Source organism: Scomber scombrus, chromosome 12, assembly GCF_963691925.1.
Source record: "Scomber scombrus chromosome 12, fScoSco1.1, whole genome shotgun sequence".
Taxonomy (NCBI): Eukaryota; Metazoa; Chordata; class Actinopteri; order Scombriformes; family Scombridae; genus Scomber; species Scomber scombrus.
The window spans coordinates 7,474,832-7,543,170 of record NC_084981.1 but is presented as its reverse complement, the minus strand read 5'-3'; the positions used below and the strand labels follow the sequence as shown (position 1 = coordinate 7,543,170).

General features: G+C 40.6%; 8 protein-coding genes across 8 annotated transcripts; 2 read left to right on the top strand and 6 right to left on the bottom strand.

The window, feature by feature from the left end:
• Positions 1-9,518: 9,518 nt before the first annotated feature.
• emx2 (empty spiracles homeobox 2) lies at positions 9,519-13,068 on the bottom strand. The gene is made up of 3 exons (XM_062430728.1): positions 12,681-13,068; positions 11,278-11,462; positions 9,519-9,743 (listed from the first exon to the last, which is right to left on the bottom strand). Exons 1-3 carry the CDS (start codon positions 13,066-13,068, stop codon positions 9,576-9,578), a joined length of 741 nt encoding a protein of 246 aa, XP_062286712.1. The 3' UTR covers positions 9,519-9,575.
• Positions 13,069-16,375: 3,307 nt separating this feature from the next.
• On the bottom strand, positions 16,376-25,257 carry eif3s10 (eukaryotic translation initiation factor 3, subunit 10 (theta)). The gene is made up of 22 exons (XM_062430269.1): positions 25,099-25,257; positions 23,670-23,860; positions 23,437-23,573; positions 23,154-23,317; positions 22,585-22,784; positions 22,168-22,376; positions 21,911-22,082; positions 21,585-21,689; positions 21,377-21,475; positions 21,154-21,270; positions 20,810-20,995; positions 20,260-20,607; positions 20,043-20,147; positions 19,849-19,962; positions 19,602-19,724; positions 19,355-19,508; positions 19,048-19,232; positions 18,620-18,714; positions 18,101-18,537; positions 17,820-17,943; positions 17,549-17,733; positions 16,376-17,234 (listed from the first exon to the last, which is right to left on the bottom strand). The coding sequence occupies exons 1-22, from the start codon at positions 25,145-25,147 to the stop codon at positions 17,062-17,064; spliced, it is 3,672 nt and encodes a 1,223-aa protein (XP_062286253.1). The 5' UTR covers positions 25,148-25,257; the 3' UTR covers positions 16,376-17,061.
• A 1,870-nt stretch (positions 25,258-27,127) lies between these two features.
• dennd10 (DENN domain containing 10) lies at positions 27,128-31,273 on the top strand. The gene is made up of 10 exons (XM_062430149.1): positions 27,128-27,259; positions 27,349-27,403; positions 28,252-28,448; positions 28,555-28,634; positions 28,750-28,898; positions 30,239-30,350; positions 30,428-30,528; positions 30,693-30,800; positions 30,889-30,983; positions 31,067-31,273. The coding sequence occupies exons 2-10, from the start codon at positions 27,358-27,360 to the stop codon at positions 31,232-31,234; spliced, it is 1,056 nt and encodes a 351-aa protein (XP_062286133.1). The 5' UTR covers positions 27,128-27,259; positions 27,349-27,357; the 3' UTR covers positions 31,235-31,273.
• A 1,574-nt stretch (positions 31,274-32,847) lies between these two features.
• Positions 32,848-35,754, bottom strand: sfxn4 (sideroflexin 4). The gene is made up of 14 exons (XM_062430150.1): positions 35,617-35,754; positions 35,439-35,504; positions 35,283-35,339; positions 35,167-35,193; positions 34,788-34,842; positions 34,474-34,499; positions 34,331-34,384; positions 34,176-34,238; positions 33,919-33,987; positions 33,714-33,804; positions 33,417-33,532; positions 33,246-33,331; positions 33,044-33,161; positions 32,848-32,969 (listed from the first exon to the last, which is right to left on the bottom strand). The coding sequence occupies exons 1-14, from the start codon at positions 35,653-35,655 to the stop codon at positions 32,892-32,894; spliced, it is 945 nt and encodes a 314-aa protein (XP_062286134.1). The 5' UTR covers positions 35,656-35,754; the 3' UTR covers positions 32,848-32,891.
• Positions 35,755-36,234: 480 nt separating this feature from the next.
• prdx3 (peroxiredoxin 3) lies at positions 36,235-39,812 on the top strand. The gene is made up of 7 exons (XM_062429833.1): positions 36,235-36,295; positions 37,843-37,954; positions 38,083-38,224; positions 38,407-38,542; positions 38,694-38,797; positions 39,261-39,426; positions 39,621-39,812. Exons 1-7 carry the CDS (start codon positions 36,260-36,262, stop codon positions 39,669-39,671), a joined length of 747 nt encoding a protein of 248 aa, XP_062285817.1. The 5' UTR covers positions 36,235-36,259; the 3' UTR covers positions 39,672-39,812.
• Positions 39,813-39,940: 128 nt separating this feature from the next.
• Positions 39,941-52,606, bottom strand: tm9sf3 (transmembrane 9 superfamily member 3). The gene is made up of 15 exons (XM_062429831.1): positions 52,403-52,606; positions 51,120-51,315; positions 50,877-50,999; positions 49,505-49,665; positions 49,281-49,358; positions 48,262-48,393; positions 46,202-46,368; positions 45,475-45,569; positions 45,225-45,355; positions 44,138-44,277; positions 43,742-43,810; positions 43,504-43,650; positions 43,309-43,392; positions 43,133-43,209; positions 39,941-41,821 (listed from the first exon to the last, which is right to left on the bottom strand). The coding sequence occupies exons 1-15, from the start codon at positions 52,490-52,492 to the stop codon at positions 41,754-41,756; spliced, it is 1,758 nt and encodes a 585-aa protein (XP_062285815.1). The 5' UTR covers positions 52,493-52,606; the 3' UTR covers positions 39,941-41,753.
• A 1,015-nt stretch (positions 52,607-53,621) lies between these two features.
• Positions 53,622-61,138, bottom strand: si:ch211-117n7.7 (Monoacylglycerol lipase ABHD12-like). Its single transcript, XM_062429832.1, has 13 exons — positions 60,935-61,138; positions 57,967-58,082; positions 57,773-57,878; positions 57,501-57,620; positions 57,337-57,367; positions 57,187-57,232; positions 56,765-56,894; positions 55,057-55,094; positions 54,877-54,956; positions 54,682-54,764; positions 54,479-54,557; positions 54,220-54,341; positions 53,622-54,123 (listed from the first exon to the last, which is right to left on the bottom strand). Exons 1-13 carry the CDS (start codon positions 61,024-61,026, stop codon positions 54,102-54,104), a joined length of 1,065 nt encoding a protein of 354 aa, XP_062285816.1. The 5' UTR covers positions 61,027-61,138; the 3' UTR covers positions 53,622-54,101.
• Positions 61,139-61,364: 226 nt separating this feature from the next.
• Positions 61,365-67,869, bottom strand: mocos (molybdenum cofactor sulfurase). Its single transcript, XM_062430148.1, has 15 exons — positions 67,649-67,869; positions 67,480-67,569; positions 67,317-67,383; positions 66,568-67,212; positions 66,380-66,456; positions 66,066-66,265; positions 65,838-65,954; positions 65,368-65,751; positions 65,105-65,267; positions 64,886-64,973; positions 64,376-64,500; positions 63,326-63,422; positions 63,035-63,176; positions 62,834-62,938; positions 61,365-62,739 (listed from the first exon to the last, which is right to left on the bottom strand). The coding sequence occupies exons 1-15, from the start codon at positions 67,767-67,769 to the stop codon at positions 62,635-62,637; spliced, it is 2,526 nt and encodes an 841-aa protein (XP_062286132.1). The 5' UTR covers positions 67,770-67,869; the 3' UTR covers positions 61,365-62,634.
• Positions 67,870-68,339: the final 470 nt, after the last annotated feature.

Genomic DNA, 68,339 nt, shown 5'->3' with positions numbered 1-68,339 from the left:
ATGAAAAGAGTGTATCAGTGGATGCAAACTGTGATATTGCAGCAGAAGAAGAAGAAAAAGAAGAAGAAGAAGAGGGGGGGGGGGGAAGTGCGCTGCCGGAGACTCCCAAGAACATGCAGCCACTCCTTTTGATTCCCCATTTCATTGATTTAATTTCTCATCCTTAAGAGATGTCACTTTGTCTGAAAAATGTATTCATCCTGCATACGCGACTCTTAATAACGCTAATCTTTTTGCCAGAGCAGAAATCTCATGGAGGGATAATCTGAGATAAATATAGTTAATTGAGGCCAGGTGAACTTTCTTTATCAGCGGCGCAGTCAACCAATCTGAAGTAAATGTGATAATTAGAACGGAGATGTCTTCACCAAGAACAGAGCGTGGTCCTGTCCCTCAGCCATTTTCCCTCAAATTAGATCTGATTTCACAACACATCAGAAATCTATCGCAAATTAGTGTGCTAACAAATGCAGTAATATTTTCCATAGATGGATATAAACACGATGATCTGGATGTAATAAGTAAAGAAAGATGTCTCTTAAACATTGCTCTTTTAAATGATATAACAAGTGCAGTAAATACATAGAATCTCAGCACAAGCAAAGCAACTAAAGAGCTCTCCTTCTTCCTCTTGGTTTCCTGGTGAGGTATGAAAGGGTGCTCTCTTTGGCCATACATACAGCCTGTGCTCCGCTGAGCCTGACCACCATTAACACCCCTGAGAAACCACGTCCTAATTACTCATTCAGCCTGACAGAATCTCCTTAATTACAAACTTCATTAGCCTGCAGGACTTTGTTTTTCTCCGGCAAAGGAGGGAGCAGGGGACGGCTCGGGCCAAGGTGCAGTGGAGGCGAGGGGTAGGTGCTTTAGCACCTTATTCCTCCATGCATTTCTTTTTCTTTTTTTTTTCTTTCTCTTTTTTTTTTTCAAAGAAGATGTTAAGACCTCAGTCAGAGATCTAATTAGATTCATGGTGAGAATCAGACACCTTTTAACTAGCCTCTGGAGTCCCCCCTAAAAGGACAGCGAGATCCTGGGTAAGAGAGGCACAGAGAATTAAATGGACCTACTACTGCCTTTCATGTGTGAAGTGGTCGGATTTGCCATGTCCTCACCTCCAAAGACAAAATAACCTGAAGCACTTACACACCCTGCAACCATTATACCTGGGGAGGGGAGGACAAAAGCTGCAATAAGACCATGTGCAATGCCTCTTGCAGTAATTGGACATGAAAAGACACATATTGCCATGCAGTCGTTTATATATATTCCACACACATAGTTACACCTGTTCCTTCTCACTGATGTGTTATAGTCCACTATCATTAATCTGAGAAAGTGATGCACACTAATGCAGACCAACGCATGGCTTCAAAGTCGCCTGCCACTCATTTCTGAGAGTTGCATGCATTTAGAGTTCATACGTTCACACTGCATGCAATTATATGCCAGAAAGCACTTTAGCCAGCGAGCGATACCACCAGTTAGAGCCAGGTGAAGCACAGAGCGCTTCTCAGTTGCTGCTAATGCATAATGGAGTGCCGCCGACGTTGGAGAGGTCCCAACCATCGCTGGTCTGACTTCAAAGTCTCTCGGTGTGTACGAGGGGGGCGCGCGGCTGCCGCTGCTGGAGTAGTAATTATTTCACCTTAAGCTTACATAAACCCTCCACAAGAAGTTATGCTTGTTATTAATTAGAAAGGCGACTCTCGGAGACTCTACTCGAGATCGTTAGACAGTGTTAGCATCCTTCTCCTTCAATGGCTAAGCTGTGCAGTGGGCAGGAGGAAGAAAAAAAAACATTGAGTGAATGAGAGTGAATGATTAGCCAGTTTAATTTGGGTTAGCTCCTCTGTAGAGGTGCTAAGGTGTTCATTGGCCCATAATAGATGTCACAACCTGAATTACTACCACCAATCATTTACACCGCCCGTCAAGCGACGCCCCGACTCTCAGTCATACTGAAAAGCCACGTTTATGCATTTGCTTAAACATGTCAGCGTTAAGACGTCAGTCACATCAGCGCACTGTACCCCCCCACCCCCCCCCAACCACCCTTTGAAACACATTTCGAACACATGGCCGCACTATTTTACAACAGGGGATTCACCAACATCTGCCTCCAAACCCAAGGAGTAACAAACATAAACCTTTTCGTACATTTTCCGACCTCATATTCTCTCTATTACTTCCATGTTTTGGTATCCAACTTGTGATTCTTTCTCTGCCGGCCTGCAGTTTCTCAGCCTCATGAGACCCAAAACCACTTCTTTAGTTTAGGTGTTTGTGCTGAACATACAACCAAAATGTTTGCAGCCACAACCCAGAGCGCCCAATTTCTTCAAACAAAGCCACAGAGTATTTTGCCGTACATGCTCAAGAGCATTTTTCCACTAAGAAGCGCAGAGAATACAGAGATACCCACTCCCTACCCACAAAATACATATGCAAACGTAGGCTACGAGAGACACACACATACACACACACACAAAACGCCCACGGAAAATATTGTTTGTGAATATTAGTCATGTTAAAACCAACTTCAAGGCCCTGTTGTGCACGGGGAGGAGGGTATTATGACAGCACTGACCAGAGAATTGGCAAGAGTTCGCATCAACGCCACAAATAACTTCAGAGTTACATGAACAGCTAATGGGAGTTGGCGTAAGAGACGGGTCAGCATTCATGAAGAGGCTGCGTGAAGCTGTGGAGCAGCTGAAAACTCTATGAAATACTTGAAGTGTCATGAAACCCCCCCCCCCCGCTTTTGTCTTATGAATGTTGTCTGTTGTAAATTAGGCTTCATAGAGTGTACGATTCAGTGTCATTTGTCATGTTCAAATAAAATGGGAGAAACTTGGGAGGGGGGGAAATAAAAAAAATAGATGTATTTATCCTGGATTTGGCAATACTTATAATTTCTTATGGTTTAAATTGTAAAACTGATTCAAATGCAAAAGCGACATTAGTATGCTATGAGCTTGTTTTCCACTCATTTTTTAAAAAAACTCTTAACAGTGAATTATTGATCCATTAAGAAATATTAACATATGTTGTCAATCTTATTGGTCCCTTGCTGCTTGTTGTTATTTTTTCACTATCAAATGTAATTTTTGGTTTAAAGAGAGCGAAACTTGTGAAATAGCAACACTTAGTGGCATTTTTGTTGTTTAACATGCAGATGTCCACAGTAAAGAGTTCACAATGCCTTATTTTTTTTAAATGTGCTCATTGTTATTATTGGTTACAAATTGTGCAACATGGTTTTGAGGCAAATTATACAAATAAAATGAAAAAATAATAATTTCCCAAACAGCATCTGATTAAAAAATAGTTTGCATTGCATCATTTAAACCAATAAAAGAAATACGTGTTCTGCAGAATCATGTAATACCAATATATAAAGCCATAAAATAAACTTTTTTGCGTTTTGCTTATTCAACACCGATCTATTTGAAAGTGAAAAATCCTAATCTAAAGTAGGATTTTAAACGTGTCACAGGCTCAGTCCTCTCTCATGTTGAAACAGAATAAGGTAAGGCGATGCAACATCCGCTATCCAAGTGCACACAAGCCCCCATCCAAAAACTATACCACTACTATGTTGTGCTGATTCACTTTCCAGACACTAAGCACTCAACTGCATTCAGACTCGGCCAACAGAAACTTGATATTTCATGTTTTTTGGAGTGTAGGCGGGGGGGGGGGCTGATTTCTTTCTCCCACCCAAGCTACCAAGAGGGGGAGACACAGCAAAGCTCGGACGGGTGCAAAGCTGGGACACGAGAACAGGTGCCCACAATTTCACCTGTCTGCTCAATAACCCACCACACTACCAGCTATATTACATTTCAGCTCTAATTGTAGCCACATTTACAGCACTTTGCACAGAGATGAAACAGCAGGAGAAAGAAAGAGAGAAAAAGAGAGAGAATCCAGATTTAAGTGTGAGTTAATTTCATTGGATGTGATCATATCCTGACATGGCCCCACACATGAATTAGTAACTTTGATGTAGGTTTAACATGGACAATGTAGACAGCAGAGTTATATAGATTGAACAAGCTGCCATACAGTGTGTTTAGCCTGAAAGCAGCTTATAAAATCTCCAGTACCTGCTTTTTTGTGCAATGGCACCAGCCGGCAAATAGATACACCCCGTATCAGCACTGATGATGAGGGAGGGGACTCGCAGGTCAAGAGACACAAAATAGTTCAGCAGGCACATGTGATATATTTAGTGAGGCCATTGTTTGTTTTATTTAGGGAGCGAATTGAGGATTTTCCAAACTGCAGGGCCCCTGAGGTATTTTATCAGGTGTACAGTCCGCCATATGTTACACATTAGTGCGCTGAGGGGAATGCTGGTTGCAGATACAACTTATAAAATGTTTGGAGTTTGGAACGTCAGAGGACAGGGGGTCAACAATTGCTCTCTTCAGCGCTGGTGGATACATGGGAAACATGCCACTTATATGCAAATGAAACTGCTTCACATTACATCCCCAAATCGCGGCCCCCCTCCCTCCTCTCACCCCTCCTTACACACACACACACACACACCCCTCATTAAAGGAGAAAAAAAAGAGCTTTAGGAATCTATGGGGCTGCAGCAGACCACAAGAATATTAATGCAGTGGAAAATAGATGTTTGGTGCTAGAGCAAGTCAAAATAAGAAGAGGAATAAACAGATCATAAATGCCATAAACTTTCTGAGGCTTTCCCAAACTGAGCTGAGCGTGTGCAGCGTGGTTAGAGCCCAGTTCAGGCAGATGCTAGAGGTGTCTGAGAAGAAGAAGAAGGCGTCTGTGCATGCACCGGGAAAAAAAAAAAAGTTTTCTGAATCGCAGCTCTTGAATATTTCTTTGTGAAATGGCCATTTGTCACATTTGTTACATTTGTTACATTTGTTACATTTGTTACATTTGTCATTGTAGGTCGTAGGTGTGTGACATCTCTCAGTCATAATGGTGTATGTGTGGTGACCTCAGTGAACATGCCCAATGGAGCCAAAAAACCTAGTGAGTGAGACTCTGCATGGGTCTGTCAGAGCAGCTTGTAATGTGGCTCTTGGCTTCATTCATCTATTAACAATCACATAGTGGTGCCAGGCTCTTAGTGTGTGTGTGTGTGTGTGTGTGTGTGTGTGTGTGTGTGTGTGTGTGTGTGTGTGTGTGTGTGTGTGTGTGTGTGTGTGTGTGTGTGTGTGTGTGTGTGTGACCCTGCTCTGAATTAATTAACTGTGATGGAGCTTGTTTTTTTTTTTAAAGAAAAAAAAAGGGGCACATTTGGGAAACTGAACATGGAAAAGGAGAAAATAAATAATTGTATTAATATAATTGTAAAAATAACTTTACATATTACTGCTGTCATTCGCCACCAATTCATTTTCCCATTAAAAACACCATTTAAGTTTATTTTTCACAACAAATTGTCTAACACGATTAAGTTAAGAGTTACGGCTTTAACGCGAACGCTTTATGACATTGAACGCAGCAGGCCGATATAGCGCCTTCACGCTGTGGGCCCGTGTGTGCGGCCGTACACTTGAACGCCTCATCTCCTCCTAAAATCTAAATTGAAAATCAATTGAAACAATAAAAAAAGAACACGTAATTAAAATGAATTTGGCGTCTGCGCAGTGGTGTGTTCACGCCGGCAGAAAAAGTGAGTGCGACGTTTAGAGTCAGTCCGAGTCAATAAATGCTGACAGCAGCCGATGGCAAATTGGAAATTGCTGCGTTTGGAAAACATAATCATCAGATCGTGTCAGCAAACGCCCCTCCCCTCGTTATTAATAATAAAGAAAGAAACTAAATCCGAGGCTCCGTTGTTTAATTTATTATTATGTAAGCTATTTGAAGGGTGATTGTATGGTAATTGCTCATTAGTCTTATTTATCGCTGCACCTTATGTCAAGGCCAAGGGAATTGTGTAGAGTTCATTCTCTCGTTTCAAGGATCAATTTCAGAGGCAATTTGTGAAACAGGACAGATCAAGTTAGTCCTGACGTGGTTTTGGTGACTAGTAGGGGGGTCGTCCTACAGGTGCCATCACCCCGGAAACATTTTATTTCAGCTTGGCAAGATGCTTTTTAGAATTAAAAATAACCAAGAAGGGCCCCTGCATGCGCACAAGTCCCCTCACACACACACACACATCCTTTAAAAAGCCACTTCTCACAACTCCACAGATTATCTCTCGATCAATGATTGACTTCCAGCCTTAATTCGGAGCCCATCTTCCCCGGCCTGCTCCCCTCCCTCCGCCACTATTCACATTAGTGGTGTCAGCGGACGTAATTATACCTACTAATTGCAGATTAGAGGTTTTGGGTCAGTGGGGTCACTTGATAGGAGCCACTACTCTTTTTCAATGACGGATAATCATTTCACGTCGCAGACTAAATGTTTCTTGTAACGGGGGGCTTAGGGTCCAAAAAATATATGTCCAAACTGGTGTGAATTTTTTAAAAGGAGTAATGGCACCGAGAAGTTGGGTGATGATTTATGGCGAGTTTGGCCCCCTGGACGGAGAGAGGGGGGGGGGGTTAGCTTAAGTTTAGATAAGCGGGTCACCGGAGGTCCCTGCATAGCTGTGGCCCTTAACGCACAGCGCGAGCGAGCGTCTGGGAGCAAGATCTGCTCATACATACACACACACAGAGAGAGAGAGACACACACACACACACACGGTATTTGAATTATGTCCAAACCAATTATATTCATGTGACCTTAGTCTCAAATTGCGCTTGATCGTCCTCTAATAAGTGATCTGAAAAGAATGGCGAGTTGGATTTTTTCTTAAGACCGATAAAATGAATGTAAATGGTGAGATTTGCAACATAAATGCAATAATTCAATAATATAGGATCATTTTAACCGAGGCTGCTTCACAGAAAACTGCTATTTTACCTACCGCCGTTAATTGTTTTCATTTAAATGTTTTTAACTGGTGCCTTTAAAATGAGAAGCAATCGCAATTTTATTTTGACATTTCAAAATATACTTTTAAGCGTGTTTAAATTCGTCAACTGTGATAATAAATATGACAAACCTTCTGTTTTAAAATTACACTATTCTCCTGTCTGCAAAATACATATATTTCCCTTCTTTCCATAAACAGAGCTGCCGCAAAATTTAAAAAAAGAGTTAAAAATCAAACGCGTTGAAATGAATCAAACCGTGCCAGGCTCTAATGAGAAGCCTGTCCTGTCTCCTGTGTGTCCATACAGGCGCACAGAGGGGGGGAGAGTGCGCCAAATTTGTTTGCGGCGGATCAAGGCTCACCGCCTCCACTGCACTTTCTTTATCTTAATTCCAACTTGAAAAGATATAATTATCTAGTTTGAACAGGACTGCTATCAAATCCTTCTTTATAGGCAGGGTAGGGAAAAGCTCGAGTGGATTGTGAAGCTCTGAGCCGCTCGGTGTTGCCCGAGATAGGAGTAATGAAGTTGTGGAGTCCGGAGATACAAAGGGCATTAACCTCATTAGCATGAAACCTTTTCTTCTAACTATTGTGGGACCCTTTCAGTCCTCTAATCCCCCCTATTTCAAAGCTGGGTTTGTAATAAAGCTTTTAGGGTCTTTTTTTTCCAAAGCTAATGGTATTCTCTAAAGATTTTTATTGCTGTTATAATCTATGGGCCGATTAAGAATTCCCTATATGCCACCCTCACCCCCCCCTCCTCTCTCCTCCACCTCCCTACACCACAAAAACAGCTCCTTATACTTTATGAAACAATTAAACAAACACCTCGCATCACATATTAGAGACATTTCTCCTCTTATGTGCTCACTAAAAAATAAAATCCAGTTTAAATTAGTCTGATTTAAAAAAATAAAATAAAATAAAATGGATATGCTTGTTTATTGTTTAGCAGCTGGTTGGTTTGTTTGTGTGTAAATAGCCTACAGAATCATTTCCTGCAGTAAATAGCATGGTTTTAGTTGAGCCTGCGGGCTCCTAAAGAAGTCACTCGTGTTCCCGTTCAGTCCACAGCAGCAGAGCAGCAGCATTATGGAGGCTGCAAGACAAGATTTGAAACAAAGATCCCATTTTGCGGCACATTGCAACCTTCCCTTATCGCGTCGTGAGGGGTAGTCAGATTGTACTAAATTATGTCCAACCAAGCCCCCTTGGATCCGTGGATTAAGAGATTAAAGTGGACCACTGGGCAATGCATCCCCTTTTTCCCCCTCATATTACTCGCATGATAATTGCCCAAACTGATTTGCACTTTCACAAAAGCTTGTAGGGACTCTTTGTAGCTGGAGCGGAGCAGACGCTATAGCAGCCCCCTTAAAATCAAACTAATGCGGTGTCAAGACTGAGAAACATCAGCACATTACAGGCTGAGACACTGCTGTCCCTGCTCCACTCTGCACCTCACATGGCACACACTCAGCATCCAAGTAACCGAGCTATAAAAGCATTTGGATGATCAGCTGCTCTCTAGAATATAATAAAAGTCTTTACTTTTACTGCGCGCAACATATTGATAAAACTTTATTGACAAAATATTGACAATTACATACTTCTTGGAAGTATACTTTGTGTTAAAATTGTAGCAAACTTAACACAAACACAAAAATTATTTACATTCTGTAAAAGAGGGTTTAACAGAAACATTAACTTTTAGCATTTCTGTACATGGAATACGCTCAGTGCTTGAAGTTTTTTTTTCTTTTTTCTTTTTCCTCAATTCTTGCATTTAGTCCTTCGTGGAAAGTTTCACTGGAGGGACCAGTCCTGTCAGGAGGCTGCATGGGGCCACAGCGACACATTTGTAAAGCTTTAGGTTAAAGGAATGTGCTGATACCTTCCCTTTCACTATTTTTATATCTGTGGTCTAATTCATTTGATTTCTTTTTTTTTCCTCATCGGAAAAAAAAATCCCTTTTTGTTCTGTTTTTCTTTAAAATAAAATAAAAAAACACTATAACGCAGCACCGCTACTTCATATGTTTTCACAATCACTTTTACACGAGAATTATTAATTAAAGACTGCACACTTTGTAAAAAGGAAGAAGCACGACATCTCTCAGTTGGAAAATAGAGTTAAAAACAAAACAAAAAATTGTTTTTTTTCCTTCTTGTTGGAGAAAACTTGTCAAATTAAAACAACTACCAGGAAAAAACTATACCATGCAATTCAAGTTTTACAAAAGCAGTTTGGTGTTTTGGTATCTTGAGTGGAAAGGTTTGTTTTTTTTTTTTAAAAGAAAATAAAACTTCTGAAGTGCAAACGTCCAATATGAATTGGAGGAGGGGGAGAAAAATAAAGAAATATGGTGGATGGGGGGGTTTGTAGTGGTGGTGGTTGGTGCGTGGAAGGGTTCAGGTAGGTGGACTGAGACACTGTCAGTCACGTTTTCCCGGGTCATCTGGACTGACAGACCCTCACTGTGACAGCAGTGCCACCAGTCGGGTTTCTCTCACCCTCAGCTGCCGATCTCCGGAGATCTGAATGTGACATTGGCTTTTTTTACCCTCTCACTGTCTCTACACGGCATCCTTTATCCATGTCCTCCTTCACTCAGACTCTTATATAGCCTTTTCTTTTTTTTTAATCGTCCGAAGTGACATCAATTTCCTCTGGGCTCGACTGTTTGGTCGCCAGTCTCCACCGGTTTATGTGATGCGATCCCTTCTTCTTCTGATTGGACTCCGAGCCCTCCTCCTCCAACTTCTGTCGTTTGAACTTCGTCCTCCGGTTCTGAAACCACACTTTTACCTGAAGAGGAAATAGAGAGTGAAAGGAAGAAAAAAAAGAAAGAAAGAGAGAAAAAAAAAGAAAACAAAAGCCTGGATCAGTTATCACGAGATAAACCGCGATTGGTCAGTGCGTAAAACCACGCGTAAAAGGAACACATTGTTTGGATGGCAGGGCTAAATACAAGCAACAGCGGTGTAGTGGAAATTTTAAAAAAAAAAAGAAAAAAAAGAAAAGGTGATCATCAACAGCACAATAAACACTGCTTATTTATATTAACAGGACAGCATGAATCCACATTTAATTATCCATTTTATCCAATCACAATTGTTATTAATATATTATTTTACACACGCATACACACACACACACACACACACACACACACAGTCAGTAAAGGGTCAGACAGTGTCATAAAAATATAATGGTGCCACTTATCATCTACATTCCACATTAAGCCCTACAAATTAAAAAAAGGAAATAAAGTCAAAGCACCAGTTGAAATAAACTAAAATGTTTTTATGTTTGAAGTGTGGGGAAAAAAACTTTAGCTTCATCCAAAGTAGGTCAGAGCATTTTAACTATTTTTATCCCAGCCTTTTAAATGGAAACGAAATAAAGGAATGACACCCATCCAACACATATTTTAACTTAACACACTCCTCTAAATGGACTCCGCTTTGTTCATAAATGGCACCGTGGTGGTGGTGGGGGAATTAACGACATCTTAAATCGATAAATTGTCTCTCCCCCCTCCTCCTTTTTTTTGCTTTTTGTCACTGTGCAGCTCTTAAATGGCAACTGAGGTGCGTTTAATGCGCCTTCAGTGGGCTAATTGAAGTAGGTGATGGTTCATTTCTCCCTTCAGCTCCTCCAAAGGGCCCCGTCGTCCAAAAAAAAAGAGGAGACACAAGCGGACAAAAGACAAGCGGCTGATGGGCTCAAACACCATCTTAAATATGGCAGGGGGGAATTCACTGAACCCGCCTCGTTCTTTGTATCGCCCCATCCCATAAAATGGTTAACTGGTTAATTTGCCCTCCATTTTGAAAGGCAACATTCTCACCCCCCCTCTCCTCACCTCCAAAACAAAGTAATTCAACCCCTCCTAAAATGAGGTTAGGCCTATACAATGTCGGTGGATTTGATCCAACAGAAAAGCCTCTGTCTCCGACTGACAACATGCATTTATAGACTCTGGTGTATAGAAACAATTCACTTGCTGATTATTTCAAATGACTCTTTGGCTATATTTTTGCGTCATCATCCGGTCGTTTATGAACAGCGGCCTGCTTTCACAAAGCTCCACAGTGCCATGTTAAAGAGAAAAAATATCACACATAGCTGAAGTCATCTACATGAGCCGTAGTGTGAAGAAAAAGCCCCGTTTTTTAGAATAAGAGTAAAGCTGACAAGGCCAGAGCTGCACCAAGAAGCAGCATTCACATCCAAAACTACACCAAGCTGCGTCCAGGTGAAATAAAAATAAAATAAAATGACGTGCCAGTGAAATGTGGAGGTGGTGGGGAAAATAATAATGTATTGTTGTTCTTACCTGAGTTTCTGTGAGGCTAAGGCTGTGGGCGAGCTGCTTTCTTTCTGCTCCCACCACGTAATGGTTTTTCTCAAACGCGTGTTCGAGCCGCAGGAGTTGCGAGGGTGAAAAAGCTGTCCGGATTCTTTTGGGCTTTCTGGCCAGCGCGTTGTGCAAAAGGAAGCTCTCTGGACTCGTTTCATTACCTGGGAAAAACGAGCAGAAGACGAGGGATGTGTCATGATGTTTTGTTTTTGTTTTTTTGAATTTAAAATATTGGATTTAGTCATATTTAATAGGAACATTTGTAGAGTAAAACAGCAGGGCCTGCGCACACGTGAAACAGCAGTCCACTGAGGGCAGGGCTGAGATAAATATATATATATACATGGCTGGACACTGATCAATAAAAGAAGAGAATATGTAGTAAATGTGTATATTTCAAATTATTATACGGCCTTTCTTCATCTATCATTTGTCAGAGCAACCGCATGCAAAGCAGAGGAAGACAACACAAAGCACAGAGCTATAATCCTGGGCCTAATTTAATTATCTAAACAAACAGCTTTGGTAAACAAAATCTCAGGTAAAAATGGAAGCAGCGTGAAAATACTGAAATAAACATCAGCCAGGAACAACTTAAGGAATTATTTTTGGAATGCATTCCTTTAAATGTGTTCATTTGACTTTAATTTGTCAGTCAAATAGACAGAACCCAAAGCATAAATGCTATAAAAAGAGCAACCAGCAGCAAAAAATAATAAACAGTCCAAACAGGCTCACAGGCCGAGTTAATAAAAGTCAAATCACCCCAAATTTGATTCGTGTCAGCTTCAGAAAATTAGCAGTAGGCTCCTAAAATAAGCATCCATATAGTTTTATTTTTTCCTTTAAAAACAGCCGAGCAAAAATAGATTTAACTTGAGTTAGAATGTGAAATAATTCTCAGTTTAAAGCATCAAAGCATTGGTATATATTAATTTCGTTTTTACGCATGGATACAGAATTAAAGCTCTCCTGCAGACCAACTGTGGACAAACATGTCAAAAATGCTCTCCTCTTTTTCCCCCCGTCCTGGACAGACACTGAAGGCAGCAGACGGCCACAGAAGCCATGGCAACAATGATTCCTTTGCTCGACATTATTATTCTTTTATCTAAATAAAGAAATTCAAACATGCTCGTTATTTAAAAAGAAAGAATCATTTTTTAAATAAGCGTGTGTATGTTTTGACCTGACGACGGGACGTGATAGGCTTTAAAACCTGCTGTGCTGCAGCTGTACAGATATGTTATTCCATCTAGCTCTCTCTGCTGATGGAAAAGAGAACGAAACGAAAAAAAACAACACACACACACTCTCTCCAGCCGCTCGGCGCGTTTCGTGCGTAAAAGTGAACCAAACGAAGCACTTTGACAACTTACCTTGAAATCTGTGACCCAAGTACCTATATCTGTGTAATAACCAGGGGTAGAAAGTTGAGGGGTCCCTTTGCTGGCTGGCGAAAAGAGGGTGCGGACTGTGTGGGGATGAAAGCGGGTGAGCAGCCAGAGCGTGCGGCGGGGCCACCGAATGCACCGGGACGGAGTTAGGCTGATGAGACACCGCCTCGGCGAACACCAAGTCCGGGTTAGAGTAGACGCCCCTGCCGCCGGAGTGAAAGCCGTTCAGAAAGGGGTTCATCTGGCCGGAGTTTGCATAGCTGAGAGCCGCTGGCCTGATGGGCTCCTCGGTGCGGGACGAAGGTATAGGATTATCCTTCGCCACTAAAGACTCTATAGTAAAACACCTCTTGGGTGTAGGTTGAAACATTGTCTGATAGTCCAGATTCCCCAGTTTAAGGTGAAGTCGTCGTAGGCGCTCTCGCTTAAAAAATACTCCACACCCAAAGAAAGAGAGGGGAAAGTTTTGTGCGCAGTAAATAAGTTGAGAAAAAGGCGGCAGTGTCGAGAAAGCCCAAAATAAAAAGTGCTCAGCTACTCCCAGACTAATCCATGGATGTGATCGTTTTCCTCGCCGGCTTCGTGCAGGCAGATTTGTTAGTTCATGAGCCTAATTAGCGCTGCAGTCCCATAAACAGCTTCCTCTGAAGGCTGTAATGGCATGGTGATTGGTCGCTGCCTCTGCTGCTCGCCTTAAGGTGGAGAAGAGGGAAGACGCTTAAAAAGTGCGTCAACGGGGAGAAGCAGGGGCGCGGAGAGGCGGACTCGAACGCGCAACGGAACGGATTCGTCCAGAGAGAGGAGCCCCCCTTCTCACGCACGCGCGCGCACTCGCAGCCGCACGCACGCGCCCATATCTCCAGGACATTTAAACACACTCATCTGAACCAGTGGAAAAGCTCGAGGTAGCCTGCTTATTTGCATTTACGGCCTGTGACAGGTTCAAACTGATTTTTTTTTTCTTTTTTAGAGTAGGGGGGTTGAGGGGTGGGGGGGGTGTAGTGATTGTAGCAGCAAGTTATTATTTTAAATGCTCAACAATATTGCGCACACATAAAAATCAAGCTTTGCACAAGTCTATTTTCTAGGCGCAGATCATATTTAGCAGCATATTAACTGCATCAACCGGCCTTCATTTATTTCTCCATTTTTATTCCTGGTGATGCTTTTACTAACATTATTCTCCTTTTTTTTAGTTTCTGCTCAGATTCTATTAGTGCGCCTTTAAAAAAAAATTGAAGTCACTCTTCATATGTGCTGGATTGGGATGTCTGGCACACACAAACAAGCTTGAGGAAGATTTGAGAGCTGCTGTCAGCTGTGCAGGACGCGGCGTGAGGACTGACAGGGTGCTCACAGTTCACACAACAGCTTCCCCGCTGATCAGTCGCTGCGTGTCACAGCCATTCAAACCCAAAAAACGCACAGGTGTTTACTGGAGCAGCCTGCTGTACCTGTGTGACTGTGTGTGTGTGTGTGTGTGTGTGTGTGTGTGTGTGTGTGTGTGTGTGTGTGTGTGTGTGTGTGTGTGTGTGTGTGTGTGCGTGTGTGTGGATCCCAGGCTGCAGGAGCTGCAGCCGCGGCCGCACCGAGGGCCCTCCTCAATAAATAATACACACAGCAGTGCGCGCACTCCGTCTCATGATGATACTGAGGCTGCTTAGAAATGAACAGATGCACAACATTGTGTGTCTGCATGGGTAAATAATATATTTCATACATTTCTCTTTATTTATTTATTTTGCTTATTTGTTTTTAGACGTTTAATTTAATTATTATATTTCATTTGCCTTTTGAGGGAAAACTCATTTGTATTATTATAATTATAATTATTATAAATATTTATTTTAACGTGGGCAATGTTATTATTTATTATTATGAATCATACATATAATCAGTTTGACCGTTTCTATGCAGTTGCACATGCGAGGTTTATGGACAAGTTGAGGTTTTTTATTTGTGCAGGTAAGTCAAGTGTCTGTGTGGAAGAAAATACAAACTAGAGGAAAAAATCAACAGCTGTACAACACATCATAAACATGATTTAACGTATTTAAAATGTAGCCTGGATCCAGATTTTATTATTAAAACTGACAACAATGCAGAATGACTGGTTAGATATTTTAAAGCTTTTATTTGTGATGGCCTATCAGTTCATTTTATCAGATAAAGCCTTTTTGTTTTTTTTACTAATATATGTCAGACAAGATTATAATAATGAGGAACATTATTATTAATATTATTATTAGGATATTACTGTTGTTGTTATTATTAGTATTATTATTATTGTAGTTTCATCAAATAGATCGGGGCATGCGAATAAAAGACATTTACTCTTCGTGACAAGCATATTCTGTAAGGAAATGTTCTGCATGTTGGATAGCTTTATTTGGTTTTTGTTTAATTTTTCCTTCTTTTTTTTAAACTCATGTTATTGGTTTTGTTAATTGTCTGCAGACTCACAACTGGCTGCAATGTTTATATTTTTCCTGAGTTTCACACAGCACAGCTGAATGCTGATCAGACATGAAGCAACACACTGTGGCTGCTGTCAGTGTGTGCGGCGCGCTGCTCCTCTGCGCGGTGCTTTACCGACCTCTAGTGGTCACAAACAAGAGCGACAAAAATGATCAAGTATTGCCCCAAACTCAGGGGTCAGTGAGGATTTCTCTCTCGAGGTATCCAGTGAGTCCCCAACAGATGAAAAAATGTTCAGATTCACTCATAAGTAGAACTTATTGTTCAGTTTACACATGACACCAACAGTTTCTTTTTAAAGTTGTATTTGCACAATTCACAATGTATTTATAAGAAGAAAATATGCTATTCATGTCAAATTTGACCCTTTAATCAAAACGGATTACTTACAACTCCTTGACACAAGTTGCATATGTGGTTATGTTCAAACCAGTTAAATCAATTAATGTTTTTTTCCTCCATTTTTATGATTTACAGAAATTGATATAATAAATATTTTATTAAATCTTTGTGTCACTGGAATATGTATCAGCTTTTCCACAAAATACATGTTGACATGTGACAGTAGGAGCAGCACAGGTGTAAATAAGAAAATGAATGATGGATATAGTGATATAGTTCATGCTGTGAAAGTACTATTGGTAAATCTCAAACTATGCTTTGAAAAAGGCCTGTTGTGACTCCTCAAATTTATCCTGCAACCACTTAAAAGGGGAGGTCAACCATGGTCTCCCGTGACATTTTTTTCTCTTCAAATCTGATGATCCACTGATATTAAATACACACAACAGTAAGGTTACTACCAAAAAATATCTGATGTTTTTTGTGTTTTTGATGTATTGTTGCAGTCTTAAGCTATCAGCTCTACTCAGCTTTACTAGTTGGTTGTCAGGAAACCACAACAAAGCTTTGCATGTCTGTTGGTCATGCATCACTGAGCACTACATTAATAACACCTGTGCAATTTGAGGCAATGCAACAGCTTAGTTTATAAAGCTTATACATTTTCAGTTTTTGAGTCAGAAAGGTGATAATTCTACTTTTTGTTTAATATTGAGGTGATAGTGTACTGTATTGAAGAGCATTATTAATATTTTTCCCCCCTGGAGTGGACAAAATATTTGGACAACCACACTATAAACTTGTTGACATGTGCTACAACCTGTGCTGGTAATACAGACTGAGACAAAATGAACTGGTAAGCGTTGAGCAAACATCTTTATTAATTAAGGCTTTATCTGTACACATGCAACCTGGTTTGATACCATTGATTGCAGCAGAAGATAGAAGCACAGAGTTTTATTATCATCAGGAGACCAATTGAATATTCTAAGCATGCACATCAAAATGGAAATTCCACTCGTTGTTCAACAGGTTAAGAAGCATCTGAAAAATTACAGTAAGAGCAGAGATCACTGAAACAGATGACAGTTTTTGTCGTCATTGCCGTTACAAGAGTTGTGGATCTTTGCTGTTATGTAACATATATGAACATGTTAATGTTTAAAAGAGGCAGTTGGTGATAAACGGAGTTTGTATTGAAAGCTGCGGTTGGTACATTGGTTTTCAGTATTGTCAATATCACTTTATTAATTTGGGTAATAACACTCCTAACCATTGGTGGTGGGTCATTTCTGATGATGGGTTTTTTTGGATGGTTTGCATGAGGCCCAAGTGCACACAGTTTCATTGGTTGATGGTGTTTTGTGTCTGGTTCTGAATTGCTGGAAGTCAAAATAAAGATAAAAGGAAAATACTCCACTACTGTCTACAAATATTTCATTCATTCAATAGGAACAACGCACAGATGTATCAGAAGCTTGTAGTCATATTTTCAAAACCAATTTATCATTTAAATGAGCCAATTGGATGCAGACGTTTGGACTCAGCGGCGGACAGTAGTCCAGCCGTCATCATCTGTCTCGTTCTTAGTGCGACGGGGGTCTTTGTCACCGCGCCAGGACTTGTCCTCATCAAGGCCCTGTTCGCGCTCCCTCTCTCTGGGCTGGTCCCTGTCCTGATCCACCGGCTTTTCACCTCCACGACGCCAGGAGCTTCCTGAGGACACAAAGCAGCTCATTAGCAGATGTCCAAGTAGTGATGTGACGCACTGACTTTTACAAGAACATGAGTTCAAAAGTTTATTCATTTGTCTGACATGAGTATCTTGGCAGGAACACTAAAGCAGTAATTACACAAGTAAATAGTGACATCTGCTGGCTGAATACACCACTCCACTTAATATACCCAACTGGGGTGCTACAAGAGTGCTGAATAGAGTTCTGAAACACCTGTTTCACTATTTAGATCCTGTCAGTATCATTGTGATAAGATGACCACTATAGTGTATTGATCTTTATGTTCTGATTTACCCTCATCAGACTCTCTGGGTGGGACTCTCGGTTCATCATCACGACGCTCACGGCGGTCACCACGGCGATCTTCACGGTCACGGCGTTCATCTCTGTCACGACGATCATCATTGTCAGTGTCCTCTCGGCGAGAACTTCTCCAGTTGGATCCTTCGTCTGTGCCCGCCCTCCTCCAGGCATCCTCTCTGAATACATAGTTCCAACATTAACAACTGCCATAACTCACTCAACAGGTCACTGATATGTTTGCATTTATTAAAGTCACACCCACCTGGGTGGAGGACGGTCTCTGAAGCGGTCGCTGGATTTTCCCTCTTCTTCCTCTTCGTTATCATTGTCATCACGAGGTGGACCCCAGCTGTCCTCCCGGGCTTTTTCCCGCTCACGCCAACCACCTGCAATAGAAGCAAGGGCTCGTCATGCTGTTAAACACAAAGTTCCTACATCTAGACACTAAACTCCTGAGCAGCTGAAGTACTCAACAAACCTTTGGTGGGTTACATTTTCAGACATTTCTATCATTTATGAGGAGCTGAACGGCTGCTTGCTTACCAGTTTTGACGAGGGGCTTCCAGGCTTTGGGGTCTTCACCACCACGACGGGGCCCATCATCCATGCCTCTTCTTCCACCTCTGTCATCATCAGCCCCACGCCTGGGACCCCAGTCATCATCAGCCCCACGCCTGGGACCCCTGTCTTCCATGCCTCTACGTGAACCTCTGTCATCATCAAAGCCACGTCTAGGAGCGCGATCATCATCAAAGCCACGCCTTGGGCCACGGTCTTCATCAAAGCCTCTGCGTGGACCTCGGTCATCATCCATTCCTCTGCGTGGAGGACGGTCATCATCTGCACTGCGACGTGGACCTCGATCATCCTCAAAGCCCCTACGGGGTCCTCGGTCATCTCCACCCCTACGTGAGGGCTCTCCTCGCCTGAAGGGTGCCTCTTTCTCTTCCCCTTCTTCACGACCCTCTTGTCTCCACTCCCTAAAGAGAGAGCACAGGTACCATTAGAGCAGCCGCTCATAGTTTAATGAGGTTAACAATAAGCAGGTAGGATTACACACACCTGTCAGGCACAGGACGACGCCATTCTGAATCACCGCCTTCAGTGCGCTTCCTCCATCCTCCTCCTCCTCCCTCCTCCTTCTCACCCCCCCAGTCCTGTGTAAAGAAATAACACATGGTGCCATTAATTAGGATCAGTCAATGGTCTGTTTACCTTATCTGCTTCTTCACACATTCTCTTGTTATGTAACTGATAGGCACCATTATATCTCATTATCTCACAATGATTCTATAAAAGGTACATATACTCTAAACATTTAAACTCTGCGTTCAGGCATTCATAGAATGATCTGTATTCCAGACACTATAATGTGATTATCCTGAAAAACTGAATGATAAAATATTGTATGAATTACTTGTGATTCCCACGCTTCCTTCATACTTGTATAAAACATAGTCAATACGTGCACTCTCTGATCATAAACTTACAGCTTTGGCTTTTTCTTCTGGTGGGCCCTTTCTCTCCTCTTCACGGCGGCGTTCACGCTCCTCAATCTCCTGCTGACGAGCGCGTTGCTTCCTCTCCTGCTCCTCCAGCTTGCGCAGGCGCTCCTGGTACTCCCTCTCCTCCTCCTCTCGCTGCTCTTGTTCAATGCGCTCAGCATCCTCACGCTCTGTGACAAACCCAGGACAGTAAACTTGATGCATTCAAATAACACAAACTGAAAGAACTAAGGATTTACATTTAACATTTTTTTCTGCTGACCAAGTAAACGAGTTAAGTGATACTAATTACCTTTCTTGAGCTGCTCCTCATGGATACGTTGTGCATCCTCTTCTTTTTGGCGGTAGTAATTGTTACGCCTGTCCTCTTTGCGCTGCTTCTTTCTTTCTTCCATGCGCTTCTTCCTCTCCTCCACCAAGCGCTCCTCGAATGACTTCAGTTTTTCCTTTGAAAGAGAGCAAATTGTGTTTTGAAAACACTGCTGACTCCTAAGTGAAATTGCTGCAGGGACTGAACACGATCTCTTTTCTTATCTTACCTCATAGATGAAGCTACGGGCAGCAGTTATTTTAGACAAAAAGTTTTCTTTGTCTTCCATCATCCTGGACATGCGCTTCTTGTGCTCCAGAGCCTTCTCCCGTTCAACTTTCATGTTACTGATCTACAAAACAAACAAACTAATTCTTACATTCTGGATCCTTAATTTAACTTCCTTGACATACATATGTAGTTTAGATCATTTTTCAATCAGTACTGGGTTGTTGTTTTGTTTTTTTAAAACATACCCTCTCCTCCTCCTGGAGCTCCCACAGTTCCATGTCCTTGATGCGCTGCTCCTCATAGGCCTTTTTGATGAGAGGAATTTCTTCGAGTCGTTTTGCCCTCTCGAAGTAGTCAATCTGGAGAGAAAGAGAGAGATAATTAACATCCAGTTCACGTATAGGTGACAGATGCTTGCACCGATATATCACTCCCTCACCTTCTTCTCCTGGTTCTTCAGACGCTCCTGTAGTTCCTTCTTCTCTTTCTCGAGCTGCTCCACCTGCTTAGCCATGATGAAGTCGGGGTCCAGCTCCTCCAGGTCCTGTAGAGAACAGGCAAAGTTTCACCTTTAAGAACTTTATACTAATGTGACTTATTGCTGGAAAAATGAGTTAAACTTATGGATCCACTCAGCTATACTGGCTACACTTTACCTCAATATCAATATCCTTGAAGGCTTTGGCTCCGAGTTCAGTCTTCTTGATTTGTTCCAGCCGTTCTCGCACGGTCTTCTTCTTTATCTGCTCGTGCTCTTGCATGATGCGCTCCTTCTCCCTCTCTTTGGCCTCCTGGCGCAGACGCTCCTCCTCAGCCTTGCGGACCTTCTGCAGCTCAGCCTCCCGCTGCTCATGCTCCTCTTTCTCGCGCTGTATGTTGAGGCTTTCCAGGCGCTCCTTTCGCTCCTCGATGGTCTGTCTCCGAGCCAGGATGCGCTGGTGGTCCTTGCGGGCATTCTTAAGATAGGCAGCGATGGCCTGCTGGCTCTGCTCCTCACGCTCTTGCTGAAAAAGGGATGAATGGGGCCAAATTGCAATTAAGAGAGTTGAAGAATAAAGCATTAACTATTTTGCCAAAAGCAACTAATTATGAATGAAACTTTAGTAGTGCTTGAAGATTCAAGTATGTGTGAGTAAGACAATGTTGATTTTAGTCATAGATCAGATGTCTGCAGGTGGCTCTGGTCCATTATGAGGCTGAACTCACCAGCATGGAGGCGGGCTTGATGACCTGGATGGCCTTGGCCAAAGAGGCAGACATGGCAGTCAGCTGGTTCCTGATCTGCTCTGAGGGCATGTTCTGCAGGAAGGGACCAACTGGAGCATCCTCTTTGGTCGAGTAGTTCAGGTCAGATCCAAAGCTAAGAGTTCGAGAGGAGTGGTCTATTCGGACCTACAACACCAAAAGTAATGTGAGAAAAATAGTGGAACACATTATGAAAAAGACTAATACCTTTCAATGTATCCTCATGACTGTTAACACCACTTTTGTCAGAATAGTGCTAGTTTTTATGAATTCATAATGCATCACCCCCTGGATCATGACCTTACCTGTAGATCACAGTGCCTGGCAGCATCCACAATGGAACGCTCTAGCTGGAAGGCGTCCACAAACGGAACCAGGGAGGCCAGACGACTGAACTCGATGCTCTGGTAGATCTGTGCAACCTAATATAACAAACATAGAAAAAGATAAAATGACCATGATCACAGTGAAGATGTGATTTGAACTTAAAGCATTTGTAACGGAAGGAAAAAGGTTGAAGAAAATTACTTGTTGCAGGAGACGCAGGATGGTGTTACTCTGCAGGTGAGGAACATACTGCTGGAGGTCAGACTCCTTCTCGGCCTGGTCTCTCACCCAGTTCAGCACCTAGGAGAGTTAAGTTATGGTGAATTAATCTTACAAAAAAACAACACAAAAAACTGTACAGATGGTATAGTTTCCCTTTTCTCAAGTGTGTTGCTGCCACTTTGTTTACCTTGGTGACTCTTCCGCTGAGCTTAAGAGGATGGAAGTCTACCTCAAGCCAGTTGTAAAGTTCCTTAATGTCAGGTACGACATACTGCAGCAGGTTAAATCTCACCTGGAACACACACATTAAAGACAAACCTCTGTCATGACAAGTTTGACAACATCTTTATGAACAGATCATTTTACAATGTCAAGTGTAACTTCTGATTTTCCTTGATAGGAAATGAGTTCTTGAAACAAAAAGCAGAACCTGTGTATTAAATATAAAACATATTCAGGTACAATATAGAAACCTAAAACCCTTGAAGTTTATTTCTCATGCACATCATGTACCATGTCATTGATGAGACTCTGGCGGGTTGGTGGAGACTGCAGGCCAAGGAGGGTTGCCAGCCGGCGGTGTTTCTCCACAATGATTCCATCCATATCCAGCAGACGAGCGATATCAGTGCGCTCGGGAGTGATGGGAATGGACAGAGTGGCCAGGAGGACTCTGGTGGACATCCTAAAGATAGAAAGTGTGTTATTAACCATCCGTCCTCTGCCAGTGTAAATCATGTGCACATCTGTACAGGCAATGAATGAGTTACCTCTGCATCTCATCTTGGGTGAGATTCTTGCGCATCTCCCTGGAGAGGTGGTAGAGCCGATGGAGGGTGCAGGCGTGGAAAAGAGCATTTCCAGATTTCCAGAACACAGTGGACACCTTGTTGTAGTAGTTGGCCATCAGCTGGGGCTTGGGGGGCTTCTTGGAAAGAGCAAACAGGCCGTGGATGTCCTCAACAGCCTTGAATGCTTCCTGAAAGAGAAACAATACTTTTAACATTACATTCATCTGCATTTCAATTAATTCCAACACTGGAGGGCATTAGAAGAACAATACCACTGCACAGTCTTTATTCAAGTCTTACACTACTTATTTTACATTACTGCTACTTATATTCCAAAGCATTCCCTGACATTTTACACGTTAGTAGTAAAAAGGCTGAAAGATGCAAACAACAGACCTGCCAGAGCTCCATGCTTATGGCGCTGTCCAGCTGCACCAGACGTGTCTCCAGATGCATGGACTGGCTTTCGGGGTTGTTCAGGTTGATGGCGGTGCTCTGGTTGTGGTGTCGCTGGATCTGACCCAGATGCATACGCAGGTTGTCGCACAGCTTGCGAAACTCAGCTTTGCGAGTGTACTGGAGGCAGAACTTGAAAGCTGCAGAGAAGACGACCAGATGTTAATTACAGTGTTCAGTGTGTGACGTTCAACATGTAACTAACTGATTAACTTTTGTTTGAGTCAAAAGAATGGGAATAATTATGTAAATTATTTTGTTATTTACTGTATTATTTTAATAGCTCAATAACACAGTATCATATTTTGAAATTTAGATAAAGATACATTTATGATGAAATTTTAGCCAACTACATTAATGTGCACATATTCTAAGATTGATTGTGACATTAACACTAAGTAATCTAAAAATGCTGCCACTGCCATGCACAATATATGTGTTATTGGTCAAGTAACATGTTAAACTAAATCAGTTTCATTGTTGATAGATGGGTAAGTGTGCATCAATACCTTGCTGGGCGATATCATGGTACAGTCGCTCCACCTTGGAGTTGTTTCGCAGCAGGTCCAGGCACTGGCGGTAGGACTCCCACAGGAATTTCACCCATGGAGTGAGCAGCAGGCGATCAGTACGATCCTGAGTGTCCTCTCCACTCACAGCGCTCAGGAGCACACTGGAGTCACAACAGGATCAACATCAATATACACACACACAAACAACAAGCACATGCAGACCATCTTATATCAGCACTTGAAGAAAAAAAACATTTTTGTGTACACCTGTGCCCCTCACCTCTCTGGAGTCTGGATGTTGTCCAGATCCTCGATGTCCAGGACCATCTGCTGGGACTCTCCCTTGGCCGTCTCAGTCTTCTCCTCGGCTAGCTTCAGGTAAGCCCTCACCACATCCTCCAGAGATTTGATGTTCACCTAACAGCAAAGATAGAGATCACACTTTAACTCCCAAAAATCTCAGGGATAAACCACCACCTGATGTGGGAAAATACAACCACTGTCCTCACATACCTGCTGGCAGATGTTCTTGTACTGGTAGAGACCCTCTTTGGCCAGGTGGCTCTTGCGTAGATCCACGCAGAGCTCCAGGTACTTGAGCATGATGGGCTCGTGGATCTTCTGCCATGTTCGATGTTTCTTGCTCTTGATGACATCGTACAAGACATCCAAGGCTGGCTGCTTCTTGCCAACCTCCAGAAACTCTGCGTAAACACATGCGACATGTTAGCGGTTAATTATTCAAAAGGTCAGCATTAAGCCCTTTGAATAATCCTTGAGTGCCTCTTTGTGGACAAATAAAATGGCCTGTTTCAGTAAGTTCATTGCTGCACTCCCCCTGTTAAATTCAGGATCATGTAGCACCAATTAAGGTCTTGGAAGGACACTAATAACTGCTGTATCCAGTTTTTCAGCTTCATGATCTGAAGCAGTCAGTGTTACTGATAATTCACCACATCAAAGTGGGTTGCTTTATTGGCAGGATTGTTGTGGACTGAGAAATCCTGCATGCAAATAATTCTGACGAGAAATTTAGGAAATACTGTTGTTAATTTTGTTACATGTTAAAAATCAGTGACTTTGATTCAATTAAAGCCATATTCGCATTAATTTCATTTGCCATATGTTTGGATCAACTCGGCTAAAGGTAAGAGGCCTTAGGGCATTACCTTTGCTTTCATAATTGAGTACGCTCTGTTTGCTTTATATGCTGCAGCTGTCAATATTACGCATTAGTTCAATTGATATTCTGTTTAATGTAGTTGTATAGTAGCATCATGTCCGTGGAATAGTCGTGAATTGTTAAATTAATACACTAATTAATTAATTCATATTCTTTATTATGTTACAATAACCATGTCAGTTCATAGCTAGTGATCTTAACTCAGTCTATTACGGAGTGGCTTTCATCACATGTGTATGGTAGTGAATAAAGCACCGGTTGAGGGCATCCTCTCCATCTCTTACCGGGCTATCTGTGGTGATTACAATGCTAAATTAAGTAACTACACCTACGGATTCTTTATGAAACGGAGGTCTTTCGGCTTGGGCTCAAGCAACACCCTCTCTACCACAATAGCTATTTAACTACACAACAAAAACGCCAGAGTTGGCACTAAATCAGCCTGACGTAGCTGACATTAGGCCCATGTCGGTATTTAATGTTAGTGACATTAGCAGCACCGTTAACGTTGTACGAGACGACAGTATTCACTATATGACACTAGCAGGTTTTGTCAATCACGATGATTCGCGTATATCTGCCGTTTTAAAATGTTTCATCCGGTACAATACGGTCTACCGACACAGCTAGCTGTAACATAAGGGATAAGAAGCGACGTGTCTTCCCCGCCATTAGCAGCTAGCAGAGCCGCTGCTTCCCGGTGACGAAGCTAAAGTCCGCTAACGTTAGCACGGCGCTCTGACAAACGTCTCTACTCACCGTTTGCTCGTTTGAGAGCATTTTCTGGGCGCTGAAAATACGCCGGCATTTTGCTGGCTTTCTAGTGGAACTCAAAACTGCCTGACTTGAGTGAATTTTGATGAATTTTCACCAGTCCATCAACGCCACGCATTCATCCACTGCAAGAGTGCTGGCGGAGAAAGGAAGGACCTCGTGAGCGGCCGAGCTTAGGGCTGCCAGGTGCGTCAGGCGTCATCCTCCAATAACATCACAGTGGCAACCTGCACGCTCAGTCATAATAATGATGTAATGATGTAAAAGTGCTTCAGAAAAACAACAAATACAAAGATATTAACACAAAGGCATGAGACATACGTACATAGATGGGCACAAAAGCTCACTAATGCATGCTGGGGCTAGACTAAGTAGTGCTTTAAAAGAAATGGGTGAAAAACTGCAGAGAAATTTGGATCAATCTTAGCTATAAATACTATGTGATAATATAGGTTAATGTATAAATATTCAGGCTTTCAATGTACTTATTCTATATTAATGACAAATGTTTACTATGCACATTTGTTGTGAACTTGCTCAACACTCAATTTGTGGCTGATTCTGTAGTTTGTGAAACCACCATAACATTGAATCTCATATCATTCATACAACCCTAGTACTCTTACACATTGTTTACATACAGTGTGGTTACATCTGCACATGGTTGTACATTTTTGTACATTTTCACCCAACAACAGTCACTGGTGATTTTCTATATTGTATACATTAATATTGTGGGGAATCTTGCAGTTATAGGTTTTTTACAACTGCTACAAAAACTAATTTCAAAATGGATATAATGTTTTGAGTAATTTTAAAGAAAAATACATTAAAAATTCTGTGGCTCCAGCTTCCAACTCAATGCAATTTGTTTCTGGTTTCTTTATTCTTCCATGATATTAATCAACAACTAATCAATTAGTTGAGAAATAAGATTAGTCGATAATGTGAATAATTGTTAGTTGCAGTTTAGTCAATATAGGCCTATCAATATATGAATATATCACCGTTGAGAAGTGATCTGAATAGATTAACGCTGTCAGATTAAAACGGGGGTTTAAACAAACCTGGCACCTCTGGGTGTTGCTAAAGTTCCCGTATGTGCTCCCTCTGTGGTGCGTTCAGGTAACACTTGAAAACTATATTGTAACGACAACGGATGAATACACGTGTGGTCGTTACCTCACCTTGACAAAGCCCTACAACTCCTACAGCAATGTCTATTCAAAGAATCATTTGATTTCACTGATCTTGATATCAAAGTTAAACACATCATACCAGTCATTCATACAAAGATGTGCATTACAGTGATGAGGGCCGAAATAGTTTTATTTATGCAAGAGATGAACTGAGGTGTGTAAATAATGTCCCAATCTTTCTGCCACAGCAAATCCACAAAACACTACAAAATAATAGGCAACTATCAAGGGAAACGTAAACTGAGTACAGGTTCTGTTTTCCTAAACAAGGCTCAGGAAGGCTGTCAAACACATTTTAGTTAGCCTATTTAACTCATTTTTAAACATAGGCTTGTTGTTGCTTAAATGTGCACAGTGGAGCAGAATAACAGCACCAGAGGAGCACTATGCCATCCTACTATAAAGATGTTTAAAACGGAAGAAAATCTATGAGAAATGTAATGGTTGAAATGCAGAGCTGCTCTTTAGTTTGTCCATTTTTAATGTGATTTTTAATTTTTGTTGAAATAGGTTTATGTTTTTTTAGTATATCTGATTCCCTTTTTTATTTGTTATTATTATTATGCGTTTTTACTTTGGAAAAAATAGGTTTTTGAACTTTGAAACTGTAGTTAGTTAACTGATAGTAACAAACGAATGATTTCATCGCTGCACATACACCAGTTGTTTACATGGCATTTCACAATACAACAGATTCTGGGATTTCCGTAACCGTGAACGCACCATCAAACTGTGAAGTATCGCCACGCGTGATTGGTCGTGAGCCGCGTGTCTCCTCCTCCCGCACCCTCACGCACAGCCCTCCTGTCCCGGAACAAGGAAGAGAGCAAAGTGTGTTGACAGCAGAAATCACACCCTGTCCACTGACCACTTTAAACACATTTCCTGTCTTATTACATCTGCCCAGCATTGCTGTCGGGCGTCTGGACCTTGCAGGAGCTCTCAAGGTACTTCACAGTGTGATGTGTGTGCACAGAGAGACGCACAGTGGCTGTTTCTCTGCAGATAACTTGTACTCATTATTGAACTCTTTCAGGTATGGAATATGGCAGCAACTGACACACAGCTTATGTTAAGCGTCGGATTAATCGGTAAGTTTCAGTTCACGGGTCAGTTCTGGGCTCTTGGTTTGTTTTCAGACTCACTGTATTATGCAGGAGCATCACATGACTCCAGTGTGATCAAAAGTGTCCCTGTCTCTGACTGTGACACAGTTCATCACAGGAAGGGCTGATGTCTTTATATCAGTGTATTCAGATACTTTCAGGAAACTTCAGTAAAATGAGAAATACTCCATTACAAGTAAAAGTCCTGCATGAAAAATCCTACTTAAGTAAAAGTACACAAGTATTATGAGTTTGATGTAGTTAAAGTATAACAGTAAAAGTACATAAGTATTATAGGCTTGATGTAGTAAAGTATTACAGTAAAAGTACATGAGTATTAAGAGTTTGATGTAGTTAAAGTATTACAGTAAAAGTACATACGTATTATGAGTTTGATGTAGTTAAAGCATTACAGTAAAAGTACATACGTATTATGAGTGATGTAGTTAAAGTATTAGAGTAAAAGTACATGAGTATTATGAGCTTGATTAACTTAAAGTATTAGAGTAAAAGTACATGAGTATTATGAGCTTGATTAACTTAAAGTATTAGAGTAAAAGTACATAAGTATTATGAGCTTGATTAACTTAAAGTATTAGAGTAAAAGTACATGAGTATTATGAGCTTGATGTAGTTAAAGTATTACAGTAAAAGTACATATTTCCCTCTGAAATGTAGTGGAGTGAAATATAAAGTAGCATCAAATGGAAATACTTAAGTAGCTCAATATAAATGTATTTAGTTACTTTCTACCACTGCTGTCTGACTATCATTGCTTCCCAAATATAAAGATTAAAAATGACCTTTGTCTTTTTAATATATCCTCTGCTCAGAGAAAGATGTGAATGGAGACACTCTATGGGTGTGGTGTTATCCCTCCGTGGGCTCAGAAATGAGGAAAGTGCTGCTGAGCAAGTGCTGCCTGACCCAGGACAGCAGGGACTTCCATACCTTTGTGTTTGGTCAGTTCTGTCGTATGTGGTATTACATCAGCACAGTGGAGGTGCAGGAGCCTACAGCCCTGAACAAGGTATAGTCTCCATATCCACAGAGTCCTCGCGCAATAAGTACAACACTTACACAGTTGTGAATCAGCATTTTAATTGATTTTTCTCTCCATTTTTTCTCCTTTCAAGGTCACTCACTTCTCAATAGTTGTTACAGCAAAAGACTTCAACCCTGAGAAGTACGCTGCACTCAGTAGAATACTCTGCAGGTAGTGTGCACTTATGTTTTTTTTTTTTAATGTGGCTCCAGGCTATTTGAGAAGCAGCATTGTACTTTGAGGATAGCTCCTTCACTACAGTCGTTTGTTTTGATTTATTTTCCAGGATGTACATTAAACACGGCAGTCCGGTGAAAATGATGGAGGCTTACATCGCCGTCCTCACCAAAGGCATTTGCCAGAGCGACGAGAACGGCTCATTTCTAATTAAAGACTATGATGTTCGGAAGGCGTACCTGGCAGGATCAGTCAAAGGTGGGACTTTAATGATGTCGCTTTGATGCCTGTGCAGCACGTTCACTTACACAGCGTTGGGGAGACTTGCAAGAGACATTAAAAAAAAAAGAATGGTCCAAACTGATGCTGCAAAGGTTAAGATAGAAGTCCAACTGCAAAACAGCAGAATCCTACATTTCCCATAATCCAACCCAATAACAGAGCTCTTTGAATGTAAAATAGAAAAGACAAGATGTTGTCATAATTTTTGCATTATGTCCTATGTTGTTATTTAAAGTAGAGCTGCAACTAACAATTACTTTCAATATCAATTTATCATGCAATCATTTCCTAGATTAAGCAATCATTTGTTTTGTCTATTTTAGTTGTCCTGAGCTCAATGTGATGTCTTCAAATCTCGTGTTTTGTTTGATCAGTAATCCAAAACTCCAAAAAAAAGCAGCAAATCTGAGACATTTAAAGTCCTGGAAGCAACAAATTCTGCTTGAAAAATGATTTTTCACTTTAATAATTATCCAATTATCAAAATAGTTCAAATTAATCTAAAGTGGCAAGGATTACTTGATTAATTGATCAGCTGATCATCAGAAAATCAATCTATTTTTGACAATTATAGTCACTTTTTTAAGGAAACAAACAATGTTATGATTTGAAGTGTCAGGCACTAAAAGTAAAGTGAGTATGTGTTAAAAAAATATAATGCTGTAATGAGTTTTTATTCAACAGAAATCTAAATGAAATCAGTAGCTGGTGTTTTCGTGGAGAAGTTGCCACAGTTCTTCTGTGGATTTTGGCCTCTAAGCTGCTTCTGTCTCTTCTATAATCCCAGACTGACTCCATGATGTTGAGATCATGGCTCTGTGGCTCCTTGTTCTTGTTCTTTATGACTCTAGTTTTATGTTTGTGGTCGTTGTCATGCTGCAGAATAAATATGGGACCAATCAGATGCCTCCCTGATTGGGTTGCATTATGGATAAGAACCAAAACCCCTAAAACATTCGCACAGTAGTGTGTAAAATGACATGATGAGTTACGATTATGGATTTATATCAGTATTTTCACTATTTTCTGACATTTTATAGACAAATATTTACTTTTAATAATTGTTAGTTGCAGCCACAGACTAATCAACTAAATGCTTCAGCTCTTATTTCCAATGACAAAGCAACATTTTCCATGTATGAGTGCTTGCAAGCAGAAAAAAACACAACTGAAAGTGACTGACTTCTTGTTGATGTTTCAAAATGACCAATTCATTACTGCTCTGATGAAAAAAAACACACTTGCAAAACAACCCAGATTCCCTTAGAGCTGAAGTAGGTCATCCAGTTTACTTCCATCTTTCTGCTCTATTTTAGATGTGGTGTCTCAGTTTGGGATGGAGACTATCATCCTGTATACGGCTCTAATGCTGAAGAAGAGGATTATCGTCCATCATCCTCGCATTGAAGCACTGTTGGAGTTTACGAGGTGAATTTGAGACTAGAAAATCATAATCATCCTTTTAAAATCAGCTGAAAGTAACATCTTTATTCATTTCCATTCAGAGTTCTTCCGGCTCTGACGTGGCACAGGAAAGATTGGTCCATCCTTCACCCGTATGTGCACCTGACTGATACTGAAGTAGAGGATCTGAAGAGATGCCCTGGTGAGGATCCCCCCCTGGTTTTTAATGGCTCTAATTCACAGTAAACCTTTGTGTGGAGCCTCGTCCTCGTGGTTGGTGATTAGCCACCATCTGCTCTGTGATCACAGCGATCTCATGGTGGGACATATATTATTAATGCACCAATATGTTCGTCTTATCCGCAGGGTACATTGCAGGATTCGTAGATCCTGAAGTGAGCAACAGATCGGACTTGTTTGATGTGTACGTGAACCTCCCAGACAGTGTCATCACAGTATCCCAGAGTGCCAAAGGTACAGTATTTTCAAAGAGGAAACTGTTTGTTTCTACGTGCGCTTTATCAGCTTTTCCCTCAGTCTGATGTTCAGTATCCCACCACAGAGGCCTTGGCCATGGGGAAGTTACACAAGGACATCGGCCACCTCATCGTCCAGTCTGCAGAGGATGCCGAGAGGTCAGACAGTCAGGTCATCAAGGTGAGAAACATGTCTGTACTCCATCCACACTGTGAGAAATATTGTCTACAATCTAACTTGACGACCACATGTTTCATTCACAGGACATTTCTGTCAAGACAAAAGAGGTCCTCGCCAACTTGTTGTCGCTGGCTGATGAGTGTGAAAACTCTAAAATCACACTGGAAGGTTTAAAGCAGCATCATTTCCCCCCGGCGACGGAGAATTTCCTCTTTCATTTGGCAGCTGCTGAACAGCTCTTACGGATATGAGGCTGTTTTCAATAGCTGCGCTGCAGGACGACGCTATTCTCAGCAGCACGGACCCTGGCTGTGCGGCTGTATTTATATCGGGGCGGGCTGGGGGGTGGGGTAATTGCAGTTATCAGGGCATAGCGCACAGGATACTCTCACAGTAATCTTCAAGTGAGGAGGAAAAAGTGTCACTACCATCAAATCTTTAGCGTGCACCGCTGTGCTAACATGATGGTGACTCACATCTTGTACCAATCCCAGGATGGTTTTTTGAATCGAAATTGAATTCAAGAGTTTGGTGGTATTCTATTTTCTTCTATTTGTTAACAAATGTCATAAAAAACAACAACGACTTTATCTTTAAAAGTATAGCTGGGGTATCCAAACCTTATACCAAATCTTATACCTCTGCTTCATATACATTTATCTTTGTCTAAAATCTACTAAAACACATCAGTGAGCGACGTTGTTGCACTGGCTGAACTGTTCAATACCACACACACCATCCTGCTGCTTTAAGTACTCACTAGAGCACCAAATGTGTATTAATCCGCAGCTGAAAATAGTCCCGAGCAAATGTCGTACTTGCTTCTTTTTGACTAATGTTTACTAAAAACTACAGTGCCCAGCTGTTTGAGGAAATTACTCAGCAGTTTTTAAAAGTTGAAACTATATTTGTGACATGTCTTTAAACATTTTTTTTTTAAACGAGATTTACACCCTCAGCAGGAATGATTGGGCTTCTAGATGAGTATAATAGACAGAGAAGAGAGGTTATTAATGAAAGATAGAGTAACACGTTGTTTGTTTGGGTTTTTTATGGGATTTGTTAACATTAAGAAAAATACAACATCACAAGCCTTATCCTTGAAATTTAGTAGTTGTAATCAACAGGTGGTAATTTTGCAGCTGGCCCATTCCAGATGTGAATCTGAATCTGAAACATTGGGTGCACATGTCAATGTGAAGAGTCAGACTATTGTGCAGAACAGCAGCTGAAATGTTTAATATGTGATGAATACTTATATTATATACTATTAAATACTATTATTAATGAATTAGTGAAATAGAAACTACGTTGTATGTGGTCATCAGATCGCAGCTGCAATAGGCGTTGCACAACATGTGAGTCCATTTCATTTTTTTTTAAACAATGTCACTTTTTGTATTTTACTAATGACTGTCACGCCACTACCAGACTTTTATTACAAGCATACGGGGGAAAAAAGAGCTGATCCACATCAATCTACAACAGATCAAATAATGAGTGATGCTTTCACTTTGATTTATATTGCATTATGTGTGTCTTGCTGTTCAGGTTCTATTTCTTTTTTGTTTGTTTTATATTATTCATGTGATATTAGTGCTGTTGTTTTACTTTTGGATACATTTTCCAACATATTGCCAAAAGGATGGTTTTTGTGCCTCAGTATTTCAGATTGCAATACATACAAATGCTTGTGTAACTTTTGAGAATGAAATGTATTTTCATGAATTGATGTAATATTTCCTATCTGCAAATGCATCTAATATTCCAATTAAATACATTTACTATCAGAAGTCTTCATGCTTCTTGAACCAGATTTTAAAAAGCTGCATTTCATCTTTACATTTACATCGTACAGTTTGATGTTTAAGAAGATATTTTTATCATCCAACTACATGAAGCTGCTCCTCACAATCCTCTGTGGTAGAATAAATGTCCGTCGACTGCTGCCGCCCGCAGCTCCTCCTCCACGTTTTCCTTCTTTATCTGTAAAACAAGGTCAGTGTCAGCTGAGGTCATCACAAGAACAACATCACAGCAGAGATGATCCTGAATCTTACCGTTCCCAGTTGTGGAAAGAGACTGAATGACACCGGGATCATCAGGCCAAAGATTAACGCAACGCTCATGTGACGGAGAGGAGCGATCATCAGGGAGCTCCTCTGGAAAGGTCTCGTTCTATAAGGGAGAGCAGGTTCAGTCAACAAGTGGAGTTTTGTTAAGGTGCTTTTTAAATAGAATGAAAGTGAAAAAGCAACTGACTTCTGTAATAGTGAAACCAGGAGTTGAGGAACAGCAGCGGTTGTGCCAAACAGTGCCGCTCTAGACAGCGCTGTTTCCCTTACAGCCTGAGAAAAGAGTGAAAAACAGTCCGATAAAGCAAACTGACAATATAAAAAAGTAAAGTTTCTTTTCTATTTGCTTCTCTTTTACCTTTTCTCCTGCTAGTTTAGAGATGCCAACAGTATTTCCATTGGAATCAAACACTTTGATCCCAGCTTCCGACTCCTCATTTCTGACAGTAACCACATTGAAGAAGGCCAGGCCAGCTAGAGAGTGACACAACATGTCAATTACTGGATCCATGCCAGGTGATTTATTATAAAATCATATAATAAGTAAAAACAGGAAAACTGGTAATTCTATTTACAATCTGACATAAATTCAATGCAAAAGAGAGCTCTCTTCTTTCTGATAGCAGTATTTAAGTATTTTATATAAAGAACTCACCTGAGAGCGGCACTGGTAAAATAAACCTGAAGAAATTCTGGAGTGGTATGGTCCTCACATTGAGTCGGTTAATGAGAATTTGAGGAAGGGCCTGAAATTAAAGGCACAAAATGTTTAAATAGCAACTATATACAATAGGATATACAGTACAATCATTAGAGTAAACGTAGCACAGTTGTCATCAACACAATCAGGCCGTACACACCCCTGCACATGTTGAATAGGACACTGTTCCTGCAATCAACACGAGCTGCCTCATAGACGTCTTGGTACCCTGGTGATCAGTGATAAAGACACAAGGTGGAGATAAAGTGAAGCACAAACAGATGGAGGACTTCAGATTAAGGACTCAACATTGATTGGAGGATTCATATGTAACTGTCAAACTGGATAATCGAGTAGTGACATCAGTATCATCAGGCTGACCCCTGAATTTAGATGATGATTCAAACAATGCATTACCTTCTCTGATGAGGAGTTTCTGTTTGTGTGGTTGAACCCAGCGTTGTAACTCTGCAGTAAAAACTGTGGGAATGCATTTATATTGTTAATGTACATGCAGTGTTAAAACCACATCATATATTGTCTATATTAACATGATGAATATGTGACAGTACCTGCCAAAACAGAGCTGCTTTCACACTGCTATGTGGCAAAAAGCTGGCAACAACCTGAGAAGAGATAAATAGCTTCAATACTCCTAATAATCACCACAACATCATGGTCAAATTATCATAGTGGATTTATAGAACAGACGTACCAAAGGAGCTGATACTGACAAAAATGCTAGAAAGAAAATGAGAGAAGACATTATATTTTTAGTATGCACAACACAGTATTTGCAAGGTTTAGTTTTAAATGTCTGAAGGCTTGTGTTGGCACTGCTGGAATTTAATCTAAACCAACAACCTGGACAAAAGCAGCTTCTGACTGACTGCACACATCCAATTTAAGTTGATTTCTTTTACTTTTTCAGGCTTTTTAAAAGACCAGCGGACAATTTCAGTTACTTCCATAATTGTAATAATGAGGTGAATCTATTAAGGATTAGTTAAAGCCTAAATTTGACTGTACCTGGAGGGCGAAAAACCATAGGAAGCACAGCACCAGAGTCAGCATGGACAGACGACTGTAAACACAGTGACAAGTAAGCAAGAGGGGGCAGTTATTACTGTGTCATCTGCAGTGGTGGCAGTGGTTTACTGTAATGCTTTAACTACATCAAGCTCATAACATTGGTACATTTAATTCAATGTAATAATGTAGGGTTAGGATTTTTCATTCAAGACTTTTACTTGTAATGGAATATTTTTTACATTGCTGTATTGGTACTTTTACATAAAAGAAAGGATCTGAATACGTCTTTCACCACTGCTCATATGCTTTGATAAATTGTGGATGTTTTATGCAGAATAATCAGTGAATTCAAACTTATTTTGCAAATATTACTTACGAGGGCAAGGTTCAGTGCATGTCTATCCTAGAAGAGGAAACAGAACAAACAGGTGTAAATAAATCAGAGATGATGGGCAGACCTCTGTGCTTCTAGACTTTCAAACATAATCTGACCTCTCCATTTAGTTTCCCTCCTCTTCCAACACGAGCGTGGGCTTTCTGTATTTCAACCTGAGGGGAGCAGGATCTCTAGTTAAACCTCAGATATTCTCTACTCATCTTACATCAGTGTATCTCTGCATGCAACTGCAAGCAATCACTGTTACTCACATCAGAGCTGAACAGGGAGGTGGGATCTAGGAGATTAAACCAGATCTGCAGACGACTGACGAAAGACTGGAAGAGAAAGAAAGATCACTTATTATAAATATCAGAGGAGCTATGAACACATATAAATAGACTGCATGTGTAAGATGATGCTCTGTATTGTATATCACTGCACAGTTACCTGTCCCTGGCTCTTCCAGTACAGCAGATTGGGATCCATCACAACAACAAGAACATTTACTTCCCATACACTCCGAGATTTCAATACTATAAAGATATTACTACAATACACAACATCTTAACTACATGTAGTTCTCATGCTTTTGGATTTTAAGGTCAAGTTGTAACTACTTCCGTGTTTAACCATGTGTTCAGTGTGGGCGGGTTCATGAGACGTTCATGAAAGATCAGAAAAAATTGAAATGACATATTCTTTCACATCTCCACTTACAATAGTTTTTAGTTTATAAGCAGAGTCAAAAAATTGAGAGCGTTGGACTTACACGTAACGTTTAATATCACACACAAATACATTTAATGCAATAAACTGGACATCCTAAACTCACAGTTGCATTTTATATACAACTAAAGCACTTTTCCAACACCTGATGAGCACCTGAAGGCAGCACATTACAACATGGTGTTTGCTTGTTTGTTATTGTTTATTTTACAGCATCATTTCTACCATTCACTGTAGTTTACAATTATCACATATTACATATATTAAAAATAAAGTTGCATATTTGACATTTTACACCTGCAAGCTCGCGCGCAGCACGTGTGTATGTGACGTCACAGCCTGCCCTTCACTGACACCATCCAAAATGGCAGCGAGCATTGGGAGCCTGTTCAGGACGTCTGTAAGTACTATTTCATACAGTCAAGTGTGTGTCAGGAGAGCTGTCACACACTGTCGCTTTACTTCAGGGTTTATGAATGAGTAAGAGAGCAGCCTGCACAGTGTACACACGACCAACTCCGGTACCAAACCTCTGGCCCGCGGCCGCTGCTAGGGACGCATACGGTCCTTGAAAAATACGCAACGCAATAATTGTTTTAGCGTTTTAATGTAGCTGCTGTTTTAAAGAGAATGAATGTAACAGAATGGTTCAGCAACACGTTGAAGTAGTGTAATGAATAATTATGGCTGCACATGGTTTTGTTTTATTTAGTTTGTAGGTGCAGTGTTTGGCTTCAGTACCTGATGTTACACTTTATCTGGTGACCCATCTCATTCTGTGTCCGCCAGTGTTGGAAGAATGCTTTACTTAAGTATCACAATGTAAAAATGCTTAATTATAAGCAAGATCTTGCATTTAAAATCCTACCAGTAAAATAAGTAAACGTTTTATTGTTCTTTCTGCTCCTATATTCTATGACTGTCCACTTGCTGCTGTGACAATGCAATTTTCCCCATTGTGGGACTAATAAAGGAATATCTTATCTCTTAGTTTTTACTTTTTCTGCTTAATTAGTTAATTTTGTAGAAAATCGGGCTGTGTCACATTGTAGACACATTATAACTTTATAAACTAGGAGGTTATTATGCGTCCGTTTTGTTTACTGCCAGCGTCATGGTTAAATAACAAGACGTTACTTAACTTGGTGGAAGGTGGTGCATGTGGACACTTGTGTAACTGCAGATCTGAAAGAGCAGCTCAGCAGTAGCAGCATGTTGACTGAGAGAGCATCTTCATTCCTAGTAACTGCACTGCTAGAGGGCTTTGCCAGAATACATGTGGACATGAACTAATAGTAAATAAATAATCAATCAATACAATTTAAAAAATAATGCCATTGATTATTCAGAATGCACAAACACATAAAGCAGGTGAAAAATACAGGCAGATATTATAGATAATTGTTATGGGCAAAATAGCTTGAAAACTGACAGTATTTCATGTTTCATATTCCATATACATATGTGTATATAATATATTCATATTCCAATAATAAAAATGTCATTCAGCTGCAGCAGCATGAGGTGTTGCATCTCATCAAACTGGTGTTGCAGGATGTGGTCTGAGTCAGCTAGGAGAACTTGTTGATATCCCTTTTATAATCTGCTACTGTACCTTTTTAGCAGATTATAAAACAGCCTCAATTAAAATCTTGCCGTGGCCTTTGTTCACGAGAACCAGAACATCATAACAGAGGAGAGAAATCATTCTATCTATTGAGGACAAATTCAACTAGTTCAGACAATTTCCCCATTGTGGGACTAATAAAGGAATATCTTATTTTATCTTATCAAATACCTTTTAAATTTAGATCTGTAAGCTGTTAAACAGCACTGACCTGATAATCACATGGCTGTCCTTAAGTCTACCCCTGTTTAACTGCTGCTCAACTGTCAATGATTAAACAAGTATTTGTGGAATATTAATGTTAAATTGTCTTTTCTCAGGCAAAGGTTGCAGCAGGAGGGCTGAAAGCTGCAGCAGCCTGCCAACACGGAGCCTTCGGAGCTGCAAGAATCCTCAGCGCTCCTGCACTGCAGACAGCCTGCTTCTCAACCAGTATGACCCCGTTTTACCCTTTTAATAATGAGCTGCACAATCTGAGTTTACGCCACATGACTTAGTGAGTGTTTTATAGGCTTTATTGTATATAAGCAAGTCGTGCTTATGATGAAATGGTGTGTCAGGCTCTTCCAGATGGGCTGCTGCAGTCACTCAGCCCGCTCCTGCTTTTAAGGCCACAGCAGTCCACAACGGGGAGTTCAAGGAGATGAGCCTCGCTGATTTCAAGGGCAAATACCTGGTCCTCTTCTTCTACCCGCTGGATTTGTGAGTACTGGAAATGATTGTCTGACATGCATGAAGAGAGGAAGTACATACTATGATAGCTGTCCTTTCCTTTTTAATGTACTTTTTAAAAAATGTTTGTTTTTAAAGCCCATCCAGACATATTTTCAGACATAAGAAAAAACTCAGACTTTGAACTTCATCCTGTGTTTGTTCTGTTGCAGCACCTTCGTGTGTCCAACTGAGATCATCTCCTTCAGCGACAAGGCCAACGAGTTCCACGACGTCAACTGCGAGGTGGTCGGTGTGTCCGTAGACTCTCACTTCACCCACTTGGCGTGGACCAACACTCCACGCAAGGTACGCTCCCCTCATTTAATAATTATTCAGCCACAGACACACGGTGCAAGGTTCAACACATTGATTCTTTGATGTTTGCATTATTATTATTATTATTGTTATCATGTAGATGTGTTGTAATAATATGTATTATTTCATGCTGTTTTGTCAGACTGGAGGTTTGGGAAACATCCACATCCCCCTGCTCTCTGATCTCAACAAACAGATATCAAGAGACTACGGGGTGCTCTTGGAGAATCCAGGCATCGCACTGAGGTACAGTCATTACATGACATGGCCTTTTTCACAAATACACACCTAACTCTATATCATTTCATTCACAACAAAAGTATGCAAGTAGGTATAGTACTACATAAGTACATAATTTGAGATTTTTCTCATATAGTCATTATATTATAGATAGTTTGATTTGGCTTTTATTGCATTTTATGTTCACTCAGTGTTATATATGGATGGTTAGACAGTATGATGGATTTAGTGAACTTGCAGTGTCAGTGTAATAATCAATATCCAAATCAATATTTACAGTGTTAATTTATGCCTGAGTAGGAAAAACCCACTATGCTGAATTTGTTGTCATTTTTCTTATTGCCTTTATATTAGACAGTTTATGATAGATTTTTAGCCTTTCATTTTCTTTTTTTCAGTATTTTGTAGATGACTTCATAGCTGTTGTTCTTGAAAGATGCTTGATCATCATTATCTGTTGTCCCTTCAGAGGTTTGTTCATCATTGATCCAAGCGGTGTGGTGAAGCACATGAGTGTCAACGACCTGCCGGTGGGTCGTTGTGTAGAGGAAACCCTTCGTCTCGTGAAGGCGTTCCAGTTTGTGGAGACCCACGGCGAGGTGTGTCCGGCCAGCTGGACCCCCGAATCCCCAACGGTGAGTTCCTTCAAACTTTGGAACCAAGATCTACTTTAATCCAGAAGTGAAGTATAAACGGTCCTGTTTGTTATTTAAATTCTTATTTTGCCATGTTATTTACTCCAGTGTTTGCATTTAGGATATGTAACTGTGCTTCTACCACAATATTACGCACTTTTAAAAATTCATCTCGCAACTTGTTTGTTTTTCAGATTAAACCGACACCAGAAGGATCCAAGGAGTACTTTGAACAAGTCAACTGAGAAAGATAGTCGTAAACACTTACGTTAGTAGTAAATGGGTCATGTGTGTAAAAACAAGTATGTGCACTAGTTTACAGTTTATGAAATTCTATGTACCCATACACGCCTCAATATACTATTAAATATATTCTTTATAAATGACTTATTTGCCCTGATTTGCATGCCTCAGTGTTAATGTTTTGCTTTTCATTTAAAGAGTACAAGTTGAGTGTAACTGACCTGAAAAGTAGTTTCATTCTCGTTTAATTTTTCCAGGTTGACTGACTTGTTTACCAGAACTTCTTCAAGACTCAGCATAGTCCTGTGTTTGCAATACAGTGCATTAATATGTATCTACAGCGCATTAATATGTATGAACTTATCTAAAAACACACTCATAAATTCTTACCTTTTAAAGGCAAAACCACACTTAATAACCCCTGTACATAAATTGTTTATTTTCTCTTTTTACAGCAAGTTAATATGCAGGTTCAAAATGTCTAATCAGACATCGGTACACAACATGAGGTGCCAAAATCAACTTCAGTGGGGGAGAACTGGAAATTAGGAAAAAAAAAAAAGGCATTGCCACTTCTCTTACAAGTAGGGTACATACTGTATTTACACAAAATGGAAAAAAGCGTTTGAAACACTCCGCAGCACTGTGTGTGGTTATGAAAACATCTACTTTTAAGTGTACATAAACTTCAATTTGTACAGTATGTTTGCAGAAACAAAGCGATCGCCTCATTCCTTCTGACATTCACAAATTATGCTTCAGGTTAGGCAACAGAAAGAACGTGAGGGAGATGGCTTACCAGAAGATGTAGAGCCTCTTTTTAAAGCTTTTAAATAATATATGAAATCAAAAAACATCAAAAATAAAAAGAAGAATGTCCATAAGCAGGCCTACCAGTCGTCCCACGTGTACCTTTTACGTTGTGAGACCGAGGAGATGCTCAGAGAGAGAGAGGGGGGAAAAAAATAAAACCTGACAGCACTGACTAAAGTGGAATTTGATGAGCAGATGGTTCGGTGAAAACTTCATGCAATTTCAGGCAAGATGTAACAGCGCCACCAGCCCCACCCCAAGCACCAAACAACGAAAAGAAAAACAAACAAAAAAACAAAATATACCTTTTTTTTGTTGTTTTTAACTGTACGATTCATTTAAAAAAAACACCCTGTAGTAAATCTGTACAACGAAAATACATTTGGGATCTACATCTAAAGGTACATTATTAAGGTCATATACACTCCCCCTCCCGCCCCCACCCATATATTATCTTTACAAGTAGACTTCATTCAAACCCAAACATTAAGAAAACATAAGACTAAACGGGGGGGAAATGGGATCACATCAAACATCCATTTAAAAATCTGTTCTTACTGTACCTCGACCGCTGGTCCGTCCCTCTGTTCTCATCTGTACAGTAAACTACAGCAGGACTAAAATATCAACTGGATGGATTGCTACTATAACAGGGAAATTAAGAATTGTCGAAAAAAAAAATAGAGGGGAGGGGGGAATGATTCTCTAGTGACGACAGGTTTTTTTTTTTTATAGAATCTTTTTCGGTGGAAGTAAATCTCGACAAAAAAGGTGTAACGATATTTCATGTGACTGCAAGAATACAAAATAGAAATCAAGTCAGAACACGCGGGCACAGACCCAACTCTCCTATATTCTGACACAATAGAACAAAAGGCTTTCAATACACTTAGGCCTCTTCACTGAAGAGAGCTACACTATTCCATCAATAAACATTTATGTTCTCTGGTCTCAGGTGGGACTGGGTTGGAAAAAGAGAAGCCATGTCAGCCTTAAACATTTGCCCCCGACGTTTTTTTGTTTTTGAAAGCAACTGATAAAAACAGAACCTTTGTGTTTTGATATTTCTCTTCCGCAAGATTTGCTCTCGTTCACATGGTGCCGCGGCGTTGAAATTCATTCAGAAAAATGGAAAAAACTACATTGTACAAAGTGAGATTTTCACAATCTCTTTGCAAGAAAGAAAAGTAATAAAGAATGACTTGTGCCCGCCGTCTTTCAGGGTACACGTAGGCAAATCCATTAATATCCCTGTGATGCTGCTTCGCTTCTTAGTCAATTTTCACATTTGTGTAGATCTTCCTCACGAAGGCACTTGTTCCCATGTATCCAACGGCACCTGCAAAACAAAAGAGTTTTCCGTGAGTTGTAGTTTGCCAGAACATCCGTCACAGGACACAATGATTACTGGTTAAGGATTCCTCTGAAGGTTTGAGCAGAGGAGAGCACATCCTAAATCGACTAAATGACTTCTCGGATGTCCAACGAACCCTGAAGGCATCGTCTAACCCGTGCAGATTAGAGAAGGCTCCACAAAAGGTGCTTTAAGGTGCCAGGCTTTGCTTATTAGTCTTCCAAGATGAAGAATGAGGGGCTTGCAGCTGCTGAGGAAAAGACTTCAAACTAAAGAACTGATTTGGAGAAAAGAAAAAAAAGACACATGGTCTCATGCAAGAATCCACATGTATGAACATATCCCTGCTTAAGTGGAGCTTATAAGTTATTTAAAACTATGTTTATTTATATTGGTAATTTGTGTCAAGGTCTTGTGCAGGACTTTAAAACTTTAATCTGAAAAGAATTTGGAGTTTTTAATTGTTATAGAAATAAACTAAAATATAAATATATAAATCAATATACTTTGCTAATTTACAGCGAGTTTGACAACTTTTGACTTGCTTTTGTTTGACTAATATTTTCACTTCTATCTCCATGACTCTCACCTCCCGTCCAAGTCAGGGGCTGCTTTTCATTAGACTTTTTTTTTTTTTGCATCTAACTTCATGTCGCACCGCTCCCCCTCTCTCTCTCTGGCGGTAATTAAGAGAAGCTGCATAAATATTTTCACAGTCTGAAACTATTACATTTTGTTAGCTGATTAAACAAAAGCAGGAAGGCTCTGCGGTCTTCTTTTCTACTTTCCGAGTGACATTTTCTGTGAATGGAATTTGTCTGAAAACAGAGCAGAACCGGCAGTCTTATTAGAGCAATTTGACGGTGTTAAATATGCTAATGAGCATGTCTTAAAAATGTGCACCAACCTGTTCGCCAGGTTAAAATTTATACAGTTAAGAGAGTTTGCTGAATTTGACTTGGAAGAAGAAAAGAGAGTTTAAGATAAAAATCAAATCTTTCTGATCTGCACCAAACTATTTGGAAAGCGTGTTTTGTCAGCCTGGTCTGCTGCTTCATCAACTCTTATTCATCATCATCATCAATCAATAGCTGACACATATTTCACATCATTTTCATTTCATTAAAGAATCAAATTTAATGATGAATTGACTGATACTTCACCAGACTTTGTCATTAGTTTTTTGGATGAATCCGAGGAATTTAATTTAAAATACACACATGTTGTTAATATTATTTGCAAGAGAGTTTTTAAGTCACCCCTACAAAAGATGTAAAAACAAGATGCAGGACTCACCACACATGATTCCTAGAGCAGTGCTGAACACAGCCATGTAGCCGAAGTAGAAGGATGTCTGGAACAGCCCGTACATCCTGAAACACACAGTCAGATAAAACATCAGTTCTTCATTCAAATATATTACTTAAAAATGTGTCATTAATAGGACATGTGGTTTAGAGACTGACACTCACTTGGTTTTGAAGAAATAGTAGTAAAAGGAGTACATGTAAACATAAACAGCAGTGGATGCAGCAGAGAGGAAGCTTGTCCATTGCCTAGAAAAGAGAAACGTAATTATTCACGAGCTATTTTAAGGGTCTGTGGAGGGGAAACAAATCTACATACAGTCAGTCAATGTCAGACTGTAATAACATTTGTGTACTCACCATCTGTAGTCCTCAGCGTTGAGCAGGAAGTACGTGCACACGATGGTGACGCACACAGTCACGATGCAGAGGATAACCAGGACCAGCATCATGAAGCCGTAAACGTAGTAGATTTTGTAAGCCCAAAAGGATGTGAAGATGAAGTACCTGAAGGAAGGAGGAAAAGAAAACGTGTCAACTTCCGAAAAAATCAACTTATCAATGTACAAACACTCCAGTATCACTGCTTGCTTCTTACATTTCAATAAAAATGGAGCCGAATGGAAGGATTCCACCGAGGCAGACGATGACGGCCGGCTCCATGAACCTGAGAGAGCAGAAAAGTGATAGGATAAGTGACGATAAGAAGTAAAAAGGAAAATCTAGACAAAGTTAAGCAAAGTCTGACAGCAGCCTGAGGTCACAGCTACTATTTCCTCTTGGCAGGTTGCCCTAGTTCTAGTCAGATGGTTGTAAATGCTAATAAACTCACAGTTTATTGCAGTCTGTGCATCGGACTTCTGACGCTACAACATTTCATGCAACTCACAGAAAGTTCAACCTCCTTCCCTGTCCCACTTGTACCGTATCACCAGCTCTTGAACTCCATCTAAAAACACTTGCGGTGACCCTGTTTGTGTCAAATCACACTTACCATTTCTTCTCGGGGATGGGTCGCGGCACAGCGTTCACCCGGCAGGGAAAGTTTGGCTGGCCGGACAGATTCCTCCCTAGAATTGTCCCCACAAGATTTAGCGGCAGAATGACAAAGAAGCAGATACAGCACACAGCAACCTGCAGAGAGAGAGAGGAACATTTTTAATATTCATTTAAGAGTTAGCAGACATCCATCATTTACAGTATCTTAGTTGTTGTAGGAATGACATTTACTAAACTGCTGTGTGTGGATCTCTTATGTGTTGCAGCCATAGCTAGATGGAGAAATTACAAATACATACAGGTTGATTGCTATCATCAGGTGGCCATCATGTTTGGCCGGAACTTTAAAAAAAAAAAAAAAAAACCCTGTGTCTTTCCAGGTCTACTGAGATAAGAAACTTGGCTGATGCAGTTGGAATGCAGTTTTTTCTTGGTTTAATTTCAAGATGCTTTATGATGGCTCCACTCTTGTGCTGACAGACACACAACAGCAGACAGCTGTTCATAATTTAGACGGCATCCAAGTTTTTAGAATGACTGCACTGTTTGGAAACCTGAGGGCAGCAATACACTTCACGGTTCTGTAAGCCTACACCAACCAGTCAAGCTGCAGTTTACATCCACGTCTGTCCAGATTCAGAAATTCTACTGAAGACTTTGAAGGAATTTAATGAACAGTATTAAACGATTTTCCTTGTATGTATTTGCATGCTTTCCCAATAAGCTCATATTATCCTATTAGACATTTGTGTGAAACTTTGTCATAATTAGCATATGAATTTCATTTACATAAGCTAATGTAGTGTTAAATATGTTTTAAAAGGTGTTGTCAGTTTCCTATGTTCTTGACATAAAGAACTAAAGGATTTATAGGCTGAACCATAGCAAAGTATTACATACACAGAATGAGATGCAGTTTAAAGACTTGTGACTGAATACTTTCTACACTACAGAGCGATGAATACAGTTGTCTACAGGTCTACGGCTGTATTCAAATCACTTCCACTGTAGCCATACAGATTAACTGTTGACTTGGGAGAATATTGGTGGTTTTTAGGGTGTTGTTGCTGTGTCAAACCCACCATGGTGCCAAATGGGATGGCTCTGGAGGCGTGGTAATAGATAGCGATGAAGTTTATGAAGAAGGCGGTTCCGCACACCATCGCCGGGATCAAGAAGGCCCCGATGAACATTTGCTTAATCCATCTTCTGCCTGCGTCATTCGCACAAAACCGAAAACAGCGCAATCAGCATTTTTATGGAAATCTCAAATCTGACTGAATCTGTGAGTCCAGGAGAGCAGCTGAGACGATATGATGCTTTTTATATTACCTCCTTGTTTTGCGTACAAGCTTCCCCCAAAGTAGCCATTAACGGGGGAGGTTGCGGCGTACACGAAAATGGCTGTGCTCAGCATGGATCCTCTCCTGCAGAGTAAAATGAAATGAGTTGAGCCAAGTGAAGTCCACTAGTCCCTTTATTTCCCCTGAATCCAGCATTTCATATGTATGGTGTTTTTCTGCACTCAGATCTAATCATATCTTTCAACGTGACATTTCAATAGAAAGCTTGGATCTCACTGTACATAATAACCCAAATATGACTTTTTACACACAGTGCCAGCCCCTTTACCCCACACAATAGTTTTGGGGGTTTTTCAATCAGTGGTTTCACGACACACTTCCTTTGTTTCCTCTCAGGACTCATCTATTCTGAGGTATTTCCCCTTAGTACACATATAATGCTTCTTAACCACATTTCAACGTGATTAATCCAGATAGTAACATTCAGATGGGTTTAAATGCATTTCATCAATATTGTATCTGATAATGAAGTTGATTTAGGTTTAATGTTCAACCAATTTAAGTAACAGAAACTACATATGAATTCAATCTTGATATGTGTGTGTTGCCTTTTGCTGACAAGTCAAGAGCGAGAAGATAAGAAGACGCTGTGTGTTACACTCTGAGCTTCACTTACAACTTACCAGATTTTAAAATGGAAGCAGCAATCAGAACAAAACTCTTTGATTGCAACACATGAAGCGCCTGTTACTCACTCTGTGTAAAGGTCCTCAACCATGGCCACGATAATGACGATGAGGGAGACGGAGAAGATCTGGCAGCCGGAGCCGATGAGCGAGGAGAAGATGAGGGGATGGCTTGACGGTCTAAACACATCTCCGTGAACCTGCTTCCACCCGTATTCATCTCCCAGGTCTCTGTCCTGTTAGTGCACAGTGAGAGAAAGGAAATTAACAACTAGACATAATACGTTGCAATTGTATGTCTCTTTGAAAGAATTTAATAGAAGTGTATTTTCCTTCTATGTGTTCACCTGTTTGGCCAATAAAGTCGATTCTGATAATATAGAATAACACTAAGTTGTAGCCATGACAGTAAATAATGATTCAGATATGGATGCTACTGCGAAAAAGCTACAAATTTTAAAACATGAATGCTTCACACCGCTTCACAGAAGATCAATACAATCACCACAGTTTCAAGGTGGACACCAAGATTAGTGTAATCAATTCAGTATCCATACCATAAACATCAGTTCAGAGCAGTAAAAAAAACAGTAAAGACAGTGCAGAGCTGGGTCAAAATCAAATGGAAAACGCAGCAATATTCTATTTGGGGGAGAGAGAGAGAGGGAGAAAGGGAGAGAGGGAGAGATATAGAGATAGAGATAGAGATAGAGATAGAGAGAATAAGAATTTTTTGGATGAGACACTCTGGGTCTATAGTCTACACACTATAAAGGACCAAAGCAAAAATGTGTTGACCTCAATTTGAAGAGAAATAACACTGATAACTAGAAAACTGAACTTAAAAACCAGAAGAAGTTTTAATGTTATCAAACACAAAACAGAAAGATAGAACCGGCCACGTACTCAACCACTCCTGAAACCAAACAAAGAAAAACTGTAACCAAATACAGACCTGGGGACCACAGTCTTGAGATAGAAAAAAGGAAGACATTCAAAAAGCTTGCTACCCAAGACCACAGAGACGTTGTCACCATTGTGCCCTCTTAGAAACAAAGACTGGAACGCACTTCCTTCTCTCATGTCCAATATGACCAGATAAGGGAAACATATTAGCCTAAATTAATATTCCCACATTTTAACACCCGTTCAGAAACACACAAATAACAACCATTCTGGGAGAGAGTGAGAGATGCTTTATACTGGTAGTAAAATATGCAACATCATGCCACAGCCTCAGAAAGAAGGAGTGAACTTCAATCTTGTATTGTGGTACTTCATAAGCCTGAAGATGTGATGTTTCAAATGTAGTGATTTGATTGTAACTACCGCTAATCATTAATACCACACTGCAATAGGCCTGGCTGATTGGACGTATATCAGCAATTGGCAACTGGCTGAGTGGGCAATTTTAACTACAGATAGATACAGACTGTTCCCATGTCTAACTCGACACCTGCTGATTAAAATGAAGCGAGTAACCCCCGAAGTTAGCAATAGTGGGTCAGCCTAACCTGACCAAGTTCACTTAAGGAGGACTGACCTTTAAGATCGACCAGCTATTCTATTTTAGTGACAATCTCAGCCACTCCTCATGGAGAAAGGAGACATGTCTGCTGCTGTGTCGCTCCCTCTCACTTCAAAACCTCATCAGATCTACACACATCCCACAAATGACCTATTTTGGATTCAAAATGGCAATTTTCACCAAAAGGTGAGAAGTTTACATCCCTGCCTTTTAGACATTTGTGTGACAATTTGTCATTCTCTAGACTTATGGCTAAACATCTATCTTGTGAGGTCACCATGACCTTTGACCTTTGACCATCAAATTCTAATCAGTTCATCCTTGAGTCCAAGTGCATATTTGTACCAAATTTGAAGAAATTCTGTCAAGGCGTTGCTGAGATATTGCCTTTAAGAGAACAGGCCAGACAGACATACAGACAACCTCAAAACACAATGCCTCTGGCCACAGCTGTCGCCAGCACACACATAAAAATAAAGAAACTGTGCAGATGAGGTGATGAAACCCATCATCCAAAAACAAAACCCTAAAACTGAATCAGAAAAAAACAGCAATTCTACATTCTGAAAAGAAAACACTTTGCTCAATTACAAAAACCTACCATGTCGTCCATTTCCTCCTCTTTGCTGTATCTGGCGTAATCCTTTCTTAGTGTTCTCATCAGAATCATGGACACCAGACCCACCAAGAAAATGACCATCATGAAGGAGTTGAAGATGGAGAACCAGTGAATCTAAAATAAATGAGTAAAGATCACAGATTATTTTTGAGAGGTAAGCATTTTATACAACTTCTTATTTCAAATCAAAATGAAGCTTTTAAACTCAATGAATAAAGTGAATAAAGACTACAGAGTGTAAAAAACAGGTTTCAGGTTATTATGTATAATATTCCTTGTGTATGAGTACTTAAAGCATTACTCAACACATTCCAAGGTATTCAGGTCACACAAATAGCCTACTGGTTTCCAATTGTTAAATTAATCACCAACTATTTTTATGATTGATTGATCATTTACAGGTTTTTTTGTTTTGCTTTTTAGAAAAATTCATTCAAATGTGATACTTTCTGGTTCATTGAGTCTACGACAGTAAACTGAATATCTCTGGGTTTTTTGGATGGTACCAACAAGATATTTGAGGAAGCCATCTTGGGCTTTTAGAAAGAGTGATTAACAGTTTTCATCATTTATAGACCAAACAACTAATCGATTAATAAAGAAAATAATCATTATTGATAATGAAAATAGTTGTTAGTTGCAGCTCTATACTAGTTTGTTAAATCCATGCTCTCAATGGGCTCAGCTTCACAGTACAAGTCGGGGCAAGACATTAACTGTTTCATGCATGGATTCCAAAAATTCAGACTCTTAAATCAGTTAAACTTGCTTTTAGGACGAGTTCAGCTGGATTCCAGCCATGATGGCAGATGGTTTTCAAAAAAGTATCAGACAAAAGTTACCAGAGCCTGGCCAGTTAATTACACAATAGTGCAAGGCTCAACTCGACATTAACATGTCTGCTGTTACAACAAGCCACCAGCGGTTTTGGCTGGCACGATGAAGCATTAATCTCTAAAAACCACAACAGTGTGGTTATAAATGTGTGATGTTCAACTCACCCTGTGCTGAAAGAAGGACGGGTCAAGGTACTTGTCAAACCTGTCTTCAAACTTCACATCTGACTTCTTCCACTTCACCTGTAATACAAAAGATTATCATAGTTAAACTCATTGTGTTTTAAACCATTTCATGCGCATGAGATCAATGTCACAGACACATATTAAGGACATAAATAAATATGAACATATAAAAAGGACGACTCAGTGGATCATTCAGTACTCACAGAATAAGACATTGCAATTCTTGTGTTGGGCACGAGTCTGACTTTGCCTTCACTTGTCAGATTTACATCGACAATTCTGTTGCCATTAAAGCCGATCTCCAGTTTCTTGTACGTCCACAGGTAGTGATCCTCTCCGTTTTCATCCGCCTCACCAACAATACCTTGAAAAGATTGAAATACAGGGAATTACACATCTGGACCTTAATGAAGTGGACAAATGCACAGCTGTAAACACGGAGCTTTAAGTTAAATAACATAAATAATCAAGTAGCTGACAAGAGGAAAATGCCAAATAAAAGGTCAGTCATAACTCTGCCTGTTAGCTATATTCATTAGTTATATGCAGTCTTTCAGCTTCACCTGTTCTCAAGTTTGTCCCTGCAGGCCACTGTAAACAATCTCTGATTATGAGCAAATGAGTTTGATACCATCACTCTGAATCTCATTGTTTCACACACATTATGTGCACTGGTTTGGCTACCACACCAGCAAACCGGACATGAGGTCAAAGTCTATATTTATTTACCGTCATTAATCTGGGAGTAGATCACACATGGCATGAAGTGTAGTCTGAGTAAATGGCAGGGCCCCACCCACTGCCTACAACATCAGCTTACACAGTGATGTTTGAGCAACTGTGGGAGTGGTGCAGGCTGCTGCTGTACGAACCCTTTACCACGTATGTGAGCAACCACGTTCATTGCTTGTTAGCGAACTGTAACTGTGGGAAGACACCGTGATGACAGTGACTCATTGACATCCTCCTTAGCACAAGATAACACCGGTGCACTTCGCAGTTAAGGTTGACGTCAAAATCTCACAGCCACATATCGATGATCAACAATGGAGCTTATTTGTTTAGAGCGGTTTCTCGGCAGCAAACATAGTGTTTTATAATTTAACAAGCAGAAGAGGTGAAGGGAACTGAAAATATTAGCGAACCAAGCAGGTCATTTTATTGTTCAGCAGATTATGAACAAAAGAAAGATGCTGAATTGTTTGATTCTCCATACAAGCTGACCTGAGTGTCTTTCATTAAGCAGTGTGATATCCAGACTAGCATATTGTTACACCCACAGTAGGATGAATGGATACATCCACCAAGAAGTAAAACAAAATGGTTTTACTTCCCTAAAAAGCCTGATACACAAGATACACACTGAAACTGCAAACTCTGGTGATTAGTTAAATGGTTACTAAGCAAGTAATTTAGGCAGAATGATAACTGGAATGACAGAAAATGGACAACAGATAAGATATAGATAAGCATAGCCAGAAAATATTGCAGTAAGAACCCATATCACTGGACAACTTGTAATATTTCCTACAGGTATGCCAGCATATATTTTTAAGGACATTAATGATCACTTACCCCAGATAGGCAGGTCGTCTATGTACATTTGGTACCAGTAGTGATTCTTTATAGCATAGACAAATGCATCCCGTTTGGCTTTGTCCAGTTCGATTTCACAGTATGTTGTCTGCAAAACTTCGTCTACAGGGATGGAAAAAAACAACAACACATCATCTTAGTGAGATAAGAGATGAAAATAAATACACCCACACATTAATTTGTGTGTTCAACAGGTGAAAGCCGCCAAACAGGTGAGCGTACCTTTGAACTTTATGTCGAGGCCGCTGAATTCCAGCTCCACTCCCTGCAGAGCCTCTCCAAGCGTTTCATGGTAATGACTGATGGTCTTCTTGGAGCCCGCGCAGAAGGGCAAAGAGAAATACTTGTATGTCTCCTGTCGGTTGTGGTAAGGCCCCACTGTGTTCATCCATAAAACTACCTCCTCCTTATCTGTGTACTGCAGAGGACAAAACAATGGACTCTTATTAATGGGATGTTCAGGAATGCTACACCAGCTCTGCTGGTTTTGCTGCTTTCATATTTCAGTTAATTAATATTCAAATAAATTAAAGGCAATGGCTCACAAGTAACTCTTACAACATGTTCACACACCCACATTAGTAACAACACAGCTACAGCACAGTATGATTTAGACACTAGGGGGTTAGAAAGAAGACACGTCCAAAGTAACGTTATTGTCACTTTTCTACCTCAAAATGATTCATTTAAAAAGGTGGGCTGCTACATTAACGTTCATGCAAACATATGAAAATGTAAAGTACGTGTTGCTGCGCCAGTGTCACGACTCCAATAACTGATAAGCTAAAAAGCTAAGTTTGATTATAGTCAAGGAAGTTAACTCCAATGCTATATCCGCTTCAACCCGACTGAGCGAATTCACGCATAGCCCAGCTCAATTATATGATGAAGACATTGCAATACAGCTTATTCACTTGTTAAACAGTTGTTATGAGGGTGTCTTGGTTTTAGCATAAAAAGAAACATCGAAAGGCCCTTACGTTAAACCGGTGTATCGGTTATTTAACGTTGACTCAAACAACCGCGGCAGCCGTCACTTCAGGGTGTTTGTAGAGGATTGTCATAGGGGTTAAAAGCCTTACACCTTCATTAAACGACATTACTATATTTGTTGGACGACTAACTAAAGTAATGCTGCTGTCAGCTAGCCTGAGTTGAGTGCAGTTGCCGCCAGTGCTCAAGGAAAGCTTGTGGAAGACGTGCTAACAAGCTAGCCAACCAACGCTAGCCTGGTGCCCTGAGGCCGATAAGTGGTGACAAGTTAGCTGGCTAATTGTCTGCCTATGAGACTGGTAGCTCCGTATGTGTAGCTAAATAAATAACGCAGCGGGCCAAACGGTGCACTCTGTCATCATGTGAGGTTTGCGTGTTTTTCTTGTGTGCAGCTAGCCAGCGGTCGCAGCTACAAGCTAGCAGCAGGTTACACAGAGCACAAACGTCCATTATTTTCAAGGCTCTCCCCTCTTTTTTTTTTTTCAATCGGCCTCTCAAAAACGCTCTCTTACCGTGTGCTCATGCTCATCTCCGTCCACGGGTAATAACGAGCCTATTATAGCGAGAAGCGCCGCCGCCACCTTCCACCTGGAAGATCCCATTATTTGGAGGAGAAAGTATGCAGAAAGATTGGTGGATGTTAGCTTTTGTAGGGGCTATCCCACCTTCTTCCTGGTTGTATGACAGAGGCAGTTTTTTAGGGATGCTCTCGTCTCGTACGCATACGGCGTAAAGTGTTCGCTGGGGTTGGCTGAGATGTGTCACGTGCCTGTCGTCCTCCAGTCATCGTGCACAGCGATGGATGAAGCGATGAAAGAAGAAACGCTGCCCGCAACCTTCAGCCACGTCATCCGACTGCCAAGACTGGAGCTTCACCTTTGACAGAACTGGTGCATGAAACATGATCCCCGCACACAACAAACAGGTCTATTCACTGTCTTTTTGAGCCTCCTCAAGGGACCCTGAGCTGTCTGAACAATATCTCACTTCTCATGGATTGAAATGTGCAGTTTAAAGCATAACACAGCTGGCCTTGCTTCTTCATGTCACTTCCAGCTGTATGTTCTCCTGAGAATAAAGAACTCACCACCACCGGATACAACCAAACAGTCTAATTAATAAGACATAGGATACTTCTCTCCCATAGCCAAGAAACTGAAAAGGGAATTAATTTGTGGTTAACTAAGGAAATTGCTTACTTTCTTATCAGTCAAAGCCTTTACTATAATAAAGTATTTAGCAACTATTAATAAGTCAACCTTTTCTTTCAAATGTGAGGACTTCCCTGACTCTTCACATCTTTTGTGCTTTAAAATATTTCACTTAAGTGGACACTTTAATGAGTTTTGCAATCATTAAAGACACACATCATTCCTGCATCTATATATAGCATATCAATGTACACAATCAATGTAAAAGGAAGTGGAAACCTGTTGAATGGTACATCCTTTACATGTAGAACAGTACATGGAAGGCCACACTGCAATATAGTTTTACAACTTACAAGAGAGGGGCTTGGATGAATAAAAAATGTCAGTTGAGACTTGGGTTTAAATATACAGAATATTTAAGATGGATAATTAAGATGAAATATGCATGAAAGTGTTCATCACTTTGACAGAATAAAGCACAAGTGAGTAGAAGCGTTAAGTTTTTATTTCACCTCGTCAGAAAACAAAACCACAACCAACAACTAAATACAATTTGAACAATTTATGAACCCTTACATCTGCTTGTTATTATGACAAAACGTCACCAACACACAGACATGCCAAGCTGATAATCCAGTATTATTAGAGATGAGTCTTATCATCACACACCAATGCCCAGTAGAGGGCACCTATCGTAACAATGTCTCGACCCAATGACGTTTCCAAAGGGAATGTCATCTTCAGCTCTGAAGAATAAAGAATAAATTACACATAGATTTAAAATAAATCAGAAATGACCAATTCAATTTCAAATTAAACAAAGTTAATATCTGTTTCCCTGAACGATTTTACATTCATTCTTAAAATAATGAACTGACAGCAATTTTGAATTGACACAATAAACTTATACATCTACAATAAATCACAAATTTATGAACCAATCAACAATGTTGCAGTACAAATAAAGAAAAACATTTGAACACAGAGTGCAATGACATTAAACCGGTGTTCTGTGTCTGAACTGTGGCGAGGTTTTTCTGCTTTAGGCGTTGTTCCCGCTTCACAACGACTGCACAAACTTCCTATAGATGAGAAATGATGCGACATAAAACAGTCACAGATTTGTCAAGCCATATAATATAAACACTTTAAGCATTATCAGTGAAATGTTTTCTCACTTTATGATGTCGGGCAGGTGGGGGTCTCTGTATAAGCCGTTGTGCAGATACCCAAGAGAGCCGTCAAACGACACCAGCTTGACTCGCTCAGCATTCTGGGCGCTTGCTGCTACCTCGTACATCTGGGAGAGAAAAGCAAAGACAAGTTCAGTCTGCCTAAAGCTAAACATCACCTTCATTAAGCAGCTTAATCACTTTTAGTTTCAAGTGGAATATCAATTTAGTTTAAAGTGTATTAGATTAGTAATACCAGTCATACCTGCTGAGCAACTTGAATGGGAACTAAGTGATCGTCCTCTGCGTGAAGGAAAAGTATCGGACTTTTCATTTTCTTTAAACTAAAGGAAAACAACAACTGTGAGTCATTGCATTTACTTTTTATATTCAGTCTGGGATATTATGCATCAAAGAATAATCAGCTGTTGTGCACTGTCTCCATCTATGAACCTCATTTAAACTTACTTTTCCTCAGTAGGAAACACAACCTTGTTATTGGCCCATGGCTCGGGGAAAAAGTACCCATAGCCTGGAAATGTCCAGTAATACTTTTAAAAAGAAAGAAAATAAAAGATAGTGAGCTCATGTGTAATGTGGTAGCACACACGTGAAATGTGCAAATGAAACAACAAAGACGGTAAGCGTGTTAGATGAGTCTACCCAAGAAAAAGGGTTAACTGGAATGTTCTGTCGAGCACTATTGAATGCACCCTCCAGCATCACACCATCAAAGACCACGCCTGAAAAGTAGAGGAAACAAACCTGTCACAATGAAAACATGATCAGTGATATCTTGGAATTATTTTACTTATTTGTATTCGCCTTAGTAGCAAAACCTACCTTGCTTGAGCAGTTTGACTGCAGCGTTAGTGGCCACTCTGCACGGAAACATGAAGAGAAGATTGAGTTACTCTCATTTGTATGTCACAGTAAATTAAAGGTTTCATCTTTAACCGTTCCTAATGATGGCAGGATTACTGTTGTAGTTTCAACCAATCATGTCCAACATGAGTGTGCAGTGTATTTCACTTAAGATGTTCATGTCACTGTCAGATTTGTTTGGTGTAACTGTGTATTATAGCGCTGCAACTAATGATTATTTTCCTCACTGCTTAATCAGCTGATCGTTTTCTTTATTAATCATGTTGTCTATGAAATGTAAGTAAATATTAAAAAATGGCTGTTTTATTTTCCCACAGCCCAAGATGACATCCATAAATGTCTGTTTTTTTCTGACCAACAGTCCACAACACAAATATACTCAGCTTACTGTTATGCATGAAAAAGTAAAGCAACAAATTGTGGCATTTGAGAAGCTGGAATCAGCAAATATTTGAAAGTGATTTGATTATTAACCCTCTGTAGGTCACACCAAGAAAGTGCTATTTTAAAAAATCATTTGTTTTGCTTTCCCTACTTCTTTGAGGCCATGAAAACATAAAACATGGATTTTATTTTTCTCATTGACCCTAAATGTTATGTTTTACAGACCTCATTTGTTCAAAACTTTTTAAAAAACATGTTAGAGACTCATTCTGTTGTGTACATGATGAAAAAATGAAATTCAACTTCAAAAATGTCTCCAGCAGGATCTCTTATGTCAGCTGTGATTTGTGTTATTCTTTATTTATACACTAGCACAACCTGTATCTATAGCAACCATAACGCAATCTGCCCACAATGTTTGGGTTAAATAGATTTTGGTTTGGACCAGATATGACACAAAGTGACCTCTACCAAACGGTTGAGTGGACCTAAAAAGGGTTAAAACAGTTGCCTATTCATTTTCTATCAATAGACTTATCAATAAATCAGCTTATCAGTGCAGCTCTAGTCTACATACTGTACTGTGAAAGAACAAAAAAGAAAAGTAGATAACTGCAACTATTCAAATGACTGTGTAGGTGAAGTGATTTATTTGTCCGATTTGTTAGATGTTAAGATGTTGTACTTTTCCTCCTACTAGCATAGCTCAAACAATTTGTATTCCTATTTTGCATTTAATTTGTGACATGCTTGACACAGCTGCACTGAATATGGTGAAATCTGTGCGCAGTTTAAATCAAGGTCCTTCACTGATAAACACTTGATTTTCTGTGTATATATGCAAATGTCAAGTCCACGCCAAAGCGTGGACTTGACCAGCCTCAATTTAAATAAAGTACACTCTCATTTAATAAAGCATGAAAGTACTGTGCCATTACTATTTTAGACACTTCTTTGGTTCTTAGTTGTCTCTTCCAGGTTCATTCTGCCCTGAGTTCAACATTTTTTATGTATACGTTTATGTATATTTTGTGTTTATATGCATTGAGCTCCTTGCTATAAGCTGCATAGGCTGAGTCACTGCTCTATTATATCAATTAGACATAATTGCCGAAAGTTTATGTGGGAAATGTTGCAGGCAGTTACTTCAAAGTCTAAAGATTAATATTACAATAATGCAAATTTGCGTGTAATGCATTTAACAAACAGTTATTACAACAGTGATTCAGTCATTTAAAGAGCAGCTGTGAAACACTGCTGATAAAACACTATCCCTACTGACCCAGTGCCAAGAGAGTGTCCCCAGATGACCACCAGGCTGCTTCCGCTGCGTTTTTTGACCCAGTTGTACAAGTAGAGGGCATCAGTGCTCAGCCCAGCTTCGGTCGGCTCCCCGGTGGAATCTCCAAACCCTGCCAGAGATCCTCACATCAACTGCTGCTCAGTGACACACTTTACCGCCACAAGGGGGCAGTCACTCAGAGGAAAACCTGCACTGGAGTCTAGACCAAGTGTTGTCTTTTCACTGACTAATAACAAGCAACTCATCAAGCACACCTGCATTGCACTACATTGATCATATGGCTGCAAATGATATTAAATCAATGTTAGAGAGCTGAAAATTGAAATCAATGAGCAGGCGAAGAAGAAGAGAGGCGGACAATATGTTTCAAAGAGGAGTCATAAATCTTCATTTGGGCCTACCTCTGTAGTCGGGCACCAGCACGTGGTAACCGAGCGCACTCAATACCTGTTGACACATAACGCATATTTGTCATCAGAATGGCTAATAAGACTTTCATATCTATATTACACCTCAGAAAGATGAAAACGTTGGCACTAGTGATCACTCACCTTTGCCACTCCCACTCGATGAGGAGCCGCTCTGTCGAAATGATTCACAAACAATAATAATGCCAATAAACAACAATATAACAACAAAAAAAGTATACCTGTGCTGAAATAGTCCTCTGTTTGTTCACAATCCAGCTATTAACCAGATGCATTATTTATCATACCTTGTGCCCGTGTTCCCATGAAAATAGATGAAAACTGGACTTCCATCGCTTAAAGTGTTCTGGTACCACGCCAAGTCCTTCCCCTGTGCCTCCTTCCACTGACTTTCAGGGACGGTGTGCCTTGAACAGTTCAAAACAATATACATTAGCTCGGAGACACAGCTGTTAATTGGGTCATTTAAAAGCAGCGGACCTATTCTATGATGGCCTTTTTATATCCGTGCTAGAAAAAACCCCAAAAAAAACCCACATCGCACCCGGCTCATGCTCACCATACGCCGAGGGAGATTCCTTTCTCTGATGTTAAGTACATGTTGATGGTGTGATTTAGGGATAGATCAGCGGGTTGGCTGAGGTCAACAAAGAACGGCACACTGACTGCAAAGAAGAAGCAAAGTGGGTGATTTTTTGTAGCCGTTTTTAAGCTTTACACCACTTTCAAAGGACATACAGGGAATTCACCTACCTCTGTGAGTGTACACAAGGTACTGGATTAATTCAGGGAGTATCTTCAGTGTGAAAGGCGCCAAAATGAAGATAATGAGTATGGCAAATAAGCCTCTCTTTAGTGACCATCGGGACCTGAGAAGAGACAGAGAAAAAGAGAGAGAGAGTAAACACAAACATGTACTGATCATCTGAAGGTTATTTTTGTTGGTCTCTTGTACTTGTTAAATTTGAATTTCTACGTTAGTAGGCAAAAAAAAAAGCAGAATACAAGGAGTATACTCAGTGGTGTTAATTTAGGAGCACAATGCAATGCAATCTGTTCATTTAACAGTAATTATTATTGATTGCTATAGACTTTAAATCCAGTCTTCAAATGAGCTCAAACTCCCATACCCAATTCAACCACTTTACAACTAACTTCTGTTGCAGATTGTGAGTTGTGCATCAAGGGGAGAGAAGGATGAATATGATGGCGTGATGGCTGACTTAGTCGAGAGGTGCAAAATGAACCACCTGAAGCTCCATGAACTCAAAAAAAGAGCGCTCTGACCGCCCCCGCCCCCTGCCCTGATGGCGGCTGCTCCTGGAGGGATGGGGACATTTGTGCAGCAGATGTACACACCGGCATGTACAGAGCTGCTCTGCACATGTCCTCCCAGTCTATGTCTGCAGCATTAATATGGAAACATTAATGTGGAAACATTAATACTGGCGAGAAGAATTGAATAATCTAATCAAGGAGCAGGCTGTCATCGGAGTCGGTCTTAACTCCCTCGAGGCAATAGCAGAGAGGAGAATGCTGTTCAGACTATTGCCAGTTAATGGACAATACATCCCACCCCCTCCATTAACACTCTAATCAGCCAGAAGAGGCCTTTTAGTCAAAGACTGATTTCTACCACGCCGCTCGAGGGAAACATAAGGAAAGTCATTATTCCAACAGCCATCAGGCTGTCGCTTCATCTGTCCGGAGTTCGCACTTTTACTTCAGTCCCTCGCTTCCAAATCGTCTCGAGAAAATGTCCATGAATACACGACTGTGATTTGACACAAGGAGCAGGAAGGTCGCGTATCATTCTGCTAATTTTTGCAGTTCTTTGGAGAATAACACATACAGCTGTTATCTCTTTACAAGTAAAATATGGTGAACTTAATTAAGGTTTTTTAAATGCATGCGATGGTTCACAGCATTTCCTCACAACGTGCTAAAATTCCATAATATTACATCAATTTTACTTTTCTTCTCCTTCGCACTCAGTAGACCTGTTGAATACATGCACATCTGCCATATATATATCCTTATTTGATGCATACCGTACCTGCATCCAGAGGGCAGTACAGTGATGTTATGATCGACTGGGTACATGATGTCCTGTGCTGTTGTATTTGAAATGCGTGTGATGGACTTACAATTGAGCTCTGGGAGGCTGGATGTGGGGAGACCTATTATCTTTGGCAGCAGTATTGGTTATGTCTGTGAGTTTGACCCGGTTTGTGACAGAGAGCATGTTGAAGAGACAGGTGGAGCGGCAGAGCAGGACGGGTTGAACAATAGTACAACAGTAAGAGGAGATGAGGGGCGACATAGAATCCTTTGAGTTTATGGATGGGTGATAAGTCTCTGATGGCTCCCTTTTCAGATGTCCTTTGTATGCTGCTGGTTGAAGTTTATTCTATCTATCAAATCACAAGTAAGTACAGGTATAGTGTCATCTGTTGATTTGTGTCACTACTAGCTTATAAGTGTCACATTTAAACTTGTTATTATATATATATATATATATATTGCATGGTGTTGCCCTTTTGGGACCTTAGCGACCCTATGCATTATTAATTTAGAAAAAACAACAATATCATAAGACGCATCTGTCCAGTGAAATTAGGGGCTAAAGTGGGTTTGACCTTTTGTTAGAGGGTGAGGAAAGTTATATGTGACACAGTGCCAGCAATTGGTAAGATAACTACGACATGTTTAAATTTAAATAACTTTATATAAAAATATGTATCAGCATTAGTATGTAAAAAACTATATTTGATGATTTAGAAACATATTCTATTTACATTTTAATATATTAAAGCAGTGCTTTTTCATTCATTGCCTCAGGGCAACATTGTACAGTTGGAGCACTCTTGTCAGGGCAATATCATGCATGGAGATGTGCTGGGATGCATAGTTATTACCACCAAAGTCAATTACTTTACTGTTTTATCCCAGTTATGAGGTCAGGGGTCACTCAGTAGAGTAACGTGTGTGTGTGTGTGTGTGTGTGTGTGTGTGTGTGTGTGTGTGTGTGTGTGTGTGTGTGTGTGTGTGTGTGTGTGTGTGTGTGTGTGTGTGTGTGTGTTGATAATGAGACTGTGAGTCTATGGATGAAGATGGTGATGATGTACCAGAAGATAATGTTGTATGCTTACCCCGGTGGAGAACAGCCCACAATACCAACACACACACTCTCACATATACCTACACACATGCTAATCCCTCCACCCACACACACCTACACACACACACACGTTTGTTTGATGTTTTAACATTAAAGCTTCACATTGTGATTGATTGAAACCATGTCTGGATGATGTTTGTCAAAATGCTTGTTTTCCAGCATCATATGCACTGTGGAAAACCTGGTTGGTGTTTCAGCGTCCTCACAGTACACTGCTGCTGCCCTGAGGCAACAAACTGGCTGAGGGGTTTACAAATGTCATGATGGATACATTATTGGGGACCCCCAAGCTCCCGGGGGAAAAAAAGAAAGAAAAGAAATGAGTGTCATAGAGGCTGAACTGTTCATCATTATACTGAATATTATATTGATTGTGACGGGCAATAATCAATCACAGCCAACAATTGAACTTCTTCAACCAGGCAATCAGAGGTAATGTTTTATCATGTACAGATGTAATTGCCATATTAAGTTAAGGTAACCACTACTGTATGACAGAGGAGAAAGGTTAACTAAGGTAAATCAAGCTAGCTAACTCACGGTGCCCTCTCCTTCCTCTGGACTCCGGCCGTCCCCTGAACGTCGCTGGCTGCGGAGAATGAATTCTCCTGTGTGTCAACTCTTTTCCTCATCGTGTAACGTAAGTAATATTTAACAAATAAAACACGATCGGTGTATTTTTAACGCCGGGCTTGTTAAAACAGTTTGAAACTTGGTTACTGATTGGCTAACTGAAGTTTGACCAAAGTACAATTCATCCGGGACGGAGAGGGGAAGTACTCTAAGTTTTTAAGGTAGCACCTGTTTAGATATGGATTAATCATAAATCACAACGCGTCTAAAACGATGCCACCTTAAACGCAGCAATAACCGTTAAACAGTCTCCTGTCAACCAGCCTCAGACGTTGACCAATAAAACGGCTTTTGAGCTGCCACTGGATATTATTTGACACAAAAATCAGACTTTAAAAAAATTAAAATAGATGTTTTTATTACACAAAATTAAAAAACTGTTGGGCAATATCATTAGACATAGCTGAATATGTTTAAAGCCACACAGCACACAGTAGTGCCTCAGTTAACAGACAACTGTTGTAAGTCTACTGTCAGTTAAACATTTAAATTTCACATCTGTTCTTCACTTCAGTCTATTACAGAAGCCCATGCTAAAATATGATTAAATAAACCACATACACATACAATAGAAATTGAAATGTCACTTCTATATCATGTCACTTCTATATCATGTCACTTCTAAATATCTGATTAAAAAAATAGCAATTAGAAACCTTTTTTTTTTTTTTTAGCAACAATCATTATCAGTGTTTTTCATTCGCCACCTGTCTACATACTGGGCACAGTTTTTGTTGCTCTTAGCACCGGCGGGCATGTGGGCAGACACATACTGGCCAACATGCCACAAGCGATACCAAACCTTGGGACTCACAGCAGCAGCCCATTTGTGTACCTTCACATTGGTGAGCAGTATAAAGGAGCATTGAACATCCAGACCTTGACAGATCAGTTGAGCGTGTATGTGGTTTACGTAAAAGCATGTCACCCTGAGCACCTCAGACTTCAGATGGTGGTCAAGATATGTGACATTCCTTTCTCTCAGGAAATACAAATATCCTATCCTCTTTATATCACATTGTTACTCTTCTTGGAAATGAATTGAATGGCCATCACAGCACTATTCTGAGAGCGTATACTTATAGATATAAGCATGGGCTCTGTATCTGGTAGGTTATTCATTCACAGGGAGCAATATGTTTTAGAGTTCTGGCAGCAGCAACAGCGGTGTGTTTGGAATAAATAGCAATATAAACCTCCGCAGGAGTAAACAGAGGAATAACTCTGTCTGGGAGGGTAACATGAGCAGAGATTATTGCATCAAGCCGGACATGTTTTGCCTCAAATAACACTTACACATTCAAGTTATAAATTTGTCATGCAATTAGGGCTTCACATTTACTTTGCATGCATTTTAAGAACCTAACCACTAGGAAAAACATAGAAAAATCTCATTCATTTCCCATCAAAACTGATTTTGACAGAATGAGATCTGAATGGCCAGACATGAAAAGACTTCAGGACCAAACAGGGAAAGAAAAGAGCAGTGTCTATAGAAACTCTTCAGTGTTTGACAGGTCATTTTTAAGACGTGCAGTACAGAAATGTCTGCTTAAGACCCGAGATGTCAACAAAATAAATAAAAAAGGATGTTGTAGATGAGCACTTTAAGAGCTGTGTGGCTCTGGCAGTATAAGGGAACCAGCGGAGAGGCAAATGGCTGGGGTGGAGACCTCTGGTAGCTGATGGGTCAGGTACAAACCAAAAGTCACCTAGAAATTCAGAAAATAATAAATAATGACAGAAAAAACACACAAACACACATTTAGCATCTTAATGATGGAGCAGTAGTCGTTTTTGACTGACCTTGCCATTGCGGTAGGCGGACAGGGACATAAGCGGCTCCTTTGTTTTGGTCCCAGTGTCCTGGTCTACTCCGACCATCTGGCACCGTCTGCACTGACCTGCGACCTTTGGGTTAATCACGCATGAAGCGCATTTATTTATGAAAAATACGCTTTTAAAACATTTGAAGATTTCATCATTTATCTCAGAGTGTCAGCTCACCACGAATTGAGTGTTGCCAATAATCAAGTGCGACCAATTATCTTCCTCGAATGGTTCACCCCCAGCGATGACTAAATTGGCTCGGAAGCGGCTAATGACATTCTGTGTGTCAAGAGGCTGCTCGCCCTCAGAATAGTCCTGCCTGAGAAAAGGAAACGTGGAAATTGCATGTTATTTTGCCGCGCTACGTGAACTATCAGCTGTAATGTAAATGTACAGGCGCTGATGCATCCCAATGTTTTTTTTACTGGGAGCATTTCATATTTTGAATAAGTCATAATGTGTTGAAACCTGCTGCTCATTAGTTTCTGAATGAGCTCCACGCTGGCACGGTTGATCATGAGATACTGAGCTTCATTCACCAGGGAGAGGGAAGTGGAGATAGCAGCTAGAAGGGAAAGACATATTACACCATGATTTATTCAATTTCGGGCGACCTCGCTGACCTCTGGTTTAAACAACCTGTATGAGTCTGAATACTGAAATTCAACTTTAAAATAGAAGATGGGGGAAGAAAATCACCAAATACAATATATGACTTTAGTACAATTTCTCAATATGACTGTCTCTCACAATGAGTGTGGGCAGGTGATATGAATAGAGTCCTCAATTACTGTATGTGTAATTTTATACAGTAGCATCAATCTAAACTTCTAAGCTGAACATCTACAATTCTACGATAACTAGGTGAACTCCATCTGCTGAGGAAGATAGCATCGAACTCTCCAGAGCAGCTACTAAAAGGACCTTGTGATCAATGTATTGAGTTTGTTCTCTGGATCTAGAGGAAGCTTTTCCAAATGTTTGGGAAAAAAAGAACCTTGATGGGTTATCTGCACTTGAGTCTGGGGACTACAGATATCTAACAGAAAGCCTGCATTACCAACTGGGGACATGGTGATAGAAAGATGTGGGCATGTTGCGCTATGGGAAATGTAGAATCTGGTAGTTTTTTGGGGCTTGAACCTTTCTAAGGGAATAAGTGTCAGAATGTCTTTGGGGACCTGTGACAGACTAGGTAAAATCCAAGCAGCAGAGGCTTGTTGTTGTTGGTGTTGTACTGACCATGGGGTGAAAATATAGTCTAGAAACCTATAAAAAAATCTTAAATGTTTGACCAATTTATCATCTGATACCCCCTGTATATACACAAACTTGCAAAAGCAGGAAAAAGTTACAATTTCTAAATTGCCAAAATTCCAGCAGAGGGGAGTACAAGGTCAGAGCCACAACACAGAGCAGTATCAGTGACAAATGTATTGCTTATGCACAGTGTAACAGATAAATCCTGGGGATGGGGATAAGAGCCGGGCAGAACAGGTAAAATACTTATATAGTTACCTCCGCTGGGCCTTTTCTTCATGTCTCGGGTGAAATCGGGACTTTGTCTTATCAGGCGGCAGGGCTGTCCAAGGAACTCTGAAAGCCATGATGCAGCCTCATCCCCGCAGTCAACAGTCTCCACCCTGGGGGTAGGAGGAGGATTATATTCAGGAGGCCCCGGGGGAAATCTACACAGTTTGATGCTGCTTACTATTTGGTGCGACATCTAATCCAAGAATCAATGGAAGAATAGCTTTTTTTTAACTTGTGACTCGTCGTGCGGGTATCTGTCAGAGGAGATTAATATCAGCTCTTGCTCGTTCTTTGTTTTTCCATAAAAAATAAAGGTAAATAACTGGAATCGCAAGAGGGAGGCCCTTGTACTGCCCGTTTCTTGTAGAAAAACACAGTTTCGAACAATGCAGCGACTGAAAAGCTTTTATATGAGTGAAAATATGGAACAAATGACATGTGTCACACTATTTCCTCCAGCTGCTCCTTTCAGATGTCTGAAAATTGCCAGCCCACCTGTCACCACAAACTTTACTCTGACACACCCGATAGCTTCTGTGCATTTGAGAGTTGTCGTCAAGCGGAACCGAAATGGTATCCATCCCTACAGGGCGATGGAGAAAAAAAGAAACTCAAACAAAGAGAATACACAGGTGAAAATCCAAATGATTGATTTTTTTTTTTTTTGGTTAAGCAGTGTATCATTTTCAGTGAGCCGCCAACAGACTGTCTGACCTAATGCCTGCAGGAGCAATTTGTTTGAGGACAGGTGGACTTGTGGGCGAATGAGGCATAAACGTGGTTCTCTCTTCTGACTCAGGCACACGCCGTTTCCATTCACCACCATCCAGCCTCTGTCATACAGTAAACCCAGAGGACCCACCGGCCAGTCGTGGACCTGCATGAAGAGTAGTACAAAGTTAAATCAAAACACAGAGAGGGGGGAAAGAGATAGTAGACACACAGAAAAGTCAATGAAAGTTGGGATGTGCTCAAACCTCATATGCTCCACATGATTTGATAGGATATATGTAGATGTTGGTCAGAGTATAAGCCTCCCCACGGCTGTTTTTTAAATCTATGTTTCCAAATCCCTTCAGTGATGCTTCTGTGGGTTTCTCCTTCTCCTCTACTATATGTATTTCTCCATTGGTGATTTTGATTGCAGGATCGTGATTTGAATCCGGAGGTCCTGCAGCTATTTTCAGCCTTTTCAATCTAACTTGGTCTACCGTCACTGGTTTCTCTACGAAGCACTCGGCAACAAAGTTCAAGAACCTTCGGCAGTCTTCAAATGTAGACATGTAGCCGAATGATACACGAACGGATCCGGTCGGCTGGCCGTCCACCAGGTCGATGCTGTCTCCACATATGTGTCCGGCCTCGAAGAGAAAAAAAAGATTTTTTTATTCAACCGACACATGCCTTTAACAGAATTTGACATTTTTCCCTTTCCTTGAACTATCACCTGCAGGTTTCTCCTCATCTGGTGGTCGGTGATCCTGAGAAAGGACTGACAGGCCCCGGTGTTGCAGAAGCAACCTGTGCGCACATGAATATTGTACAGACTTGCCATTCTATCCACCTGAGGGAGGGGAAAATGAGAGGAATTGTTATAATATTCACCAACCCTGCCCGTGCATAAATATGTTATAATTAGCTGTTATGAGATAGAAATCCTATTTATTGACTGCACCTGAGAATATCCAATTATCTGTCCTTGAGAATCCGTGAGGTTGAAGTTTAAGATTGCACCTTGTGTGCTTGGACTCTCAAACTGGCCTTCGGTGTATATCTGAGCCACCGGTCGCCCGTTGCCATGGCAAAGACTTGACAGCAGCATGTAAGTGTAGCGTGCCAAGCCAAATGTGTGCTGCTGGATATTGAGCATGCCCCCTGAAAGCAGAAATGGGATAAAGACAAGCTGCTGTTGATGTGATTCTACGGCTGATTGTCATGATGCTGCTATGTATTTTTCGGTGAATCAACAGGCTCTTTCTTTTGCAGTACCTGTGATTTTGTAAAGGGCTTCAAAACCATGATTCAGAGCGATGATATCCAAGAAAGAGACAGTGCCATCTTCAAATCTTTATCAAGGAGATAAAGAATATGTTTTAGAATAACGATGCAGCAACTACAGAGAGACTGAGAGCTTTCAAAGAATACCAAGATTTTGGCAGGCGTGCACAGTACTGTACCTGTCAGAAAGGTTTGCCGCCTGCACATAATAATCTTCTCCAGAAAGGTAAGCTGCTGCTGTGCCTCCTCCAAAATAAGTCTTTTTTAGTATGCCTGCTGTGTTGTTACGGACAAGAAGGGCCCCTAGACCTGTAGGGAAGCCAAACATCTTGTAGAAGGAGATGGGAATGAAATCAGCGGGGCAGTCTTGTAGGTTTAAAGGGGCACAGCTGACATGAGAGGCTGCATCGAGCAGCACAAACCAACATCCTTGGTGGTCACACGCTGGGTAAAGGTGTCTCGCCCGGATGCCTTTCACATGGCTAAGGGGATATTTCCTCCCAGAGAAGTTGCTCTGCGCCGGGTAGCAGAAGAGGTGCGGCGTGTGGCAAATAACATCTTCACCTCGAGTTTCAACCTTTGCCCTGTTTTCCACTTCCTGTGGGGAGACGGGCAGTGCGACAACCCCCCGGCCAGTCGTCAGTCCTCTTATGCCAACTACAGAGGTATGGCTGTCTGTGAGGTAGGCGAAACGACTCCCCGCTTCGCTCTCAGTCTGCGGCCTCCAGGGAAAGCTCTCAGCCACTAATTTGAGAGCGGCTGTGCAACCAGAAGTGAAAATCACAGAGTATTCCTCAGGGGTGGTGTTAAAATGTTGCAATACCCTGTAAGAAAATGTTCTGTTTTTTACTCATTTGATCCCGAAAGCACCATTTAAAAGGAGTTACAGGGGCTTTTTATATGGATGTCTTAAGTCTTAAGACTTTACCTGTATCTGACCCTCTCCACAGTGTCATGTGTCAATCTGCTGCTGGGGCTGTGGCTGTGAGGGTTTCCTAATGGGAAAAAGCATAACATACAAATGGCAGGATAACAAAAGGAAACTCATTAAAAAAAAACTTTACAGAGGCTTTTTGTGCTACTTCTCTTACCGTACACGTTCCTTGTAATGTCCAGGCAGTAGTTTCTCACTAAAGACTCCGGGTAGAGTGTAGCTGCAGCATGATCCAAATATGATATTCCTGTTTACAATAACAAGAGCAGTCATGTAAATGTCAGCTGTCCTGTCCTGTCCTGATAACCACTGATCACCATTATTACCGTTAGTCCGTGTGAACTCCTGCTCTATCACGTCTTGGAAGTTGTCTCCGTAGCCGTAGTGACTCCAACACTCTTTAAAGGTTTCAAAAGTGCAGAGTTTTTGGAAATCCATCGGTCGCATTAAGTAGCGTTAAAGATATAAAGCGAGTTTAACAGCTGGTCCACACAGATCAGACAGCTGCGGGGTTTTGATCACTGACATATTCTAGGTCTAAAGTCCGGCTGAGCTTTCACCTAAAGTCGTGACTTCCGTTCATCCACACAAACTTTATTTTTGTCGGCATGAGCTGTCAAACATGTGACAGTATTGATTCAGAAGCGTTTCACTGTCTCCACCCACAACTTCACAACTTAATTCAAGTTACAGTTAGGCTATTTTACCCTCAGGATCATATGGAGAAAGCAGACTTCATGAACGATGGACATTTTACATTGTTTCCTATATGGCCTTATAGAGTACGTGGGACAATTTTTGCAATTCTGATTTGTTTACCCTATTTACATATGAATTCAATACATGATATCAACACCTAATATCATTATGAAAGATGTTTCCTTGTTAAATCAGAAGACACCTTTTTAGATACTGAACTCAAAAGTTTCGAATTTGTGGATTTTGTAAACTGGGACAGTGGCTTATGGTTTAGACATACGTTTATTTATAAAAAAAAAAAAGCAGCCTCATCATTAA

Excerpts from the sequence above, each read along its gene's own strand:
- eif3s10 (XM_062430269.1), bottom strand. The coding sequence starts at position 25,147 with ATGCCGGCGTATTTTCAGCGCCCAGAAAATGCTCTCAAACGAGCAAAC. Across the intron at positions 21,690-21,910 it reads AGAGTCTCATCAATGACATG|GTGAGATTTAACCTGCTGCA; the intron begins GTACATGATGTG and ends TGTGTGTTCCAG. Across the intron at positions 18,538-18,619 it reads CGTCGTCCTGTGCCTGACAG|GGAGTGGAGACAAGAGGGTC; the intron begins GTGTGTGTAATC and ends CTCTCTCTTTAG.
- sfxn4 (XM_062430150.1), bottom strand. The coding sequence starts at position 35,655 with ATGGATCCCAATCTGCTGTACTGGAAGAGCCAGGGACAG. Across the intron at positions 35,505-35,616 it reads ACTGGAAGAGCCAGGGACAG|TCTTTCGTCAGTCGTCTGCA; the intron begins GTAACTGTGCAG and ends TTTCTCTTCCAG. Across the intron at positions 34,500-34,787 it reads TATGGTTTTTCGCCCTCCAG|CATTTTTGTCAGTATCAGCT; the intron begins GTACAGTCAAAT and ends TTTTCTTTCTAG.
- mocos (XM_062430148.1), bottom strand. The coding sequence starts at position 67,769 with ATGCGACCGATGGATTTCCAAAAACTCTGCACTTTTGAAACCTTTAAA. Across the intron at positions 67,213-67,316 it reads GTGGAGAGGGTCAGATACAG|GGTATTGCAACATTTTAACA; the intron begins GTAAAGTCTTAA and ends ATTTTCTTACAG. Across the intron at positions 66,457-66,567 it reads GCGGCAAACCTTTCTGACAG|ATTTGAAGATGGCACTGTCT; the intron begins GTACAGTACTGT and ends TCCTTGATAAAG.
- si:ch211-117n7.7 (XM_062429832.1), bottom strand. The coding sequence starts at position 61,026 with ATGAGGAAAAGAGTTGACACACAGGAGAATTCATTCTCCGCAGCCAGC. Across the intron at positions 55,095-56,764 it reads GGACACTCTCTTGGCACTGG|AGTGGCCACTAACGCTGCAG; the intron begins GTCAGTAGGGAT and ends GTTTCCGTGCAG. Across the intron at positions 54,957-55,056 it reads AGTCAAACTGCTCAAGCAAG|GCGTGGTCTTTGATGGTGTG; the intron begins GTAGGTTTTGCT and ends TCTACTTTTCAG.
- prdx3 (XM_062429833.1), top strand. The coding sequence starts at position 36,260 with ATGGCAGCGAGCATTGGGAGCCTGTTCAGGACGTCT. Across the intron at positions 38,225-38,406 it reads TTCTTCTACCCGCTGGATTT|CACCTTCGTGTGTCCAACTG; the intron begins GTGAGTACTGGA and ends GTTCTGTTGCAG. Across the intron at positions 39,427-39,620 it reads GGACCCCCGAATCCCCAACG|ATTAAACCGACACCAGAAGG; the intron begins GTGAGTTCCTTC and ends TTTGTTTTTCAG.
- dennd10 (XM_062430149.1), top strand. The coding sequence starts at position 27,358 with ATGGCAGCAACTGACACACAGCTTATGTTAAGCGTCGGATTAATCG. Across the intron at positions 28,449-28,554 it reads AGCCTACAGCCCTGAACAAG|GTCACTCACTTCTCAATAGT; the intron begins GTATAGTCTCCA and ends TCTCCTTTCAAG. Across the intron at positions 30,529-30,692 it reads GGATCTGAAGAGATGCCCTG|GGTACATTGCAGGATTCGTA; the intron begins GTGAGGATCCCC and ends TCTTATCCGCAG.
- emx2 (XM_062430728.1), bottom strand. The coding sequence starts at position 13,068 with ATGTTTCAACCTACACCCAAGAGGTGTTTTACTATAGAGTCTTTAGTG. Across the intron at positions 11,463-12,680 it reads CTTGGGTCACAGATTTCAAG|GTAATGAAACGAGTCCAGAG; the intron begins GTAAGTTGTCAA and ends CGTTTTTCCCAG. Across the intron at positions 9,744-11,277 it reads TTAGCCTCACAGAAACTCAG|GTAAAAGTGTGGTTTCAGAA; the intron begins GTAAGAACAACA and ends TTTCCTCTTCAG.
- tm9sf3 (XM_062429831.1), bottom strand. The coding sequence starts at position 52,492 with ATGGGATCTTCCAGGTGGAAGGTGGCGGCGGCGCTTCTCGCTATAATA. Across the intron at positions 43,393-43,503 it reads AACGCTGAGGACTACAGATG|GCAATGGACAAGCTTCCTCT; the intron begins GTGAGTACACAA and ends TCTCTTTTCTAG. Across the intron at positions 43,210-43,308 it reads TACTATTTCTTCAAAACCAA|GATGTACGGGCTGTTCCAGA; the intron begins GTGAGTGTCAGT and ends TGTGTGTTTCAG.